Source organism: Aquila chrysaetos, chromosome 2 (assembly GCF_900496995.4).
Source record: "Aquila chrysaetos chrysaetos chromosome 2, bAquChr1.4, whole genome shotgun sequence".
NCBI classification, from domain to species: domain Eukaryota; kingdom Metazoa; phylum Chordata; class Aves; order Accipitriformes; family Accipitridae; genus Aquila; species Aquila chrysaetos.
In genome coordinates, this window is record NC_044005.1 from 72,001,914 (window position 1) to 72,073,769 (window position 71,856).

Sequence of the window (71,856 nt, forward strand, 5' to 3'; positions counted from 1 at the left end):
AGTAAAGACATTAGATCAACTGATCTCCTTGTATGGGAAGTTACTCAGGGACAGGAAAGCTCTGCTCAATTTCCTTCATCTTGTTCCTTTTTTTTTTTTCCCCCTCAGGAACGCTAGATACAACCACTCGGGCTCTGCATCTCCAGCATGAATATTGTGTGTCGTCCCCCCCCCCCATCCTTCTCATTCCTATGGATTCACACTGCCATGGGCTTCCCTCTAGTGGGGGCTAGCCCTAAAGATCAACCTTAATGTAAAGGGTGGAGTAGCTCTTGGCTGTTGTGCCATGGAGAAGTCAGTTTAGGAAATGCAGAAATTTTCTCAGGGATATGGGATTGCTGGTTTGGGTTTTCCTCTTAGAGATTTCCATCCTCAGTTAACTGAGTCTCCGTCCCCTAACACCAAAGGGTTCCCAACCCTTCTGGGTCATGGTGCACCAGCTGAAGGATTGTTGATGTTGCTGTTCTTCTCCTTTTCATTGGAGCGAGTAAGCACACAAGTATGGGTCACTGATGCAAAGCAGCCAATTTGTCTGCAGAAAATCAAGTCTGGACTCTTTCTTCCGTGGCTGAGGTTTGTTTTATGCTCTCAAGCCTCATAAAGCCACTGTGTAGCTCCAGGTGTATGTATGGTTTTGTGTGGTTTTAATGCAGCTTCTTAGATCCTTTAGATTAAAATCCATAATATTTTTCTAATATAATAGAAGTTTTGGAAGGGTCAGCTCTAATGAGTTCTATTATAGTTGGTAGCAGCTCTCGGCGTATGTGGATCTTTAATGGAATCTCAACTTCCGTGGAGCTGAAGCAGATAGGAATTTCTCAAAAGAACAGAAAGGAGTGAGAATGCTAGTCTTTTCCATATTTCTAAGCAGCCAGTTATTTTGGAATCTATTGCAGATGTATCCCATTAACTGTCAAGTTACTTAGTAAACCCACCAAATTACTGCACACTCACTCAATAAAAGTGCTAGATATATAAAAGAGCAAGGAAGTTCTCAAGGTTTTTCTTAAACCTCACTAGGAAAAAAAGAATTGTTTGTTCTTTCTTTCTTTCTTTTTTTTTTTTTTTTTTTTTTTTTAAACAAGGAGTACAGCCAGGGAAAATGAATGTTAAAAAACAAGCAGCACAAAATGAGGGCTTACATTTCCAAACCTCGACATACCACATGTGCCTATAAAATACAGGAAATGGGTACAAATGTGAAGCTGCACACAGGATTAGAGGCACATGAACACATTTAAAGCAGGTGGAAATAATGTCAGCTGGAGCTGTAATGTTAGGTTTGTACCAGGGGGCAAAGCGTAGATGGGGCTATGCTGCTATTAAAGTACTCTCGATATAATTTTCTGAAAAGAAATCATAAACACAAACAATTTCTGGCATCCTTAAACAAACATACAGATGTTAGTTGCATCTCTTCCCATTGCTTTTAAAACAGGAAAGCCTCCAGGCCTTCAGCTCAACTGCAAAGCCTTCCAAATCCAGAGAGCTACTTTGTCAACAAAAGGAGCCTTGGGGAACATCACTGAAGTGACTTCTTTGTCAACTGGCGTTACAATATCATGGGAGGCCAACACATGACATCAAGCTATTGGGAAATCTGTCGCCTGGTGCTAAGTTATCCTCGAAGAAGCGTGTCGTGCATTAAAACCCCGATGGGATGCAGACAGGACAAGAAATAAGATGGCCTCTACTGCCCCCGCAGACTCATCCCTGCAAGATCAGGACGGGCGGGCGTAATCCTGCGCAAAAATGTCTCCATTTTCCCCTACCAATTCCCAGTTAGGACGCTTTGGGGTATGCTACGTCAGAAAGAGCCTGGCAGGATCAGTGCAAGGTCTACAGAGGAAACATTTGCATCTCTTTTCGGATAACCCTACCAGCAGTGAGGGTAAAAGTAACTTGTCGTTAGCTATGCCCAAGGCTACAATCTCCTCTCTGAAGATCCCGGGCGTAGCTGGAGAGAGCCCGGCAGCGGGGGCAGAGGGCTCGGAGCTGGCACAGAGGCACAGCACAGGACGGTCCCGACCCTGTCTGCATCCTCTGGGATCTGAGTCGCTCTGTGTGCACAGTTGGTAAATTTACTGCATCCTGTGCCTCTCCTGCCAAACTCCTGCTCACAGTGAGGATCCAAATCAAAGACTCTCCTGCCTCTACAGCCCTGCCTCCTCGTAGCAGCTTAGATTACACATTTTCCACGAACTAGAGGAGCACCCATATCCTACGGCTTAAAAGCAAAAACTCAAGAATTGCCTGGGTCCAAAGAAATTTGTGTTTCCAAAAAAGACAAAATGTGAATGATTTCAGAGTCTGGAATCCCTTCAATCGATGCCTTCCAAAAGCAACCCTAGCCCTGCATCCAAAATCTACTGAGGGAGAGAAAACAAGCAAACCTTTCCCACTTCTGAGGATACGGCATACTTGCTTCAGTGCCCATTAAATGAGATAGTAAGTTTTCCTCCTCTCTGCCAGGTTAAACTAGAGATACTCCTTCCCATTCTCTTGTACTGTCTTCCAGAGCACAAATAAAGCACCATCTGGCCCTTCATTAACTCTATTTGATTTCCTTTGATCTCATGTAAACGATGAGAAAAAGATCTAAGACTCGCTTCTCCTCTTTAGACATGTGCATAACTCACATCAGTGTCAATGGGAGTTAAACATGCCTATGGAGAGGAAGAAATAGAAACCACTCTGTGTTTCATTCACTGCAGCATCTTTGCATTTGCAAAATGGAAACAAAATGGTCCAAAACCTAATTCCCAGATCACATTCCTCCAAGTCTGAAAGTGGACCTTAGAGAGGATGTAGAAATACCAGGATACTGTGACAGGACACAATAGGGTAGCTGATGTTCTTATTCATAAAGCAAACCATCTCGGTTGTCATGAATTCAAGTGTCTGCAGCTCAAAGGAAAAGAAAAAGAATAAAATTTAAAATGCATTTTGAAGTTTTCCACAATTTACATTATCTTCTCTTTATACAGAAGACAAAAATTGCTGTAAATTAAAGCCTGAGGTCATAGAGCCTTCCAAAGCCCCTCTTTTATTTGCCCCCCTCCCCTTCCCAAACCGCACCATCATTCTCTGGCTGAAGGGAGCAAGTTCAGCATTATCTTCTCTAACTGCTGGTCAAGTTTGTAAGCAAAAGATGCTCTCTCTGTTTTGCCTTGGCCAAAGAAGCAAGAGGTCTGGAGAGCTGGCTGTTGCCAGTTAACACCCCACACTTCCTAAGGCGTGTGGGAAAGTTTGTGCCTATATAACATCACTGCTGGTGAAGGTCGGGGGGACGTGCGCCCCCAGGAGAACTGCAGCCACCCAGGCAGTCGTGGTCAGGCGGGGGGGCAGGGATGCTGCGTGCCCCCTCACATCCCCTGGAGTGGGGTGCTCGGCGCAGGTGCTAACTGAGGCCTTCACCCCAACCTGCACCAGGCCCTGGCACTGTGGTTCCTGCTTTGCCCTGCTGCCAGGGGGTTTCTCAGCCCCCATCCCACCCCTCAGCATCCCCTGCTGCCCCTTTAGTGAGGCTTTTCACGGATCAAGCGATGGATTTAAGGGTGAATGAACTTGACGAGAACTGACAAGTTTGCCCAAGAGCTCATCAGTCTAAATACATGGCCCCTTCCACCCAGGTGAAGTCCTATATATGTGTGTGCATACATTTGTGTATATACACTTACACACACACACATATATATATAAGGAAGATCTGTTTCTGCAGTCTGTCCCATCCAGGTGTTCCCAACTTGAGCACCGACTGTACAGCCCAGGCACTGTCGCAGGATGCGCCAGGCGCTTTGCTGCCGGACCAGGACCAAAGAAAAGCGTGGGAGAGGGGCTGGGGGGAGCGGAGACCCTCGCCCTGCGCACCGGCAGTGGCTGCGTGGGGCTCCGTGGGTGCGCAGGCGGGCACGGCCCACGCCTGCCGAGCTTTCAGCTCGTCCCGCCATCCGCCGGGAGCCGGGGGGGCAGCCGGGCCCTCCCGGACGGTCCATTTCGTTTCCCTGGCGTTTAATGCGGGCTCTGATCTAGTGCAATAATCAATAACCATCCTTCAGCCTTTGAACACCAGGGGGCTGAGAGGACTTTTCAAGACAAATTCCTCGGGCGATGATGTATACTTCACACTTACTGTGCACTTTCCACTGAGAAAAGAGAGAGAAAGAGAAAGAAAGAAAGAAAGAAGAAAAAAAGGGGGGAAAAAAGAGGGGGGGGGGAATCAAAGGAAAGAATTGCATTTATCTACGGATACCAACGGGTGACAGAATCCCAACCACAAGGCGTGCCTATATTTAACGGAAAGACTTTAGTTGATATACATGCGTGTGCGTCTATGTATGTTTATACATACGTATAGATTTATATTATTATGTATGTGTGTATGCATATACACACAGGCATTTGTTTATTTTTAAAAAGGCGCCAAGGGGCTTTACACAGGCAAACCTTAAAGGAGAGCGACTTTAAAGCCCCACTTCGCGACACGTAGCTGGAGTCTCCACAAGCGCCTCGCCCTTGCCCCGCTCCCCGGGTAATTACAAGCAGAGTGCTCACACAGTTTTTAATAACTGTCTCCCTTTCAGCACATCGAAAAAGCAATATATTTAAAAGATGTATTATGTATGCAACACTTGATAGGGAGCTCGGGGGAAATGATCTCCTGGATGTTACTCTGAAAGTATTTTGGTCTGGCTGATTGCAGAGGAATTTAATTTTGACGAGCCAAATCCCTTCTTTCAGGTGATAGGGGGGATCGGCCGGTGCTCGGGGGCTCGGCCGGCACCCTCGCTGCAGCGGGCGAGCGCCGGCGGCGGCGTGGGGAGAGGGCGGGCGTGGGCTGCGCGGCAGAGAAGCCCCTTGGATGGCTTCTTCAAAAATCGCTGCCCAGATGGAGCTCAGCTTTCTCCTCGATAAACAAATGCCTTTCTATCCCTAAAGCCTATCCGCCCGCCTCTTTCTCCGACGGCTCCCCGCAAACGCGCTCGCCCGCCGCCGCCGGGGTGTCCCGGCCGGGCTTCGGTGCGCGACGGCCCCGTTCCCACGCGGAATCCCCCCAAAAACGGGCAGGCGGAGCCGAGGGAGCGCGGCTGCGGGCGGTGTTGATGCCCCGGCGGGGCGGCGGGGAGCCCCGGCGACGTCCCGGGGTGCGCGGTGCCCCGTCACCGTCCCCCCGGCGTGGGCCGGGGTGTTTGCGGGGAGAAAAATACAATAAAATTTAAAAAAAAAAAAAAAAAAAGGCAAAAAGCGAGTGTTTGCGCCCCCGGGTGCGTGGGTTTGCGCTTCTCCGCGAGAGAGGGACGCACGGGGCTGACCCGAAAATCCGGGGGTGAGGGTCCGAGGCGAAGCCTTCGGGCTCCCACCAGCCCCGCGTTCAGCTGCTGGGGTAAAAACCAGCCGGCGAAGGTGCGTTTCAGTCAGCGAGACATTTCAATTCCCCTCGCATATAAACACAGGAACGGCCTTTCAAGAAATTCAGACAACTTTGTAAAACACCATCCACTCACACGTTCACACCGAAAAGAGCAGTAAAAGACTATGAGTGTAGGGTCTGGATTTTATATTTTCCTGTCCTCTGGGGTCTGGTTTTAGACGGAGGGAATTGTTTTTTATTTTAGGGATTTTTTTTTCCTTTTTCTGTATGGGGAAAGATTAACCTTTCGAGCCGAGAAATACAGGTGCTCCCAGGAATTTCTCCCCCCCCCAACGCACACTCATCTAGGCGAGAACCGCAGAGCCGCGTTCTGCGGGACAGCGAAAGGGAGATTACAACGTTGAAAGCTAAAACAAAGGGCTCTCGTATTTCCCACCGAGCAGTACCGGGCTAGTTATGGCAGGGAAAAAGCCAAGTCCTTAGCAAGTGAGAGAAGCAGGAAGAAAGCCAGTTCAAGGCGGAGGGGCAGGGGCTTTCGTTCAGAAATCGATCTGCGCTTGGAACAGGAAAAATTGACTCTTCCCTTCACATCTGTCCGGTTATTTCGGTTTATTTATAGCTGATGGGGAACTATCATCTTTTCCTTCCCCTCCCTGGAAACGGGAAAAAGCACTGGTAGCTCTCTCTCCTACGGGATCGGCTTTCCCGCCGCTGAGAACAAGCGCTGCCGGCGAGACCCGGCGGCGGCCGGTCGGGGCTGGGGGCGGCTCCGCGCACCTCCCGCCCCGGCCAGCCCCGCCGCCGGCCCGGCAGGACCCCCGCTCCCCTGACCGCCCCCCGCCGCCGCTATCTTTCCAACAAGGCCTTGTAACGCCTTGAGGATAGCAGGGTCGCGGTTCGGGGGAGCTCTGCGAGGCGTGGAAGAGGAGGCCCGATCCTGCAGTCAGGCTCGCCTAACGCTCAGAGGAAGCCTTAACTAAGCGGAGACTGTAAGGTCAGCTTCTAAGGCAGCCTACTGGGTTGTTTTGTGGCCATAAAGTCCTTAAGTAACCTTGCATGTAAAAAAAAAAAAAAAAAAAAGAAAGAAAAAAAATAGAAGCCTGCTTTGACATGGTTCAGTAATAAAACAATCGAAAAAGCTAAACCTCTCCCACTCGGGCGCTCCAAGAAGGGAGTTTGCAATTAGCTGCAAAATCCCCCTGCGAGTTAATGACCTAATTTGTGAGGTATAAATTCACTAACTGTCTCTGCTTTCTTCTTTTTTTTTTATTTTATTTTATTTTTTCCCCCGGACCTCCATGGAAATGTCTTTCTTCATTTGTTTGTAATATCCCAAAACTATGACTGCGACACTTTGCCGCGCAGTATTCCAAGAATGGAAAATACTCGCTTGGGTACCCTTGGCTTTGTAAATAACTGCTTTGCCAATAGATGGCATAGTGTCCTTTCCATTGTGAGGAAGCTCCGCTTCCCCGTTTATTTACCTTGCTTGTTTGTTTCGCTCGCAGCAGTTTTTTTTACGCGTAAACGTCTCTTTGCATTTCCTTCCCTGGAGTACAGAAAACATAGGTATCTTTAAAAAGGTATATTGCAAAAATTAAAATTACAGATGTAATACATACTGTGAAACCTATAAAAATGCGTTTACAATGGTTACTTAAAAAAGAAATTTATAACTTTCATATGTACCTTACTCGTGCAATATGCAACTGCCATATGTTTCCTAGTTCCATAATTCAGTTTTTCCTGGACAGCTGGAGCAGGTAGTACTTCTTAAAGTACATTTCATGTAATATGAGAACTAGCCTTGACTAAAGACCGAGGGTTACCATAAAAAGACACAAGCCTTGCTTAAAAAATGTTGTTTAACTACACATCATTTCTTACAATGGTATGATATAAATGTTCCCGTAGACCAACGTTATGATAAAACGGGGATACACCGTATCTTTTTACTGCTGAAATCCCAGCCTCGCAAACATAAATATTTCCAATTAGTGACTCTACCCTAAACTATAGTGATTTAAGGCTACCTAATTTAATTTAATTTAATTCCATACATGTTTTCATATTTTTTCCTGAGACAATAGTGAAAATACGAGTTAAATTTATAGGAAAGCAATAAAAAAGTAAAGCCAGAGGTTTCTTCAACCCTCATTTAGCGTTCGCAAACGTTTATTTTGTGACCGGAGTAATGAAAAGGCAATTTTTAAAAATCGTTTGTCTGAAACGAACAATAAATGTAAGTGGGAGCGTCGTATTAAAGACTGGAGATTTCCTTAAAAATTGCTCATACTCGTGGCTGCGTAATTCCAAATTAAGGTAGTAATTTAAGAGCTATAAAACGCAGTCACCAGAATATTTATAATTTTAACACGGGTGCCTTTAAACTGCGTTTTCAATTCTTTAATGCAATTCCTCAGCATTTTCGCCCGTCTGGAAAGCCGGTCGGATGGCTGCGCATGTATTTCCGTACGCTGATCTTATTTATACTCCGCAGCAGGGGAGCGAATATTTTTTTCCGCAGTTTTAAAACGAGACTTGAGGCTGTGGGGGCACCGGCCGGTAAAGACGGCCGGGCCGAGGGGCTCGGTGGAATGCGCGGGGAAAGGCCGGTCGCCACCGCGCAGGAGGGGACGCGCGCCTGCCGGCGGACGGGGCGCCCCGTCGGCGGGCACGGCGGGCCGGCCCCGACCCGTTGGCTTCCTCGGTGCGCGGTCGCCCCGGCGCAGCGCGCCGCGCTGCTGAAGCGGGGACAAAACGTGCCCGGCCGCACCGATAAGCCCTCCTCTAACTCCGCTCACGGCGGCCCTTTGAGGGCCGCCGTCGCGCCGCCGTGGCCGCGCTCCTGGCAGGTTGGGCTTGGCTTCGGGGCGACCGGCGACGGCCGCAGCGAGGCTCCCTGCGGTCCAGGTTAACTCTGGGTCACCGCAGGCGACAAACGGCTCCGTGAGCGGTGAGGGCGCGGGGGTTCCCCTCGCCTCCCCGGCCCGGTTCCCATTCCTCGGCTACTGAGCTAGGAGCACCGAGCGGGATGCTGCACGCACCCTGGTCCTGGCGGCTGGGGCCGTGTCGCCTTCGCCGTCCCCTTGTTTTGGGAGCCGCCAGTCGAGTTTGAGCCCGGGGAGTCTCAGGTGTCGGGGAAGCCGGTCCCGCTCCCTCCCGCCCCAGCCCGGCCGCGGTGTGTCCGGGACAGGGCCCCGGGACGGGTACCGGGGGCCGAGCCCAGGGTCGCCGGGACTCCGCGGGACTGGGCCCGGCGCGGGGTGAGCCGGTGCCGCCCTGGCTGTGAGCCGCGCTCGTTACGCGCCCGCGGAAGGCGAGGCACGCAAGCGGGGCCAGGCTGCGGACCGCTCTCATCGGAAACCGAAGGAGAGCCCCGCCGCCGCTCCGGAGGGCCGTTCCTGCCGGCTCCCTGATGCCACCACCTCCTCCGCCGGGCTGCAGCCCGCTTGGAAGCGGAGAGAGCAGCCTGGCCGGAGGGACCGCGGCAGAGCGGGACGGGCAGGCTGTAATACCCCGCCGCGGCCAGGGGGGCTGAGGGGGGCTTTCCTGCCTCTTTTAAATTTAAAGCTACGCTCAAACCTTCTCCCAAGCCTGGTTTGGAGGTGACCTGTATCTCGGGGAGAGTGGCTTGCCGTGGCACCCCGCTACAAGAAAGCTGGAATTGCTAATTCGCCCCCAACACCCCCCAGTCCTCCCGCACAGCCGCAACCGCGGAGAGCAAGGAAGAGAGACGGGGTCGAAGGTGCGCTTGGGGTACACGGAAACAGGGTTTACACGCGATTTCCTCACCGGCGTCTTTAATTTTTCTCCAGTTGGTAACGTTTGACTGACTAGCCCCCGGCAGCTACCTGCTGTCAGTTTTACACGCCACGTCTCCTTAGGGTGAAGCGATTAGGCTCACTGGGGGGAAAAAGCGGATAATGATCTAAATATGTTTTCCTTAGTGACGGCTCCTATGGTCCCCTGCTGGGAAGTCACAGAAAATCGTGTCTTTGAAGAGAAAAGGACGCCGTGGATATTTTACTCTCTGATAGCACCCGGCTTTAATGTTTGCAAAGATTTGAAGAAATCACACTGTGAATGGGAAAACACGGCCATAACCATCCCCTAAATGTCACTGGAGATTTTCGAAGGGACCGCAGGAAAATATCTTTCTGGTGGAAAACAGTTTAAACATTTCACCCCCCAGGAAGTTTAAATATGCGATTCTCCTACATCAAATAAGTAGCGCCTCACCCAACTGCCTAAAAACCCGGACTGCATTTGAAAGTCCGGAAATAAAAGTAACCCCAGAAAGGTGTTTTGAATATATATATTATTCCATTAGCAGATCACTATATATAGAGATTCTTCTCTCTTTCATCATCCCATAAAAAAATTAATCGGACAGACATATGGATCACAGGTTGTTCGATAAATTTAAATCCACCCAGTTATTTTAAAAAGTCAAGAAATGAAAACAACATGCCACATATCTACCTACAGAAATCTGGGGGGGGGGGGGGGGGAATCAACAACAAGCGCCCACCCTCCCGGAAAAAAAAAAAAATCATCCGGCGATTTGTCCATCCGCCATAGGACGGGCAGGCTGCGCGCACCCCGCGGTGGGGCGCGGAGCGGTGCGGAGCGAGGGGTCAGGGTCTCCTCCGCGGGAAAGCGCGGCCGTTGGCTCTAGGGGGAGGGAAAGGAAGAAAAACCGGGCAGGACCGACCCCCCCCCCCCACCTCCGTCCGTGCCCAGAGGCTTCCCCGGCACCCCCGTGGCACCCCCGCCGCTCCGGCTCCCTCCCCGCCTGTGCGCCGAAGCCGCGCTCCGCCGGCGCTGCCCCGCGGAGAGCCCGGCGGAGGCGGGGGGGGCAGCTCGCCCCCCCCCCCCCCCCGGCAGGTCCCGGCGGCCTCTCGGGGCCGACCCCGCTCTCCCCGCCCGCGCAGCCTCGGCCTAAAGCCCCCGGACCCCCCCCTCCGCTCCCCCCCCCCCCCGCCCCGTGCCGCTCGCACGCCGGGCCCCGCCGCCGCGGAGCGCACCCTCCTCCTCCGCGCACCCCCCCACTCCCCCCGGTCCGCTGCGGCGGGGGTCGGTACCTGCTCCCGCGGGCCCCGCCGGGGCCGTCGCACCGGTGGCGGGGGCGCGGGTGGCCCGGCGGCGGCGGCGGCGGGAGAGCGGAGCGGGGCCGCGGAAGGTGCCGTCGGAGGTGGGCGGGCGGGCGGGGAGGCTGCCGGGTCGCCCTCGGACAGATAACATCCATTTCCTTCCTTCCTCTCCCTATCGATCTCATCCCCACCGCGACGGCGTTTACACTCTCGCAAGATCCTCTAGCTTAGCACGTTTCGATCACTCCCGCACATCTGATTTCCTTCAGATTCAATCACGGCGGGAATAGGCAGAGCAGACAGACTTTAGACCACGGAACAGTTAATATGTCCCAGATTTAATGTAAAGATAAACTAACTCCACAGCACTCTTCGCCGGTGACAGGCAGTGGGCATTTTCCGCTCTCCTATCGATTCAGAGCGACAGCCACTGCGGGGGAATTTTTTTCGTAGTGACGAATTTTTCTCAGACAAATTGCCATCTCTTCCAATGTGAGAGAGAGTTAGTGCTCCTGCGGCCGTTTCGGTTTTGGTTTTTTTTCTTTTTCTTTTTTTTTTTCTTTAATCAATTATCTCTCTGTCACATACCTATATTTTCACGTCCGGAAAGCACTTCTACAATTTTAACGCTGATAACCTTATTTGAAGGGATAATTTATCTCCAGGGTATATTTATTAATCAGCCCCTTCCTCAGACTCTCCGACGAAGCAGCTATTGAAATTAGGGATAAATTTGCATTTTAGGGATAGGTAAAATGCGATAGTGGAAACGGCTACGTTCCCTAAATGGCAGCTATTTCCTTTTTAGATTACGATCAGAAATCTCAGCTGTGCCACTCGACGGCCCGAACAGGACCTCCGAGGCTGTAACACAGACAAACCACATCGCGAATTTCTCTCTCTCTCTGTTGCCCAAAACAGCGCAGTGATCCTGTTCCCCGAAGCGGTGAAATTTGCCCCATGATTTTTTTACAGAAGGAGGATTTCTATTCTGTTTCCCTCAACGGAGCATGTCACCCCATTTAGTTCTGCGGAAAAAAGAAATGAAAAAGGAAAAAAAAATTATGTCCCAACAAAAGAAAAAAAAAAAAGAAAACGCAACAAAAAATCTGAATAGCTTTTTCGTTTCCCTGGGCATGCAAAGAAAAGGATATCCGGCTCCAAATCTTTAACAGTTTTACTCGCTGGACAGATACGGAAGGATTTTCCCCGTAACTATTCTATGCACCTGAATATGGTTATTATTAAAGTTGCTGCGGCTGGATGCCTCGATGTTCGTACAAGGTTCGGTTTAATTCTCTTTTTATTGCAGCTTCAGCGCCTAATGGGTTGGGTTTAACGGGGGCTACGGGTCCTGCGCCGAAACCCCTCTGCAGCCAGCGTTCGGATAACAGCGCGATGAACCTCCGAGCGCAACAGCTGAATAATACTAATAATTACTAATCCCTAACAGCAAGAAAGGGCACAACGTCATTTTTTTTTTTTTTTTTTAAAGCTCGAACGGTTTTCCCGAGCGAAACGCGGCGCTCCGGGAGGGCCCCCCCTTCCCTCCGCGTTTCGGAGGGAGCCGGGGCTCCCGGCCAGCCCGCTCCCCCCCCGCGGGGGGAGATGCGAAGTCCACGGGTGGGTGTGCGGGGGGGTCTCATTAACGTTTATTGCGGGGCGCATCTGCCGCGGGGCTCTTTCGGCCGGGGGGCGGGACGGCGGGACGGACCCCCCCCCTCCCTCCGACACCAACTCGCCCGGCCGCCGCTGCGGGGGCCCCCTGGTAAGGCGGCGGGCCGGGGCCGGGGCCGGGGCCGGGGCCGGGGCGGCGGGGCCGGGGCGGCGCTGATTGGGCTGCGGGCGGCCGGGCCGTGGCAGCCCCCGCCCCGCGGCTCCGCCCTGCCCCCGCCGCCGCAGTGACACTAATGAGCGAGTTCTTCCCACCGGTCTCCTGCCTGGAAGTGCTGACAGATCAAGGCAACAAATTTCAATTACAAGCCCTAATTTGTGTCCGCAGAGCGTTTGTTACCCATGTCAGTCCTGCCTGGCCCATCAGACGGGGCAGAACGTGGAGGAGGAGGAGGAGGAGAAGGAGGAGGAGGAGGAGGAGGGGGAGAGAAGGAGCCCATCTGCAGAAAGGAATAGATTTTTTTTTATCTTAAAAAAAAAAAAAACAACCCCCCCGCAAAAAAAAAAAAAAAAAAAAACTTGGCTGATAACTCGGATTTAAAAAGAAAGGCGAGGAAAAGCCCCAGCCCCTTGCCTGCGCGGTCGGGAGGACGGGAGGGCGGCCGGCGCGGCGGGCCGGGCGCGGGTGCCGGTGCCGGCGGCCGCGGCGCGCCTGGATGCGCGGGCTGTAGGGGGGCGGGCATGGCCGACAAGCGGCGGTCCTCGCCCGGCACCACCATGAGCCTGAAGGCTCACGCCTTCTCCGTGGAGGCGCTCATCGGGGCCGAGAAGCAGCAGCAGCAGCAGCAGCAGCAGCAGCAGCAGCCGCAGCCGCCGCCGCGGCAGCCCAAGCGGCGGAAGCTGGGCGGCGAGGACGAGGCGGCGGAGGACGAAGGGGGCAGCGGCTGCTGCGCCAAGAGCTCCCCCGCCACCGCCGCCGCCGCCGCCGCCGCCGCCGGCAGGACCTGCGGCGACATGGAGCTGGGCTGCGCCGCCCGCGCCCCCGCCGGTGAGTGCCGCCCCGCGACCTGCCGCCGCCCGCCCCCGCCTCTTGCCGGGACTGCCGGGCGGGCGGCCCGCTCGCTCCCCCGGCCGGGCTCCGGCTGCCCCCCTTCCCCAGCCGCAACCCCGTTTCCCCGTTATCCCTTCTGCCTTTCCACGCTGCATGCGCACCCACGTCCCGTCCCGTCCCTCCGGCGCTGCCGCTTAAAACCCGCGGGGCTGCCCGGCGCCCCGGCCGGCCGCGGGCGGGGTGGTCGGAGCAAGAGCGGGGGGTTTGTTTGCGAGGAGGGGGGAAAAGCGCTCGTACAACACGTACTGCTAGAAGTGCATATGCGACCATGCGGGGGTGTGCGTGTGTATGTATATCTCTCTCTAACTCTTCGGCACGTACCCGCACGTGCGTGTCTGCCGTCGTGGACGGACGCGAGTGCGTTTTCACGCGGCGGGGGCAGCAGGCCGCGGCCGGCGGCGCTCACGCGAAACGCGCCCAAACGAAACGCGCCGCCGGCCTCGCACCACGGACCCGCTGCCGCCCGCTTCGGCCCGGCCCGGCCCGGCCCGGCGCTGGGGGGCGGCTCGCCCCGGCCCTCCGCGGCCGGGAGCCCCTCTGACCGCCCCCCGCCCCCGCACGTCCTGGCGCGCAAGGCCGCGGCCCAGGCCCGGGCCCGGCGCTGCCCGTCACCCCGCCGGGCTGAGGGGAGCCGTCCCCGTCCGCTCCCCGCCCCGGTCGGGGGGTCCGCGCTGCCCCCCCCCCCCCCCTCCCTCGGCCCCTCTCGCTTCCTCCGCTCTCTCCGCAGGCGGCTGCGAGGAGGGCTTCCCGGCGGCCTCCCCGCCCGCCTCCCCCGGCGGCTCCCCCAAGGGTTCGAGGCCCGGTTCGCCGCCGCCCGCGCCGCAGGCGCCGCGGGTGGACCTGCAGGGCGCCGAGCTCTGGAAGCGCTTCCACGAGATCGGCACGGAGATGATCATCACCAAGGCGGGAAGGTAACGGGCACCCCGCGGGGCCGCCGCCCGGGCTCTCCCGGGGCGAGGCGGGCACAGGACGGAGGGCAAAACACGGGGGACACCCCCCCCCACCCCACACCCCCAAATTTAGGCGGCAGGTAGATGGCGATTATTTTAGAGGGGCGCGGGAGGATGTGGCGTTTGGGGCTTCCTGCTCATTAGGGCGAGGTCTGGGAGCGCCGTGGGTCCTTCTGAGTGAGGGGAGACTTTTCCCCCTTTCCCGTGGAGACACGTGGTGAAAACCTGGGTAGTATAAAAGTATCTGAACTTATTAGAAATTACAAAAACATATTTTATTGAATCCATATGCTACCTTCTACGTTTTCAGAGAGGCTTTACTAATGATTGAAACGCAGTCTTAAACAGCACAAAGCAACATTTGTCTTGAGAGAGTCCAGTCGGGGAATTTCTGTTTTATCTTACAGGTGCACTGAAATAACAGCGAAAACTAGTTAACCGCAGTCAGGTTTACCCTCCTGCTTATTCAGAAATAACGGAGATAGGATTTTTCTTTCCAGTAACGACTTTTAATTGATTTTTTTATATGTGTATATATATATATATTTTTTTTAAGAACAGCAGCAAACGCTGAATAAACTGGAATGGCTTTCAGGTTTATAAAATGCAGAAAAGTACCTTTCATTAGCTTGCAGTCAGCTCGTCACTAGGACGTTTCTTTTTTTTTTTTTTTGGCTTCAGGAATGAACTTTCTTGATGAAAGGCATGCCAAACGTGAGCTAAGAATGCGTTTTTTATGTTAAAACCACCGCGTTGGTTAATTACTCTGTTTTCTCCGTGGAAGGATCCAAGTCGTGAACTTTTGGTTTTTGTTGGGAGTTTTTTTGACTGGCTTTTTTTTTTTTTTTTTTTTTTTGAGAAATTGCCTCGTAGATTCGTTTCTGCTTTCAATAAAGAAGTTTTACTATACCTTTCAAAGACAGAGTAGCTCTTGCACTTCACCTTTAGTAAGTTGCAGACAGGAAGTCCCGTCTCAATAAAGACCATATTGTTGGGTTACAGCATGGCACGTTGGCTTTTATAACTGCATCCTTGCGGTGTTATAATTGTATCACCGTGGATTTAGCTTTCGAATTTGCTGCTACAGGACTGATACACCGTTTAGCTGCTGTCAGTTGAAACTTCAGTGGCATTTTGCATTTCTGTAAGTATTGCTGTGCCTGTGTGGAGGTGGTGTTTGCGCATCTCCAGAAATAGTTTTCTAGCTAATATCTCAAATGGGCTTTAAATGCATGTACTGCTGAAGTAAAGTCTCAAAACCAAATGATTTACTGTCTAACAATAAAGTTGAAATGATGTGGTAATAGCTGTACTCCCAAAGCGTATCCCAAAACATACGAAGCATTGTTCGAGTAAATGCACTTTAGAAATCTGTTTTGACATATCGAATGGGCCATTTCATGGCTATGTAACTATAATCGTCCAAAAGGACTCTGTAGGCTAAAAGGAAGAACGAGAAAAATCCCACGAACCGGTTACTTTTCCTAAACAACCGTTCCCGAGTCTGTTTCATATTAAACATGACCTCTCTCTTTCCATGTTCAGGCGGATGTTTCCCGCAATGAGAGTGAAGATCTCAGGTTTAGACCCACATCAGCAGTATTATATTGCTATGGATATTGTGCCAGTGGATAACAAAAGATACAGGTATGGTGACTTTAAGGCAAAAAACATATGATGCAAGCCATAGGGAGCTTGGCTATTGGAAGAAAACATTAACACTATATAAATTAGCAGAAGGTCGTGTTTAACTCTCCCTTGGATTCCTATTTTCATCCCCATGCATTTAAAAAAAAAAATTGTGCCAAGTATGCAAAAACAACTAAAATTGCTGTTGAAGCTCTTTATATGTCTGCCTTACGTTGTGTATGTTCAGGTTTTGGCTTTCAGAGAGTGCAGTTCTAGTGCGGTCAGGAAGTGTTATCATGTTTTATTCCTCATCAGGTCAGTGGGAATTATCTCCTATTAACAAATACATATGAAAATGCACATTTTTCTAGCGCTAAATGGCATTAACATTAATTACTAACATTAATAGCATTGATGTCTGTTTTAATGGCATATAAGCTTTCTTGGTCATAGTTCAAATTGATTCTATAATTTAACTTAAAAGCTGTTTATCATTCAGATACTTGGTTGCTTAGATTCACAAAGGGTAATGTTTCTAATTACTGTTTTTTAAACAGTGGCATTATTGTCTGAGGAATAACGTGAGGAACAAAAGTAGTTGTTCTTCGAACATTTGAGAGTAGGAATTATGTGCTGAAACTCTCACTGTTTCGAGGGCGGTTGTGTTTCGAGGCAGCTAGTTGGACTCTGCTGAAACCACTGGTCCTGTAGAAATGTTTGCAGGATTGGGCCCGCAGCAGTTATTATTGTGAATTGTAGATGTTTTGTAGGTCTTGCTTTACAGATGCGAGCTCGTGCTCCATAGTAGCCAGGAGGAGCCTGGCCAAGTAGTTCAGGGGAGGCAGGATCAGGTCCTTACCAATTGCTGGTTTGATTGTTTCAACCCTATACTTAGTATAATGTAGGGAAAACCGCTGCAGATTTAATTGTAGAACTAGGAATATTTCAGACTAAGACTAAAAGCTTGGTTCTGCAGGAATGCTGCCTTGTTTCCTAAGCAAACACTGCCCTATGTTTTTTTGCATGTCCTTACCTCATTGACTGCAATTTTGTCCTTTTCTCCTGTGGTGTAGAAGACATTTCTTAGGACCATTTTAGATTTCGTGTTTTTCAGCAAGGTGTGGATACCAGTGCTGAGGAAGTCCAGTACATACAGTTAGGGGAGGCTTTTCTGACTGTACCATAGAGGAAAAAAATGTTTCTTTCTTTGGACCAGGGCAGTGCAGCTCAAATGAAAGCCCTTTTCTTGCTTTTGTGTTTTTGTGTTGCACGTGTGCATTTACTTAGCAATCTAAGCATATTATTCCTAGAAAGTCTGAGCAATTCCTTAATTCATAGAAAAAGGGAGGTAATTATTCCAAATGGAATAAAAATGTTAATATTTAAAATTGAAAAGAGTAACATGGAATATGAGTTGTTTAACCCTCATTTCATTTAAAAAAAATAGTCATAGTGAGCTGCATTGTCTGCCCAGTGTGATATGTGGTGCCCAGATAACTGAAGTAACTGAACAAAAGTTGTATGAAGGGCAGTATTTTCTTAGTTAAATTTCTGTAATCACGTACTAGTACCACGCCTTTAACCTTCCCACTAAATACTAATGTTTCCCATGTTTTACTTGATTCCACTTTTCATTCTTTGCTGTGCAACCTATGATTTTATTTTTTTTAATTGCTGACTGTTATTTTAACTTTGGCTGTTCGTGTACAAACTGTCATGCAGATGTTTAGATATGAAAGATACAACAGCAGTCACATAGGGAGCCTAGTCTTTAGCTGTCATAGCAGAGAGCAAAACTAAATGGAAATGAAGAAAATTACAGCTAGGTCTAGATTTCTAGCAAAATTGGACCTTGTTGTAAATACTTGGAAGCTGAAGCTGTTGCTCAAAGTATTTTATGTGTATTTATGACTTTATTTACTTTTGTAGGAAAAGCATGTATTTAGTATAAACCAATAAATATCAAATAAATAAAGAATGTTACAAACAGTTGACTGTGTGATCTGGGGTTGAGAATTTCTCTCCAGGAGAGAATTTCACCACCATTCTAGATCTTAGTCTTAGACCTTGATAGGAATTGGTCGGAGCAATGCACGTATTGGTTCATTTTGTTTCCATTTCCAATTATGTTGTTTGTCTTTTTCTAATAAGGAACTGAATTGTATAAACAAATTATTTGATAAAGTCTTTCTTGTTTTTATTAAAAAATACAGCTGAATTACTGGAATTTTACTGTACTTGAAAAAAATACCTTGAAGTTTTTAATCAGTGCTTTTTAAATTGCCCTGTGAAGTGTCTGCCTTCAAAATAAGTTTTCTACCAAAGCAGGCATTATTTTTATTAGAAAATTACTTTGTCAGCATTGGCCTATCAATTGAAATATGGGCTGTGTTTTTTCATTTTTAAGCCTTTCTGCAATACTCTTCAAGAAAATTAATACGGTCTTGCAGAAATAGCAAGAGCATAGTTTGACATAGTTTCTTTATTTTTCCCAATCATAATGTTCTTTCCCTTCAATAGCTTTATTTATAGACTCTTACATTAGACTCAACATGTTAAATCTTCCAAATACGGAATTACTACTCAATTTGATAAATGAAGGACTAGATTCTTCGCTGTTTGCTGATGCCTATTCAGAGCAGAGCCATAGCAATCAATGAACTGGCACCAGCAGTGTGGAGCCTAGTGTTAAGGCTGTTACTGATTTTAAGAAGACTAAGGTCAGATCAGAGTGTTGTTTTTAACCTTGCTGTTGCAGATACCAGAACCACGTTTTGAAACTAAAAAAATGACTTTTATGTATTGTCTTTTTGCATTTTGTTAGTTGATGGGTTCTTGCTGTATGTAATGGGCCCTAATTTATTAATACTGAATGGGTCTGATAAATTATTTGGGGTTTTGCGGTTATAGATATTTGTTTTCTTTTTATAGGTATGTTTATCATAGCTCCAAGTGGATGGTGGCTGGTAATGCTGACTCCCCGGTACCGCCGCGTGTTTATATTCACCCTGATTCACCCGCCTCCGGGGAGACGTGGATGAGACAAGTGATCAGCTTCGACAAACTGAAGCTTACCAATAACGAGCTGGACGATCAAGGGCATGTGAGTACTTGGTCTTCTGCAGTATTATATGTAGGCACATTGCTCAGCCCTGGAAGACTCTGACGTTCAGCTTCAGGGTGCCAGAAATAGGCTTGACTTTTCAAAGCTGTTTTGGAACTTTACCGTCCAGATCTAAAATCTGCTTACTTTCTGCTCCGATAATTAACTGCTTATTAGAGCCTGCTGTTTTACTCCCCCCTCAAAAACAGAACTCCTTCTGCAAAGTAAGACTTTACAAGGCTAAATTGCCTAATACGAAGGGGCAGAATTGCTCTCATGTTTTCCCACCGAGTGTGTTACTTGCAACTTCTGCTACGATCAAAAAGGACGCTTAAATTCACAAGTGGCTTGAAGAAACATTAATAGTGTGTAATAACTTCATGTGAATAAAAATACACTTAACTATTTTCTTAACCTAAACATTTGTGTGAAATCCCATGAGGTGTTAATAATTGCAGTCAAAAACGAACAACATGGGAGCTGGGTTTGCTCCGATAATGATTTATTACATACCTTATGAAGCAAGACCCTTTCACAGCTGAGGCTCATTACTTCTGAAAAAACTGGCGAAGACGTATGCAGTATGAGTGTTCTGTTTGCAAGTTCTAAATTGTTTAGTTATGACATTATCTAATGTGACAAAATGTGTTATGTTAATATTTCCTTTTCTCTTCAAAACTGTTGAAACATGACAGATGTAAGCCAGTATCTTTCCAGCAATCCCTAAAATAGTTTTACTTGACACCTTAGGAAATAATTAAAAAATGAGAATTGTTTTTAGTCAGGGTGAAGTCTTTAATTTTGCAAAATCCCATAACTAAATGGCAAATGTTGGCTTCCTTTCAGAAGGATCATCGAGTTCCAAGTGGTAGAGTTTTAAGATGTTGGAGGCTAGTTTTGAGACAGGATGTGGATTCCATTGTCCTTAGCGTAGTCCAATTTATTCACCAGGACACTTTCTCCTTCATGGAAGGGAGTGAAAGAAAATGTACCTGGCACAGAGTACAAAGATACTACATGCATCTTTCAGGATAGTTGTAACTCTGTGACATTAAGCCAGGTATTTTATCAACACATAGTCCAAGTTTAAGTACGAGATTTTTTTTCCCCTGTTTGTGTTTGCAAAGAGGATTAACGTGAGATGCCGGTCAAATTGCGCAGGAGCTACAACTTCTATGTTACAGAGGCAGGAATACAGGAAACTGGCTGGACTGAGCTAGCAAACGTGGTAACAAGGATAAAAAGCCTTCCTTTCCTATAATGCTGTTCATAATTTTATTGCACTCTGCCTTAAAAAGAACGTGGGGGTATTCACATCTCTTAAGTTAGCGGGACTTTTCTTTAGGCTCGTAAGAAAGACATTTTCTATTGCTCCTTTCCAGAACTACAGTTACGGGGTCTCATTTGGCAGAGTCCGCCTGAGTTAAGGTTAGCCCACGTAGTTCCCTTCGTTTCCCCAGCCTTTGTGTATTTGTGACTCTTCCTGAATGGGGGAGTTGCTTCCTCTGAGTCCTGAGTCTATCGTAAGGGCTTTAAAAAGTGAAGTGGATACGAATGGGTAAAATGTCGCTTTTCCAACGGAGAGCAGACCGGCTGGTTTTTGTACTCACTCATTTCAGAGGGGCGATACGTGGGTACTGCGGTGCACCCCTGCACTTGCAGTCGCAAACTGCCCTGTGATAAAATCTCAGCTGTGTAGAGAATTGTATTGCTGTATTTTTCCATCCCAGATCTTAGCTTTGTTTTTATTCTGAACTGAAACCTGTGTAATGTACACAGCACGCCATTATTCATAATGTGGGGGGATATAAATTTTCTGGTCTTTAGTTAAGTGTTTCGATTTGGAAACTAGTGAAGCAAAGCCCTAGTACAGTGATTTGAGACACATTGAACTGATTCAGAGCTATGGCAGCGCCCCTCCTCCCCAAAATGGAAATTTTAGCATTAAAATAAAAGGACAAAAGAAGGATGACTGTAAAATAATTTCGTATTTCTCAAATCTGGGAAATTGCAAACATGTCATTCATAATTACCAGAAAAGGCAAAAGCAGAAAGCAGAAAAGTGTCTCTTCCAATGGGTACATTTTTTCTTTTAAAGCTATGGTAGTGTGGAATGCTGTATTGAAAAAGCTATGTAGCCTCTGAATGCCTCCAGCAATAATGGAAAACGAATAATCATATTTTGTGATGAATATAAAAACCAATTGTTTCTCATAAGCAGGAAGGAACCATTTTTCTCAAGAGGGTACCAGGGGAGGGATGGGGGATTACAAGAGCTAGGGGTCAAGGCTGTACTGTCCCTCAAATACTTGTTTTTACATCAAGTGTTCTGACTCTCCCACTGCTGTATGGGAGATGGAGTATATTTTAGATGATTAGAAGGTTAGAGGGTTTTTTCCCTCCTTCTTGGGCAGAATGGCTCAGAGAAACTTCGGTGGGATCTCCACACTCTGCCATCGTTCCTCCGGTAGTTCAAGCAGTGTCGGGCTTTAGCTGTTGTTCTTTGGGCATGCTTTCTGCGCTGACTGCTTCTGGGGCTTTAATCCTTCTCGAAATTGTTCCTTTTTTCTTCCCGTGCTCCTCAGAGGCGCAAGCTTTTGCAGAGTTTTTCTGTTAAAATCCTGGGGCTAGGTTTTGATCTTGCAGGTGTGGAGGTAGGGAGCTCGCATGAGATCAACCCAAAGCCCTTTACCTATTCCAGGGTATTAATTCTCAGAATCAGTGAGAGAAGTGACCCACGTCCATGGGAGTGGGAACAGTGTTTGCAAACAGACGCTAAGGTCGTATTCCTGTGCAGTATTTATACTGTGGTAGTAGTTCACGGCAGCCAGCTCCCCTTGCATCGCGTTGGCCTGGGATTAGCTTCTTGTGAACGGAGATCAGCCACCTCTAAGACGACTTGCTTCGCTGCTCGAACGCTTTCCGGGCTTCTTGCTGCCTGCTGCTATTTTCATCAGTACTTTGAGTGGGAGTTTGTGACGACGTAATTTTATAGCGCTGTTCTGCAAAGAGATTTTGAAGTACATTTGCACGTAGGACACTCTCTGATACATGGGTTCCACTTGCAGGCTGAGGAGATCAAGCAAAATTTGTAAGGATATGTTTTCCTTGTGTGTTTTTGATCTCAAAAGGGAGTCCCAGGGTGAATTCCCTACTTCGGAAAGATTGTGTGCTTATAGAGGCATTAAGGCCCGATGGCGTCATTAAGACACATACTGTGGAATTTGTGTCTTTCTGAGTTGTGATGGTAAGGAAAAGTAAACCTGCATTTTGCAGTTGACACTGAGAAGTGCGTGGTCTGGGCACTCTTTGTTAATGCCTCTCATCCATCTCTCATCTGTGGAGTAAGTGCTGCATTGTAAACGCAGTCTCTCCCTCTGGCTGGTTAGAGCTGGCTGATTTTTCTATTTTGATGCAGTTTTTAATCTGAATTTCAGTAGAGGGGAAAAGTCAATATTTTTGATGCTATTTTCCATGCTTTTCAACTGAGTATTTTTTGATGCAGAGGAACATCTTTTAACTTTTAGTGAAAATGGGGCTGTTAGCGTGTTAATTGTTCCTTGGTGGTTGGTTCTTTTTTTTTTCCCCATTTGAAAGTGGGGTGAGGCTGAAAGCAGAGGCAGACTGTTACTCTGCCCAGACTTGGCTCCAAGTAGCGAGCTCTGCTTACAGTCAATGGGTAGTTATATGTTCTTGTCACAATGAAAAGCTGGGAAACATCAGCATTTGCACTTGCAATTTTTGTCTTTGTGAAGAGGCATGGTCCTCAGCCCCACACACTTTCCCGACTGCAGAAAGCCTGAATGCATGGGCTTTGCAGGGAGGATAAAGGAGGATTTTTGGCAAAAACAGCGGCAAGGTAAGGACCGTGCCGGTGGTGGGGAGGTGGCTGTGTAGTCCGTGCACCGCCAAGCTGCCGGAGGATTGGCATCTCCCTTGCAAAAGAGTATCGGGCCCTCGCTTGTTCTGGCTGTGATGGTTGTGCCACGGTGGTGCCCGAGCTCGTGGTCAGCTCTGAGGCCTCATCATGGCAACATCTCTCAAAAGCCGTATTGCGAAGGGAATCCCAGCTTTGTGTGTCTGCAGGTGCGTTGGCCGCCTTTGCTGTGCCAGGCGGTTGCCTTGCCCTGCCGCTTACCTGCGGGCTCCCTGCTGCGGCATCTGCTGTCTGATAACGATGTCTTGACAGCTGCTGTGGTCAAAGTGTAATTTTACCTTTGGCGGGAGAGGTTTATTCCCCCACGAAGTGTTTTGGTCTTGCCCTTTGAGGGATTTATGGAGAGAGGCAGGCTCTTCAGTTGTGAGTTGAAAGTTATGCCAGTTCGTGTTTGGCGTTTGGTAGGACTTGTTCGGGTTGGGGTTTTTTATTGTTGGCTTTGAAGGGTACGAAGGGAAAGTTGCTGCTTCTGCAGGTAAACTGTTAGATCCCGTTTGTGCTGTTAAATGTGCAAGCGCTTAGCTTTCTCTTCACAGTAGCTTTAGGTGATGCTTAGATTAATGGAGCTAAACAGTTTTTGGAGTGGGTGTTGCATCTCCCTCTCCTTTTATGTCCTATCTTCGCTCTTTAATTCACCAGGGCTCTGCAGTTATGTATTAATTTTTAGAATTCAGAGTCCTGATCATTAACAAAGATCCCGTTGTACAAGGCATGGTACAAAATCCAGAAAAAAAAAACATTCTTGCTATGGATTCGCTAATCGTCTAACAGTGTGTCAGCACAAGAAATTTCAGTATAGCACAGAGCCAAGCCAGGTTGCTCTTAAGAGCTGACAAGGATCAGTTTATCTGTAATAGCCGCCCAGATAAGGAGCGGGAGGTGTTCATCTCCATGCTCCTGTGACTTCACTTGTTCTGATACATGAGCAGAACTGTTTGTAGCTGCCTAGGTTATCATTGCGTACAGTCAAGTCTGCCGTGTAGGCAAGCGGTAGTTTGCACCGCAGAGCTGATGGGGTGAAGTAACCGGGGTGGGAGCAGAATGTGGCATGCTCTGTGGCACCCAGGCAAATGGCAAGGCACAGAATAGCTTTCAACAGTGGAACGGAGTTTTTCTTGATAATTTTTTTCTGTTGCACTGGTACCTCCCCTGGTATCGCTGGGTGTTCACAAGAAAATAGGGTGTTGTCCTCTCTACATTTTCATTTTTTAGATCTTTGCCAGTGGAGAACTGAAAGGAGTGTTGTGAAAGAGAATACACATTTGCATGATAAAAATCTTGCTCTGAGCAAGATATCAGAAACTGGGAAAAGGCTTCGTATGAGAACATCCATAGGGCACTCCCTGAGCAAATTAATTGGAGCCTGTGATGTCATTGTCAAAACCTTACTTACAGGCTAATAAACCCCCTGATTATCCACTAACTTGGCTTATCCAAAACGGGGTCATGTCATCTGGCCAGGACCAAGTGTATTAAACTAGCCAAACTCTAGTTTATCCAAATGAATGTAATGTCCTCTATGTCATTTGGATGAATGAACTTCCACGGTGTCTGGCATAGGGGCTCTGTCGGGTGCCTGAGCACATGCACATTCTGAGGCTACTCAAGGAGCAGGAAATTAAAAAGCTTCCCCTGAATGTTGATTAGTGGTTCCACAGGCCAATAGCCATAGGACTATTTATTTATTGAGTTACTCATTTCTTAGGCCTTCCAACAATAATAGTTGAGCTTCCAATTATTTTTTTGTTGAAATCTTCTATTTTAGTAGTGGTTATCTGAAGTGGGGTAAAATAGAGGAAAAATTCTGTATTTTAAATCTCCTCTAAAATTTGGGAGCAATAGCAAGAGTTATTTTTGTGTTTAATTTATGCACTGTGAGTTCATATACCTCTCATTTATAATTTATTCTTAATTGAGTTTTTGTATGCTGAGAGGTGTTTGTGTATTGATATTCATTGTGTTATGAATCTAGGGTTATTAACACTTTAGAGTTTTGGATTTTGGTATTACTTTACTCTAAGTCTCTGCTTCTTCAGAGTGTGAGAGTCTCAGCTTGTGTTCAAAACAAGGTATGTTTCCAGCCTTTGAGATATCAGGAAAAAAATTGCTCCAAGCATATCCCGAAGGTTCCAAAAACAAAAGGCAAATGCTGCTGCCCTTAATCCTGTTAGATCAAATCCAGGCTCCAGTAGAAAAAAGTGACAAAACTTTCCTAATTCCAGTGGGACCAGGACTTCACTCCTGGTTTTTTTTTTTGTTTGTTTTTTGGGTTTTTTTGGGGGTTTTTGTTTTTTTTTTTTGAGCCAGTCTCAATTGAGCCAGTCTCTGAATTTGGAGCTCCTGAGTGGTAATTTTTAAATGCTTAGGGTTGGCAATAACATAAACGCACAGGGATTAGACTACTGTAATAAGAACCTTCAGAGGTTAAAGAAAACATTTGATTTCCAGTAAGTGGCATGGTAAACACATACCGTAATCTGTTCCAAAAAGCTATTAGTCCTGAAACAGCAGGGTGTCCTTTCTAATAAATGTTATCTTTTTCCTTTCATGACTGCATAGATTATCCTTCACTCTATGCATAAATATCAGCCTCGTGTCCACGTCATCCGAAAAGACTGTGGAGATGATCTGTCCCCTGTCAAGCCTATCCCGTCAGGAGAAGGGGTGAAAGCCTTCTCCTTTCCAGAGACAGTTTTCACTACTGTCACAGCATACCAAAATCAACAGGTAACTTGGGCTTTCTGCTTAGCACTTTACGGGCTTTTCAGAGTAGACCAGGGAAATAAGAGATAGGAGAAAAGTGGATACTTTTTATTATACCACTTATTAAAAAGCATTGTCTAAACCCTTTTTGTGTCACGAGTAGCTTTTACTAGTAGTATTGCAGCAGCGCCTGGAGGCTATAGCTGAGACTTCAGGGCTTGTGGGCTAGATGCCGCATGTAAAAAGTCGTTCTTATTGTGGTGATCATACAGTCTAATTAGCATAGTTAATGTTGTCTTAATTATAAATACAGCATTGAAACACAAGGCAAAGAACAGTCTAATTTTTAAAGGTGTTTTTGTACCTTTAGGTGTAGATACATGTCTAGGTAGAATTTTTAAAGCACTTTTGTTCCTGACTCCAGTGATTTCAAAAATCCCAGGACCTTAACAGAGAAGCTGAGGTCTGAAGAAAGTTGCAGTCGTTTTCATTAACTGCATTCAGCGTATATTATTAACGGCAATTTATCTGGGTCCACACAGATTCGAAGTCAAAAGTAAACTGCAGGTTGCATGACCCCAGTGTTTGGCTCTTATTACCACTTGCTTAAGTATTAACATACATAGTGACACCATAGTTAGTGTTGTGACATTTTGTTAATTCCACGTAAGTTATTGCAGCTATATTTTTGGAAATTACATATGCCTTGCTATCTTTACAAAGAGAACAGCAGGAGGGCCGTGTAAATACTGAAATATAATTATTTCATACCTATCCCATTTATTTAAATAAATTACAAGTATTTTAGGAGGGGTGTGCAGTTGTTTTTGTGGAGGACAATAGTCTAGAGATAATCTCTCTTTTCACATTTCCTTCTTGACCCATACAGAAATAAAATTTAATTTAAATTTTATTGCAGTTAGGCTGTATACTCTCTTAGGTGAAGAATGACATTTGCCAGAAGATTTTTCTCAAGAATTCCAACCTGCCATTTGGTAGCATTACATACCTATTAGCTTCTCTGGGGATTTGCAAAAATAATGATCAGAAGGCTGGCCCTTGTTTTGCTGTGTTTCAGGACAATCATCTTAAACCATACAAACATGAAGATGTTTCTACTCCACTGTCAGCTTAATTCTGTCAGGATAGTAATTTGATGTGTTTCTTAGCCGAATTTGCAGATAATAATTTCTTCAATCATCTTCACAGATAACTCGTCTGAAGATTGATAGGAATCCATTCGCCAAAGGGTTTAGAGATTCGGGACGTAACAGGTAGGTGTTGGGGAAGGAGGTGGGCTTGTTACTGCTGACAGAATCAGTTTGTGAAGGCTGGTAGAGGGGAATACCTGTATTTACAGACAGATTAGTCTGGGGACTCAGACTCTCTGCTGGAGCACGTAGGTTTCCCAGTAATGTTCTCTGTGGTGGGCTCCCGTTCCTACTCCTCTAACTATCTAGGTCAAGAATGGGTTGGCACACAGCTTGACTCATGTACTCGGGTTTCCTTTCGGTGGAAGCGGCAGCATACCATGAAGGCTGCAAATGGAAATAATGCATACTCAGGTCTGTGATTTCAGGCTGCTCCTGAAATCTCCTCTTTCTCCTGGCTGGAGACACAAATTGCAGATACCAGTGTCAAACTATAAGCCCAGGCTTTCTTGCACGTAAGTGGCATTTAGTATGCATGAATGGCTCGTTGTTTTCTCTTAAAGGAGGAGAAACTAAGTTGCCTCTTACAGTAACCTTACCTTTAGTACACTTGCCTAGGAGGTGGGAGACCTGTGTTCAAGTGTCTCTTTAGCCTAAGGAGTTTTAAATCCACTTCCTAGGTGAGTGCCTTTCCTACGAGGCTATAGATGACCTTGAAACGAGCCTGGTTTCCACCTTTTCTGTTGAGGTTGGACTGATTAATTGCTTGTTCTCTCTTGATCCATGAATCTTTCAAAATAGCAATGGGGAATCTGAGTAGTGCGAAGTGGAGACTTGGGTCTAGTCCCTGCTGCCAGTACTGATGACGTATTTTATCCAAAGACTGTTTAATGCAAAATACTTAAGCCTGTTATGAATTGTATGTTAAACCATTTCAGCTAAAAAAAGCAGCATTTAATTGTGGTGCATATTATACATCAGTTCCAGTGACCACATTGCGTTTGGTGTCTACAGCTGCTATATTTATGACCTAGCCTTGCAGAGAAGGGAGCAGGCTGTGTGCTGGTAGGAATGCTCAGAGAGTATCTTTTGGTAGCTGCTTTATTGAGCTTCTCTTTTAGCAGAGGCTACAGCATTAAAGCCTGTTTTGTGCTTCCGCCTGAGTGACATAAATGCTGAGACTGGACAGCAAATGAGAGTAGTTTTTAGAAGATGAACAGTTATAGAAGGGGAGGGGTAGTTGTAAAGATTTACAGGAATTCATTGTAAGTATCTTTTCAGCTTGCACTCTGCATTTGCTGCTGTCTAAGATTTTTGTCTTCTAGCAAGAAACAAATTAAGTGAACAGTAACTTCCAGATAAATGCGGTGGCTGAAGAAACGAAACATGCTGTGTGTACTTGGGGAAGAAAAGAGTAGCCATACATGCCTTATTTGACAGCTCTCCGTAGGCAGTGTCTCTGCTATGCATGCTTTTTGCAGAGCTATAAAATAAGTACTAAGAAGTCTCCTAAGAAGTGTGAAACTCTGACTCCTCTGTAATTTCTGAGTTTAAGTGGAGTTAGAATTTTTTCGATAATGTTATATGAAACAAGAGAAGATGACCTTGAAAATAGGAGGAAAGAATCGTTGAGACACCAGTTTTGAACTGGATTTAACGTGACAGGACAATCCTGGACGTCCCCTACCTGAGGACGATGTAGGTGCAGTAAGAGTACTGTATCTGCAACTGTGCAAATCCAGTTGTAAGACTGGGCATATCCAGAGAGGTTTTTTGGTTTGGCTGCTAGGAATAAGTTTGGTTCGGGCATTAGAAAAAAAGCAGGATATTTTAATTGAAAGACAGTTACAGTTTACGGAAATGGATTAGGAGGCCAGTCCTGTAGGAAGGGCCAGCCTCTGTAAAATGTTTCAGAACTGGCTTTAGGTGAGGTCTGGATGCTTTTAGTGTAACAAACACACTTGTTACAGAAGTGACTCTGCAAACTCTTGTCCATTGCAAATTGACCTTGGTGTACTGAAGTCAGTGTTGCTGTCTTCTTTGATAGGCTCTGTGGTACTGAATAAGTGTGTTTGGGAATGCAGCTCAGGTTTTTAATTGTTGAGGAAAATTTCTTTTTTTATTTAAATTACTTGTTTACTCAGTTGATTATTAATCTACTCTGTTGCTAAATATTGAAATTAAATGTTAAGATTCTGTTATCTTCATTGTTCTGGCTGGTGTATTTATCACCAAGGCGTTTTAGTCTGCAACAAAAGTGTAAAAATATACTGTGGTACCATTGTATATCCAACTTTTCAATTTTGCTTTAATTATTGCAGCTATCTCTACTCTGCACTGCTGCATGCAATAGTTCTGTTTAATTAAAAATATTCCCTTTCAGGTCATTCCTGTTCAGTCCCACAGGCTATTTTACAGAAATCAGTAGCTTCACCTTTTAAAAGCATTCCCTGTGCATTTGCAAAGCGCAACAGAATTTATGTGCTGAGAATAGTTTCATTCTTCAGTTAGGCCTTAAGTTTGACCCTATAAAAACTTTTACTCAGGAAAGGACCAGAATTTCTCCCTTTAAATACTTCAGGAAAAACATAACTGTTTTGTTAAATAAACTTGGCCATTTGATAGCGTAAATTAGGGTGGTGATAAAATGTGGAAATTGTTCGAAGGCATCTTGTATAAATTATCGCCTTGGCTGCACTCCTCCAGGAGGCGGCTTTTATCTTCACTTTAACTAGAAATGAAAATTCACCATTACTGCAGAAAATGAAGGCTATCTTTTTAGTCCAGGTTCAGCTAATAAATACTTTATAAATGTTTCCTGACATACATTTGTGATCCTGCTGGAAATGCAATGGGGAAGAAGCAGTATCAGAAGAACATGTTGGTAGCTTCAAATTGGGCTATTTGCATAATTCGAGTTTACAGAGTGCTGCTGCTCAAAGGCAAGGCCACTTGTATTTGGTGTGTGCCTGATTCTGACACTTAACAGGCTTTTGGGGCCCAGCAGCCAAAAATAACAGCAAAATAATACCTCTGAGGTGCATTATTCTTAAAATTATGTCAGAAAACAAATGAGCCTTTACCTTCAGGAAATAGAGATTCTTCTGAATACTGTCTGCCGTGATTGTCTACCCAGTTATTTCTATTTTGTCATGACACTGTTGAAAGAAAATGACAGAAGATTTTTAGTTTCTAAAGGCATTTTGCTTAGCACGTAATAACCAAAGCACAAATTGTTTTATACATTTTAGTAGCAAAAGAGCTGTACACCCATGCCTTGCTCATGTTGTAAGTGTGATTTTCCAACTCCATCAGTAATGACTGGGAATCCTGTTTTGATGGAAGTTATCAGTGGATCACCTTTGTTCTAGGCAGAAATAAGAGATCATCCCTCTGGCAGTTGGAACAGTCGCTCTTAAGGAAATGTTATACTAGGAAAACATTTAACGTCATTTTAGCCAAGTATTCCCCATCAAATAACCCTCCCCAAAAGGCCAAAACCATTGAAATAGAGAGCCAGACTCGTGGAATTGGGAAACTCTTTGCGTGCTGCCAGCCCAGTGGCTGCAGATCACAGTGATCTCATGGATAAGGATGTAAGGCTCTTTTCTAAAAAGCAAAATGAACTTCAAAAGAATCCTGAAATGTTACTACTTTGTGTATGTTTCTGAGGTAAAGTATCCACAGACATGTGACAAAATACAGCTTTCTTTCATGACACCGTGATGTTTTTGTTCTAAATAGAATGGGACTGGAAGCTCTGGTAGAGTCTTACGCCTTCTGGAGACCTTCGCTGAGGACACTTACATTTGAAGATATACCTGGGATACCCAAACAAGGTAACGATCTTTGTGTTCTTTCAAAATAAAAGTGCATGAAGATAAAGATTCACCCATCGTGCTTTATCCAAGTCTAGGTAAATGTGTCACTTGCAGAGAAAAAGCAACCAACCAACACCAGTGCAGGCCATCACCTCTCATCAGAGTTATTCTAAGTTAGAAAACTAATGCTAACTTAACCACTGTAGCAATAAAAATGTTAAGTTGGAAAGATAAATCAGATCACATGTGGAGGAGAATGCTGGTTATTTAAGGGTGGAATAACCTATTCCTTGGCATTATGCTCTGGTTAGATACACAAGGTAGAGATAATTTATAGATGACTTCCGTTGTACACATCCAAACTCCAGTGTAGGAATTACTTGTGTGTTTAAGAGAAAAAAAAAAAGGAATGAGAGAAGAAATGACCTCTTAAGTAATGAATAAATAGTAGCAAGCTTAATTGGGTTTCTTCCTTGGAAAGCCTTCTTGATTCTTAAAGACCTAAAAATTGTTCAGTAAAAGTCCCAACAAACTTTATCTGCATCCTAGAGCTTGAAAGAATGGACCTCCTCTCCATTTTGTTTTTTCCTGCTCCCCGGTCCATAACCTCTTGCTTTCTGCTTTCCCATCATACAGGTAGTGCTGTGAGGGAGAGGGATATTTAAATGGCCTGTTTGGACAGAGAGGGGAGTCTCTGTACTCTTTTCTGAGTTCCTTTATTTCCAGAGTACCCCAATGCCTATAGAAAACCTCTCACCCTTTTCCCAACTAAATCAGGCATACTGCTCCTGATTCTTCACATTTCCTGCTACCAAATTTACAAACTTCCTACTTGCTTTCTTGATAATGTATTGCAAAGTCATTAAGCGTCTTCAGAGCAAAAATCCAGAAGGTACAGAAATGACTTTTGTCAATTTCTCCTTAGCCCACTCCTTTGAGAAATCTTGAGCATCAGTGCTTGATGTGGGCAATTAAAAAGGAGTTTTTGTGCCAAGTCATAGATATGTTGGATGAGGGTTGTCAGAGTTTTGGGTGGGGCATAGGGGTGAGGGACAGTCCTCATAAAAAAGGCCTGGAATGTGAAGTCAGCATCAGATGTGAAATACCTTGTCAGACTGTGTAAGACTGAAAGGCACCTCACTAGAAAGTTAATCCATCTAGGAGACAGACCAGCTGTATTGCCCTGTTTGTATGTAGCAGCACTGTTTGAGAGCAGGGGAACTGCTGCCGTGAACTGCCTGCTTCCTTTTCTTCTGTTGCCTGAGGTTAAGGAGCTTGTTGAAGTTACTGTTGATGTTCAGAGGATGGGAACTGGGATCCATGCAAAATCTTTAGTCGTCTATACCTTGCACAGTAGGGTGGTTTAGAGACTTGCTGAAAGAACCCATCAGAAATTTGTCCTGGTTATTAATGCTGGAAGTGCCCATCTTCAGGTAGTGGAGGTGTTGACGTACATTTGAAGAAAAATAAGTATGCCTTACACCAGGTTTTCTGGAATGTGGCAGTGTCTCATGGTGCTTTGAGCTTGTGGTGTCCTATCAACAGAGCAAGAAGCAGCAGGCAGAGTTCACTAATAATGTATTTTTCTTTTTACTAGCTTACCTATGAGGAAAACCTGTTAACTTATTGTCAGTGTGTATCTCTTTGCAGCATCAAGCTGCATTCACAAACAGAAGAGTCTTCCTTGTTAAGTGCCTTCCACCTGGGAGACAGTGAAAGGCGTAAATTAGTTTTTCTACGCTCATTTTTCAGGGAGATACAATGTCTAAGAAAAGGAAGCGTTTCTTGCAGCTGGGAAACTTTCAGTCCTGAGAAAAGGCTTCACCTGTAGCAAGCAGTGCATTTTCAGGAGCATTCAGCACTGGTATTTGTCATGTAAAAAGTTCTGATATCAGTAAATGAACAGTTTGCAGTTTGCTGCAAACCTAAACCTCCACCTACCTGTTCCAGAAATGAAGCAGCCATGCACAGTACTCAGCCTACACTTTTCCTGAAGTTGTTCTGAAATTTTTTTCTCAAGTTTTTTTGGTTTGAAGTTGGAAGGTTTTTTTCTGAACTTTTGTTCTGAAATTTTGTTCTGAAGTTGTGAACTTCCCTGAAGCTGTTGAACTGTGGGAGCCTCTATCATTTGAGTTAAGGAGCCTGTTCCTGACAGTCAGGCACAGATTGCTTGAAATGCGCTCGGATGTACCAAGGGCATTGAAAACACAAAATTTGTCATTTTGAAGGAGGCTTCCTGTGATGTGGTACGCACTTGGCTACATCTTAGCTGCCAGGCAATTTCCTTCCAGTGTCAAATAAAGAGTAGTTAACATTTTGGGCAGGAGCTCTAAGTATTGACTGATGGTTGCGAAAGCATAACTTACGTTCTCTTTCTCGGTCAGGTTGTTTCTTTAAAAATATGCATGTGCCATACACACTTACACACACACAGCCCCTGCACACGTATGTACAATATTTTTTGAATAAATTTGGGTCGTGTTTCATTACAAGGGTTGTTATAAAAGACGAAGGTCTCGATCTGTCACCTAGGAAGTGAACCTTTCCCAATGTGCTTCTTACATTGTAATATTCTCTTCCAGGAAACGCAGGTTCTTCTACTTTACTGCAGGGATCCGGCAGTGGAGTGCCATCTACCCACCCTCACCTTTTACCGGGTTCCCCTTGCTCATCTCCAGCCTTCCACCTCAGTCCCAACACGAGCCAGCTCTGTAGCCTTGCTCCAGCTGACTACACAGCTTGTGCCCGCTCAGGCTTGACCCTGAACAGATACAGCACTTCTTTGGCTGAAACCTACAACAGGCTCACAAACCAAACCAGTGAGACGTTTGCACCCCCGAGGACTCCCTCCTATGTCGGTGTGTCAAGTAGCACAACTGTGAATATGTCTATGAGTGGCAACGATGGGGATGCATTCAGCTGCCCGCAGACTGGCTTATCTATGCAGATTTCAGGGATGTCTCCACAGCTCCAGTACATCATGCCATCCCCATCCAGCAATGCCTTTACCACTAATCAAACCCACCAAGGCTCCTACAACACGTTCAGACTGCACAGCCCCTGTGCGCTCTATGGATATAACTTTTCCACATCCCCTAAACTGGCTGCCAGTCCTGAGAAAATCGTTTCTTCCCAAGGAAGTTTCTTGGGGTCCTCGCCAAGTGGAACCATGACGGATCGGCAGATGTTGCCCCCCGTGGAAGGAGTGCACTTACTTAGCAGTGGGGGGCAGCAGAATTTCTTTGACTCTAGGACCCTAGGAAGCTTAACACTCTCGTCTTCTCAAGTGTCTGCACATATGGTTTGATGAAGCCTTTAAGTAAAAGTACAGTATGTTTGGTGTCTACAATGTATTTCTTTTGGAATATGAAAGGACACTCGATGTAGCTTGTAAAGTGTGTGTATATATAATATGAGAGGAAGTTTCACTGAATTTTTGACTTGTTTGTGGCCAGATTATTCTCCTATTTTGAGTTACACAGAGTTTGCTGCGGCGCAGACTGCTTTAGTTTTCTGGTATAATACACTTAGTTGTATAACACGTTGGGACATATGCAACAAATTAAGTAAGACTTCCTCCCCTTTCCCCCTCCTCTGTTCTAACCCCTTTAAAGAATGAAATGACACTTGGAGTATTAAACAACACAAACAAGCCCACTTACATTTCCTATAGTACTAGTGAGTTTCTTTAAAACATTCATACAATGATAAGCTGATGCACCAAAGGCATTTTACAAGTTTCTTCTCTGTTATAAGGGATATGAAGGGTATTTGGACTTTTAAGCGTTAAGCATCAAGCATCCAGCCTAAAATAGAAGTTTAGCTAATGGATTATTTACAAAGTAAACGGAAAGATTAGTTTGCCTTCTCATGATATGCTGTTTTTAGCTTATCAACGGCACGGCATTCTCACTAGGATTTTTTTTTTTTTTTTTCAGCATTAGTCTAGTTTTATGATTAGGTATTTGAAGACAAATAATGCATATTCAAACTGTGGTGATAGGAGTAATTTAAACGAACAGCAGAAGCAGTGGCATTCCTTGGTACAGAATGAACTTCAGGGTGCTTCATTTTTGTCAAAGGAAGGGCTTGATGCATTTTTTTCTCCATAAATATTGCCTTTAAGACATTTACTGGACAGTAGGATATTCTAATGTATCTTTGTTTTTGTATTTTTACTTTTTTAAAGGAAAATGCAGGTTTGATTTAGGAAAAAAGCGAGCAGAATGAGAAATTCCATTATTGGTTTTACCCGTTTGTGTGTGTGTGTTGTGGTTTGGGTTTGGGTTTGTTGTTGTTTTTTTTTAATAAGGGCAAAAAGTCCTCCATCCTCAGTATTTCATAAATACATCGCCTGTATCAGTTAGGCAGATGACCCAGTTTGCCCGAAAGTGTTTCTGGAAGGAGAACTTTGTCGTAGCTGCTTCCCTTCTGCTCTGTTTCTCAATCAGTTTTTACCCTGGAATTGGAGATGTTCTCTTCCTTCCCAGTTCTGGTTTTAAATGGCGCTTGTAAGAACGCAGATCACAACGTGCTCCTGACCAGGCTTCTCCAGAGTGACAAGGATACGGGGAGACACTTGTCACGGCGAAATATCTGCCTTCGTCTGCACCTGCACAGCCCCGGTGTGCATCACTCCTGCTGCGAAAGCTGCCTCTCAGCTGCCCGCTTGTCGGAGCTGAACCGTGGAGGTTGTGGAACAGATTTTAATGCTTGAGAGAACAGGTTGTCTTCAACAGTACGCTAAGCCTCCTTTATATTGTGCAGGTGATGTAAAGGCATTATAAAGTGGGTGCAGTGTAGTTGAAAATGCTTTCCCGGTCAGCGTTGAAGGAGAATAAGGCCTTTCAGATTTTACATTATTCTCTGTTAGATTTTTTTGGTGAAGGTGGATTGTCGTGTTTCTCAGGAGTTTCTATGTCTCTTCTGGCAAACAGTGGGCTTAACCACCCCCACTTCAAGAAAGACTCATTGCAGCTAATATTTCTTTGGTGGGATGGAGATAGTCCATGCAGAAACAGCCCTCTCGCTATCTCCTCTTACCATTTGGGAATAGAAGAGAAACCACAGCAGTCTTTAAGCCTGTGCTTGGAGAAGGCTTTATTTCTATTAGTTACATATTTGTTTATGTTAAAGACGACACATATAAAGTTCTCATTCAAAGCTGGAAAGACAAGAGGATGCAATTGAGGAGATGTGGGTTTGCTTCTTTGCTGTCTCAAACTTCCCAAGTGACCTTGGGCAATTCACTCAGCCTCTCTGTATCCAATCTCTTCTGTAAAATGTGATAATAGCACTTCTCTGCCTCACAGGAAAGGGTGACAGTACATTGAAGATGAAGATCTAATGTACTGTGGACAGTACATTACAGATGAATGGCTAGGTAGTGTTCATATATGAGGATAACAAAGAGCATTCGTGTACTTCAGGTCTGTCGCTAGTTCTGGCATTGCAGTGTCCTTTGAGGCAGACCTCCTAGCAAAGACCTGCAATGCTAAAAACACTATTCAAAAACCTCACACTAATGATTTGTGAAATGGTTCTGAGATGTGTAGAAGATGGGCAAATTTTCAGTTATGTAAATTGTCATAGCTCTATTGGTTTAAATTAACAAGAAACGTGTGTATAGTTATTCCTGCTCTAGCCAAAACTTTGAAATGTTGCAGTTGGACAAATCTTTAAATGGGAAGAATGGTACAATTAATCTGTACTTGAAAAAGGATAATGATCCATGTCATCTTAAGGGCTGTGACTAGGTAGAAATGTGGAAGAGCTAAATCGTGCGTGTTCCTGTAAGGGGAGAAAAAAGGGTTGTGCATGGATGTTCATGGAAGTGCTCCTGGCAAGAGTATGTACTTTATCGTCTGGGAATTTTTTAGAACTGGTCTCTTATTTTTCCTCAAATTATTCTTATCATATAACCACACAATATTGTTTGAAACGTGTTCCTTAAAATTTGAATCATATTGTAAATACTTACTGGTGTGTCATTGTGAAAAGACTAGCTTTTTATCAATATAGTAAATGCTATATATGCATTATATCTATAATTATATATCTGTATTTTACAAAAATGCCACAGAAAATATATTAAAGTGTGTATTCAAACACTTTTTACTACATTTGGAAAATTGAGGGGCTTGGGCCTTTTTTTTTTTCCTCTACAACTTAGCAAGACCAAAGGAAGTGACTCTCAGGTAAGCTCTGAAATTCAAAGACTTAGTACAACAAGCTGCAACGGTCTTACTAGTCCCCAATTCTTACATGGTTCAGTTTATCCATCTGCTGTTGAACTTCTCTGTTATTTGTATGCAAAGGTCACAACAGATGTTGGGTACAAGGAGATGCAGAGGCTGGTAGCAGAGCTGTAAGATTTTTATGTGGGAAGAAGGGACCGAGCAGCTTGCTGGGCCCATTAGCCAGTGATGGAGCTTTGCTGGTTCTTCATAGCCCAGCTCATCCCAGCTGCCCCGTATCTGGGAGATCTGGGCCAGATCTGGGAAGTTAGCACTTCCATGTGACCAGGTGCTCGAGCGGGAGCTCGGTACCCTGCATATTTTCTCCCTGTGCTCTTGCTTTGGTTGCTCTCTCTCTCTGTTCTGCTTATTCTAAATGCAAAAATCCGTTGATTCCTAAGGCACAATTGACAGCCTCTGATCAGCTGGGTATAGTGTTACTCAGCAATGAGCAACATTTCTCCCCCCAGAAATACTGTTATGCATAGTGGCCTTATTTCCTATTGTACTGCAATAAATGGTTCCATGTGATGTAGGGCACAGGGCCTGAAAATCTGATTACTTTAGAGACTAGGGTTTCATAGTCACTTAACACCAACATTGTTGCAAATGACCAGAATTAGTGCAAGAGAAGTAGGCACGAAATGCTTGATCATAAATATCAGGCCTTGAGAGAGAATGAAAGCTTCTGTTTTTAATAAGAGAAGAGCCTTTTTTGGAGTAGCACAATCAGTCTCAGACAGCTCATTTCTGCTTCAACAGAGGACAAAAGGAGAAACTTTAAAATTGTGGGTGGTGTTGGCATTAATGCTAGCAAGTCTATACTGTGAGCAGTTCAACAGGAGGAACTTAAATCATCATCAGAACTAGCTCACAGGTTCTGTGGATATATTCTTCCTGTAAAGGTGATGTATCCAATGAGTCTGTATAGAAATGTGTTTAAAAAGGCCGAAGAGTAGCTACTTCTAGAGGTTTATGTACCAACTTCACATGTGAAATTACTATTTTGTTGCACTCTTCGGAATATGCTGTCAAACTCTCATGACATCGATGTTTAAGTTTACTTCGAAGTCCAAGTCTTAATGTCAATAACTGCAATTTATCATAATGAGGTAACGGTTAGTCTTTTGGGGCTGACTTTGCACTTCAGCTGACAAAATATATTGACTTGTTGGTTGAGCTCTTCATTAATGTGATCCTCAGATTCAATATTTCACCTTGTATTTAACACAAAGTTGTTGATAAGTCAATTTAATATATGCAAAACTACAGGAAATGTTGTTCCACCGTATTCCTCAGTAATCCAGTTAATTCAAAACACTGACGTGCCAAGATGACACACACTTTAGGAGGTGATGACCTGCTTCATTAGTAAATAACATTTCTAGAGAATTCAGCTTGCTTTGAATGCTTTTTGTCAGTTCTGTTATGTTCATGCTCTGAAAAGGTGTTTGTTACCCAAAAAAGCAGAAGTCCTATGGAGTCACTGCTTACTGTTGCAAACCAGTGTTGGCCATAGAACTATCTCAGATAGATTGGTGCCCAGAGCCCAGACAAGAATGGTTCCAGCAAATGAGAATCTGAATCTTCTGGACATACTTGGAGAAAGATACGGGCCTGAATTAGTGATAGCTTTATCTGTTGTTTATATTAAATCTGAATCTGCTTCATCTGAAAAGGCTAAAACTAAAGCTTTGTACTGTAATTTTCTAGGTCTTTCCTTGCCAAACATAACCTGCTGCAGGCTGGCTGAAAGCCTGTCCCTTCTTGAAATACCATCAGTGTTCCAGTTGCTCCCCACCTTTAGGCTCTTGGCTTGCAGAAGTACCAGACAGGTTTGCAGGGGAAGAGGTCAGTACTTGCTCCACTGTTCGTTATTGCCCTAAAGTACACTTCTATAGCAAAGACTCATTACCCACGGTGAAGTAAGTAATCCGACTAAGTGTCAGCCATGATGTTTGTCTCAATTTTAGAATTTGAAGTCCATAAAGTAAACATTTTTAAGAAGCATCAGTGAATCAGAACATCAGTATTGCTATTAGGAAAATCCAAGTACTGTGGGCAAATAGAAACGCTCTCCTGAAATTTATTTGCCTGTCACCTTCTGTTCAGAGGTTTATGACCCTTAAATAGTTAGTATCTCGCATCTTCCACTCCACCAGAATGAACATTAAACCTCCAGGAGCTGGATAGATTTCCAAATTTTTCCTTTGTGGCCTTTCTAAACATTGGCGGTAACATCCAGATTTCAAAACAAGCACTCAGCCTCCAATTCTGCAGCAGGGAACGGCAGGAGAAGTGGAGATAGTACAAATGGACCCTGCAGTCCCACCATGCACTTTTGAAGTGTCACAGGTGCTGTGACAGCACCCACCATGTATAGTTCTATCTAAATATATCTCAGTGCACCTCTCACAGGAGTCTGTACCCTAAAATGAGAACTGACATCAAAGGCTAGTCAAGAAGGATAAAGCATGATGTGAAAATGCTTGTGCTACCTGAAAGCTGGACTATTGCAGTGAATATTAAGTGTAGCCCCCGCACAGACTTAACCTATACCAGCACTGCAGCCACTTCGACTATGCTATGCCCTTACGTTCATTTGCACACCACTGGGTTTTACTTGGATGCTATAATGTAGAGCCAAGAGTGAATTTAGAGCATATTGGAGGAAACCTGGACTCCACTGTGGCCAGTGGTAATGTTGCCACTGACTTGAGCTTTACGGATACCACATTTTCAGACCCTAAGCCATCGCCCTTTCTGTTGCTGAGTGCTTTACCCATACAGCAGCTGTAGTCATACTGTTTTCAGGAATGGTCTTCTGGCCCTTTGGGGTGTTTTTCAGGTGGATAAGCGGCTTTTTGCGTTCCACATGCTCATATATTGTTTTTAAATTTGTGCTTCTGCAGTTTTTGAGCCACAGTCTGTCTCACGCTGAAAGATAAGACAAGGCTGGAACTCGGTGCTCCCTCCCCCAGAAGCCTTGCCGATGGATGGTGTATTCCCTTCCACTGCAGATAATTGACTATATATTTCCCACAATGTTTTTATTGTATTTCACAGAGAAAAGTAATAAAAATAGAGGCTGTATCACAATCAAAGCAGTGTTTCCATTCCTCAGGCAATATTTTTCACTAACCCAAAGGAAAACACCTCCCCACCCTTTCCTGGTTACTATACTCGGTATATGGTTCTCAGTAAGAAGAAAACCAGATGCCATATTTAAATGTAAGATGGCAGAAACCAGAAAACCAGAAAAATGGGTCCCAATTCAGGGAAATGTTCCTGCATAGTCTTTGTATTCTTTGAAGTACAATATGGATGCTAATGTTTCCAGAGATATCCGCAAAGACCCTTTGATATATCACCAAGTAGATCGCTGTTTATGTATGATAAATGCCTTGTTGACACAGTGTGCGCTACAGATTACCTGCCCCGTACTCGGGCGGGGCCTTGTCAGTGCCCCACAAAGATGTGCAAGCAAATGCCATTTATGTGGTTCTAGTAATCCTACACAGAAGTGTAGCTTTGCAAGTGTTAAACAGACCCCACAGCTATGTTAAGAGACCAGTTCTCAGGGAGAACCAGTTATGTGCCAAGCCTATGCAATCTAGTCATCCTCATGGTGGTAATTAAATAGTATCTTACAATGAATATAAAAGCAATTAATCTAAGCAGGCATTTATCTCACTTTGCTATAACTGAAAAGGATATATTAATTTCCTGAACATTCTGGGAGAGGAAGGGGACCAAATGTCTGGGGGCTGTAGTATTGAATGTTTCAGCCCCAATGGGATTTTTTTTTTTTTTGTGGAAAGAGGGAAGCCTTGGAAAACAAAATTTAAATGAAGAGAAGGCAAATGAAGTGTGGTCTATGAGCAAGGAACCTTTAGACATCAAAATACACCATTGCAAATGTCTAAAAATGGTCTGTCTGGTGTCACGTCCTTGCATTCAGCAAAGGACAGAACTGTTACATTAAGGAGTGAAGTGATCCATGATACCTTTAACTTATGAAATGTTGGGTAGAATGAAGGCCTTTGTTTGGTAAGTTAAAGGCTGAACTACTTAAAATAATCTAAGGTTGAATGTCTGCCATTCTAAGTCTTTAACATTCTGGGTGTTTTTTTTTTTTTTTTGAAACATACTATTAGCAAAGATGAGATGATGCTTAAAAATTTCCAGCCAGATGTGTCTCCAAACTTTCCCAGAGATGAAGGATATTCAAATGTAGTTTGGATTCAACCCATTATATAGATAAGTTTGTTTTATAGCTGGCCGCAGCTGTGAAGTTTGGATTCAGATCTGTAAGTCCCCTAAACTTTGAAGACTGTAGTCAAATCTGTGGTTTTGGATTTGAATCTCCAGTTGCTTGTTGCGTCAGACTGTCATTCACATCTGTTACACCGACAGCTCAGTGCAAAACTCTGATACCAGTTTCAGACTCTGCAAAGTTGAACCTCAGAAAGGCCACTTCTCAAGCACACTGTTACATATGAGCAGCGACAGCCCCTTATTGCAGGTCTGTAGGTTAACAACTCTCTACATGCCATCTAATGGCCATCGGTGACCCACCACAGAGCACTGGCTGGTGGGTCACAGGTTGTTGGCTCCTGCCCTGCGAAATATGCTTTACATACTTCCTTCATATTATGTTTCTGTGTAAGCGACTGCTGTAGCTTCCCACAGGGATATTACATGATCCTGTGTGGAAGGAGAGAGGGTTGGCGTAATTGCAAATAGGATGAAAGCTGGTCCTTGAGGCACTCTCCGAGGGCTTATCTATACAGAGTGGTTGCTGAGAAATAAACTAGGAGGTGAATTTACAACACCTCAGCTCCACAGGTGGGCACTCTTAACATGCAGTAAGCAAGTGGAAGGTACTCCGTGTGGAAAATACAAGGGAAAATACTCCACACAAGCAATGTTCCCGTGAGGACAGGGTGCTGTGAGGCTGAGGTCCCACAGTTTCCCTCTCTTGTTCGCTCTACAGGCAGACCTTAAGACTTCAGCCACACTGTAAAAAATAACAACCCACAAATGTCTATCTGGGAGGGTGTCACTGGTTGTCACCATGGCACAGACAGCCTCACCAACTGCAGTGACGGAGCCACCCATGGTAAATGCTGGACAACTCTTCTGACCTGTTAATAGTTGGCAGACTATTTGATGACAGTTGCAAGAATCTGATGCACAGCAGTATCCTTTACAGCAGTTTAATCTTTGTCATCAAATCCCCCAGCAGCCATGATTAATAGCAGCACTTGAGCTTGTTTTGAAAGTTGTATATTTGGCAGCTATGAACTTTGATCTATGGTTTCGCTTTAAAGAATCATTATGACACAAACTTTTCCTGTAATCCTTCCATCTAATTAAACCACACACAAATACTATGTGGGGAAATATGATGCTATTGATATAAGCTGTGTGTTTATTACAATATTTTAGGCACTTTATTAAAGTGGATAGTTGTTCCCAGCAAGATAGTAGATAAGCTCCCCCAAAACAATAACATCACCCAGAAAGAATATATAAGAGAATTTCCCAAGGCCAAATTCGATTAGAAACTTTCTTTGTTGATTAGCACTGTGCCCTTGAACTCGTTAAGGGCTCAGATGTTTTAACCTGAGCTAAAATTACTAGCACTTAATGAATCCAGCCTACTAATGTGTACTTTTCCACAAAAAGTTTGCCTTTGTTCCAGATAGTCAAGGGACTTCAATGTCTAACATGATAGTATCTGTCCTCCTGTAGTAGGTTGTTCAGTATTTGGGTACAATTTAATGGGGAAGTTTTCAAGGATCCAAGAAAATTTATTTTCATATAAATATTTTAAACCATGAAACATCCATCTTTTTGTAGCTGAATCAACAGTAAACCAGACATTTCTTGCTGGTCTTTATCCTGCTATACACCCTGTAGTGAAATTCCCATCAGGTACATAAAGGTCATTTTTTCAAGCCTAGAATATGAACTGTGGATCAGAGTCCCAGCAGTGTTTTTTCTAGGGCTAAGGTGCAGGGCTGCATAGTCTAGACTTTGTTGACTTGCTTGTGTATTGCATCCTCATGACCCCGGCATTCGTGCAGAAGAGGGTTCCTTCCTCTAGAGCAAACTACCCTGGTTGTGAGCAGCAGTTTTATGGAGCTACCTGGAACCTCTGGAGTTTCTCCTAATTGGCCCAAAGTGTGATCTGGGTGCCACAAAACAGAGATAACAGAGGTGTAAGTCACCATCTTGAGGTTCCGGCCGCTGCCAGGACCACCAGTGTTCATATTTGCCGATCACCATCTTTTCCGTATTTTCTGGGTAGACTTTCAGCCAGCTGGCTTTTGCCTAAAATGTGACTCCTGTCAGTCCTGGTTAAGCCCAGTGACCATGGTTTCTGAGTCAGTTGGAAAGCAGACAACGTACCAAGTATAATAATTTTCCCAAATTGTCTCACAAATTTCCAGAGACTTCATATAAATGTAGAACAGCTGAGGCAATATGAGTGATCCCTTAGGGAATTCACAGCTGAGCGCCCTCAAGCAGAGGGAATAGCTGCCCATCACCACACTCTGGACTTGATCAGAAAGGAGTGAAACAGAACTGCTCTAATGCAATTCCATCTCCTCGTGCCAGGTTCTCCAGTCTTGGTATTAATCCCCTGTGACGAGCTGTGTCCAAGGCTACCACAAGACTAAGCAGAATTAGCAGGGACATTTGTCATGTGTCTGTTGTCATGAGGGAGGCTGGATCAGTGGCCAGAAATGGCCTTGACCTAACCTGCTCCTGAATAGCTGGATGCAAGTTACTTGAGCTGTTGTCCTTTCTTTAGTGGCTCTTCTTTGAAAAGCAAAACTTGCTCAGGTGTCCTGGAATCCCTCGTACATCTGCACAACCAGGGCTTTGAGCGACAGTCGCTGGCTGGGCAGAGTGGAGGTGTCACACTATTCTCAACCAGCCACAAAGTCTTGAGGGTAGATATAGGGTCAAAATGTATTTCATATGCAACTGGAATAAAGTTTTGTATTAAGAGGTTATAAAACCTCATAAGGACTTTTTACTAGATCAAGGGCCGCCTCTTGTTCTTATTGAACTCAATGGGAATTTTGCTACTGACTTCAAAGGAAGTTGAAAGGAGCCATGAGGGGTTGATTTCCACTACTACATGTGTGCTTCTGCACACCAAATTTGCATCTGGAAAGACTGTGTTTTAGTTGTTTTTTGTTGCTGTAGTTGTTGTGTTTTTTGCTACTTGAGAGTTTGTATAAGCACAAGATCTGCTACATGCAGATTGTCTACACACAAGCAAATAGCTTATTTCTGTTGTGCAAAACTATATGTATACTACACATTGCATACATGCAACGTACACAATTGAAAAAGGATGCACTCAACTACCTCATCTGAGTGGCATCATTCTCCAGGGAGATCAAAATCTCTCCTAAGCACATAATGACTGCTGAAGCAGGTTTTGCATTTATCACTGTCAGCTGTAGAAAACCAAATCAAATATAAATGAATCCTTTGCAGTTCTTTTCCCAGGCTGCAAAATGGAAACCTTCAGCTTCGATTCCATGAGCAGGCATAGAGCAGCCTTAAGACCAGATTCAAGAATCCAAACAGTTGTCAAAATGGTTTGGAACTTACTTTAACTTAAACCACTTCTGAGTGCATACTTTTCCATTCTTTCTCTGCAGCAATTTGCAGAGGATGAGATTTATCAGCTACAGCCAAACACACTACTTTAGGCAAGAGGGCTTCTTACACAGGAGTATAACTTGAAACTTCAGTGGTTCAGAAACAGGCATGAAGTTGTTAGAATGGGGGCACAATTTAAAAAGTAGTGATTCAGTATGAACAGGGGAGTGACCTTGGAAATACCTGGCAGTTCCGTACGAACCTTGTGTGCACTAGAGGCTCCCTGGGGCCTAAACAAAATCAGACTGAACTCATTTCTGTGTCAGTAATAACATATTCTGTCTGCTTTACAGCTGATTGAGACCTTGCTGCTGATAATTTTCTTTTAGGGATGATTTCATAAGCTGTAGATCTTCATGTTAGGATACACTTCTGCATTGAGTGCTTCAGTAATTACCATCCCATTCTTGATATTTACACACTCTTTATGAATCTAGATAATGCTACTATTTCATAGATTTTTATATACTTCAGATATTAGAAAGCATTATGATAGCCTTCATCAGTGATCCTGTAGCCAAGCCATATGTATTTAATTCCTTCAACCTTCTCTTGTGAGAAGATGCCAGGGAAACCAGAAGGCAAGTTGAGACAGCATCTGCATCTCTGAGTAAGGATGTAACAGAAAGCAGAGTGGTTGGGTCCTCTCAGCCTCTCAAAAGAAAAATGCTCTGCTTGCTCCTCCCCTCCTGCATGACTCTTTTTCTGGATTACTCAAACCATGGGCATGGAGTAGAAGATTGCTGAAGCTTCATAGAAGATGACTACTGCTAAACTGGAGAGAGTTCAGGGACCAATATGACGCGGTAGGGGGAGGCTGACTGTGTGGATATGGAGTAGCAAGTAGGGAGGCTTGGTGAAAGCCTACACAACCTCGTGGTAAAGAGTTTGGGTAGTCCCATAAAGCATTAGCACCTGGTTGCTGATGAGAACAAATCCAGTTTTCTGAGCTGACTGATGTTTCTTTCCTCTTCATGAAAAATATGTACTTAAGATCTCACACTCTGAAGCTAACCCAGTCAACTTTTCAGAATAGGTTTAATACATTTTGTTGTATTTGAGGTCAAAGGGCTTTGCTGCAGCTGCAGCTCAGCCAAATAATCTGGACCTGTTGCAGGACTTGCTAGTCAGAGCTCTGATTTGTGTCAGGTGTAGGTTCAAACCAGATGTGACAGGGATACTTTCTGGTGTTGAAAGCTAGGGAAGGTGTCCCACACTTCCTGGGAGCTTAGCCTTGGGCAATATATACTGAAGAAAATAGATTTAAAAGGCAGACAATAAAAAAGTGACATTGGAAACTGAGTTATAATTCATCTAATAAACAGAAACATCCTATACCACGGTTGTGGTTGTGGCTAGTGTTGATTTTTTTATGCTTTCTGTAAGGCTTGCTTTATGTCCAGGATTAGCTTTTCAACATCCAGGAGTGATAAGGGCTTTTGAAGGGATGTAGGTAGCTAGCCGTAAGATAAAGGCACAGAGCAGCTACTAGATTTCTTTTCATTAAAGCAAACATAGCTACCAAAGCTGAGAAAGACAGTGTCCTGGAGACAGGCACGGACACAGAAGCCCGGTTTGGAGATCCACATGTTTTAAAAGGTGGAGTTTGGACTAAGAAGCCTTTATGATTGAAGAGAATGAGTAGACTGAAGGGATATCTGTGCGTATAAATCATCGATACACAAAAATTGGAGCTCATGGTATCACAACTGGGCTAGGCTTGCCTGTCAGCTCTGGCAACCCGCAGTGCGGGGTGAACAGGTAAGGACATAGCACGGATCCTCATCACCCATTTTGACCTGATAGGAAGATGTTTCAACCAGAGCGCTTCATGCCATTTTGTCATAGGGATTTATGCCCATAGGTCCTGGTGGGACCTCATAGATCCTCACTTTGCATTGACAACAGTGTTTCAGTGTAAAATAATCAGTGACTGAGAATACTCTGATGGACAGTTTCATTGCAACAATTAACAGGAATTTTCTCACATCGCTGTGTTAGACTTTTTTTTAAAGCAGTTCAGGCCACTTGCTCTTCACTGAGAGTCCAGTACTGCACCCTGTTTCCCTAAATGTCAACAAAAAGGAGGAACTGTGTGAAATACCTATATGTAACTGCCTGCTCCTTAGAAACCCAGAATACACTCTGCTTATGTAAAAGCACAGCACAGCTCTCTTCAATAAGCAAAACGACAACACATGTATTTAAATATCAGAGCCTGAATGGAGTCTGCTTCTTTTCCCACACCTCTGTAAAATCAAAGTTTGAAACCCTGTAGGAGCTCTTTTAAAATATCCTGGCTTCCTTGCTGCAGACCATATGTTGTTTCAAAAACCAGGACTGCAAACTCGAATAATTGCATGACTTGCATTCTATCACTGTAGACTGTGCTCCGCTGGCTTCAACTGGCACGGTTTGGTAGCTGTTACAGATGCCACAATTCATTGCTTTGAAGTCTGCACATTAAAAAAAAAGGGGGGGCGGGGGGAGGGAAAAAAAAAAGCTTTCAAAAGATTTGCCTGACTTTCTGTTATGAATAAGTCGACATTTCGCAACATCTGTCATAGTCCCTGCCACTTCAGCTTCCTTCTTCTGCTCAGGCTTATGTGTTTTATGTTAATACTGGAGCAGCTGTGGATTCACGCTCTGAGTGAGGTGCAGCAGAGCGGTAAGGGCAGGTAACTGCTTTCTCTGAGGCTCAGGCCACAAGGTGTTGCCTTGCTCCTGCTGACACGAGGTAGGGAGCAGAGAGAGCATGGATATTGCAGTAATATCTGTCTGGGAGTAAATTGTCATTATAATGGTCTGCAACAGCCTGTCCTTGTGGAAGAGGCTCAGATCATCCCTGAGGAACCTGCAGGTACCCCAAACCACTTCCCAGCACTGCTCAGGCATTTGCCCCTTCTTCTCTAGTGCTCTGAACAAGGTGTGATGAACAGTTGTGGCTGGGGTCACTGGGGTGCAGCTGAGCTTCTCCTTTTCTTGCTGTTTGGAGGCTCAGGGCAGTGAATCCACGCTCTGCTCAGCCCCTCATTGTGACTGGTTCAAGTGTTACCATCAGAGGAAATAAGCCTTCCCCGTGCTGTTTCTTTGGTTATTGATTTTCATATTCCTAGATGCAATCTGTATCACCTCATTCAGCTGTTAAATTATAAGACTCAGAGAGAAAAGCGTGTCCCAGGTGGACTTGCTACCAGCCTGTTTTAATAAGTTTTTGAAAATAAATATTGCCAATAGGAGAAAGCAGTGCTATCAGTGATAAGATTAAGCTTTAACTATTAAAGTACTCGAACGCTAAGAAAAAGCACCTTCACTTTAGCAACTTCAGCTGGTTCCCTGGAGAATTTGCAATATGATATCAATTTGCACGCAGTACAATTTCCCCATTAAAAAAAGTGACGCCAACCCCTCCTTGGCATGTTACTAGCAGGGTTCCTCGCATAGTGCTCATGCCCGGGGAGGTGCCCTGGCTCTCTGCAGGGCCCTGGCTACGCCGAACGTTGGCTCTTTCATTCAGGCTCCGTGTGGAATAATTCCACCCGGGTTGTTTTCAGGTTTGAATTTGGGGGCTGGAATTCATCACCTCAGAGGCTGCTTCCCCCGATTCAGTGGTGTGTTCGATCACAAGCATCTGTAATCCCTGTAATCCATTTTACCCTGCTCGCCTTTTGCATGGAGGATGGGAAGAGAAACGGTCTGACTCCATAAAAGCACGTAACACTGCCTGTGACCCTGCTTAAAAGCCAGAGGAAGGTGTCCTTGAAGCTATTAAGAGGAACTATGTGACAGCTCTTTACACTATTATTTTAAGTATCAGCTTCAGCTTCCTTATTCATTTCCAGTATATTTTTGTTTTGTTTTGTTTTTATTTGGTAATAATATCCTGAGCACGGCACTCATCTGGTTTAGCTGAGGTGGTGCTACTGAGGTGGGGTTCCCCCCCCTCTATACTGTTGGTCTGTTTTATAGAACATGGGAAAAGGGTCAGGGCAAACATAATTAAAATGCCAGCACATGAGCAGATTTTGTCCACATGTTCTTAAGATCTTGTTGTTCTCGGGTTTGCTGTTTCTATGCACCAGGTGTTAAGACCAAGTTATGTTAAAGGGGTTTCATATTAAAAAAGTATATTTGATGTGGTATATTATTAGCTGGCAGCAGTGCTGTCTTATCCTAGCGAGGTAAAATCGAAAATTTTTGCATAGCGCTGCACTTTGCAATCTTTTGCAATGAGAAGCATCTAGGTCTTGGAAAAGTGAATTCATTTCAGCTGATACTGCTTTGTCTCTCCCCTGTCAGCCATGATTTGGGAGGGTTTCTAAATCTTTGCCACTTGAAATCCCATTGAGCTGAAACTTGCCCAAAAAACTGTCAGCCTTGTTGCTTTTTTTTCTTTAACATGCTGTTCATTACTTCCATATACCTTCTCCCACAAATAAAAAGTGGCAAAAAAAGGAAACAAAGGACTTTTTAAAAAAACTACTAAAAGACAGATTTCTAACTGGTGGTGATTTACAATCTTTGCAAACAATTAGGCTTCAGTGAACACAGAGATTTTTTTATTTTGATGATTAACATTGTTAAAGAAAAATATTTTGAAGCCTTGAGATATTGACGTTTGAAAAAATTAATTAGAACCATGCTGTGTTTTTCGTAAGGATGTGATTGTCTATCATGATGCTTGCAAAAGTTCAGATTTAAAATTGAAAAACATTTATCCAGGATCCCTTGTTTAACTAAGAATCAATGTAAGAGGCAAGCATGAACGGAAGAGTAGTCAGAGGTAGAAGGGAACATTTTTCTCATGTAAAATCCTTGAGCAGAAACCACCTTTGCTCCTGCTCCTGCCCTTTTTAGTTAACAAGATGCCTAAACTGGAGGTCAAAGTGACACACAAAAGTGATTCTCTGAACAACCAAGGTTAAGGCTCAGCTGCACCACTGTCGTTATCTTCCCTGCACCTTCTAGGACACCTCCAGGGGCAGAATTTGGGGGGTGGGAGGAAGGCAGGAATGAGGATGGAACAATGTAGAAAGAGTGAAACGTGACTATATCATACATGCATGAATATACCATGCCTGGGCCGTGTCTTTTTGTACAAAGGTGGCCTGGGAAACATGAACTGAGCAGCTACTGTTTATCAAAGACTGGAGTCTGCACATACACAGGCTTTATGCATATTCTTCGTAGATATCTACGATGCATGAACTGGTTGTCTAGTTACTACGTTAGAGCCCATGGCAGAAAATTGGAACTTCTAGGTTTCCATTCCTCTTTTTTCCTCAAAGAAGGCATGTAATTTAGGTCAGATAAATTACTTTCTACAAGCACCGCTAACTCTCCCAGAATTACAAAGGGGACCTAGGGAGCCCAGCGCAGATGTAGCAAGATGTCTGTAATTAGGTGGGACGAATCTTATCTAAAATCACTGTGCTAATGACTCTGACTTCCCCTGAATCTCCTTGCATATGTACAGACATCATGTTGGACACATGGCAGCCCTTGTGCACACACGTAACTGCTTCTCATTTGTCCAAGATTTGCTCCTTCCAGCCTTGTGGTTTCTTTGGAAAAGGAAGCGCTTTTCTATTAATGCTTTGCAAGGCGCTATCTGTTAGGCAGAGTGACATTTATACCTGTGCCGGGAGCAGCACCCTCTAAACTTGGCTGGACTGGACATGAGCCCTTTCTGTTTCTCTTCATGAAGTGACACTCGGGAACATTCTGCTCTCAGTGCTGGAGGTGCACAACTGTCTGTTCAGAAATCTAAAACCTTAGTGTTTTGAACATCAGCTGAGGGCTAATTCTTCCGGCACTGCAAAATAATACTGGCAACACAACTTAGCTGTCTCTGTTCTTAAAGCAGGCCTTGACTCTTGCTGGTACTCCATGCTTCTTTACAGACCTGAGAGCAGAGAAGATCCATAATTTCAGCAGTTAAAATGCCTTTCCTTTGTCAAAGACCTCAAAGAGCCGTAGTATAACTAAAAATCGGGCGTGGGCCAGTATGTCCTCTCTTTCTTGCCTTTTCCTTAAACAAAAAATTGAGCTATACTCCCCTCCATACTGACACAAAGTTGTGTTGTTATCAATATCAGAGTAGCTAACATAAAGTGGATAGTTGTTATTTCGCTTGGTGTAACTCATTAGCAGTAAAACAGGCCTGTATATTTACTTATCTACGCTGAAATAAACACATTGTAGCAGTCGTGACTGTTATAGTTAAGACTGAAGTGAAACTTCTCATTACAGCTTCCACTTTTATATCTAATTATAATGTTCTTAATCTCATACCAACTTTTCTTGGCTGAAACATTGTATTTGCACTCATTTGAGAAAAGCATTCATGGTTTTATCAGTCATGAGTAATGTAGTCATTTCTATTTCATACCAATATCCACACAATCTTGCCTTCATATTATATATATTATGTTTACTTATATAACTTGTTGTTATTTTATGTAAGTACATATACATATTTACACATATGTACACAAACACATAAACTGATAAGGAAAAATATTTCAGCATTAGGCTTTCAAAGAATTATGAAGTTAGAACAGAGTGAAACGTTCACAATGAAACTTAAAACTTTACGGGCTATAAGATTTCATTACTAACACAAAACTCAGTCCAATACTTTGCTCAGGCCAGGGTCAACTTATTTTTAGCAGGAGGGATGGTCATGTAGTTAAAATACAAGTGAGAGTAAGGTTTGATTTTCAACACAAAAACTTCACACTGCTGTGTAGCTTCTAAAAAAAGAAAAAAAAGGAACAAGGTCTGTTTATTGGCAAGAATGAAACCTTGATAAATTCAGTGCAAAAACTTTGGATTTGCCTTGATCTGTGGTGTATATGGGAAGGATCTATATGTTTGCTTCTTGTTGTTTCTTCCACTGCACAATATCACTACTTTATTCTTCTACTGACATTGCAGGGGAGAGGTAGGTGTGAAATAGCTCATCCATGCACTAGCCAGGAGTATTTCTTTAGATACAGATGTTGGCGTGGTTAAATTCTGCATCCTCCCTCCTTTCCCATGTGAGTGTGTTCCTGCCAGTGAGAAGGTTTTCAGAGAAGAAGGGGTGTCAATGCACACACTGTTGCACCAAGTTCCTGAATAATCATCTTGGAAACAGCTCTGCAGTTTCAGGAGTCATCTCCTCAGGCAGGAGGCAGGAATGCTTCCTATTTTAGTCAGCCGCAGAGCCGGAGGTGTGAATGAAGAGAAAAGTTCTTGCAATAGTAGTCACAGCACACAGCATGAGCAAATCTCACAACCAACATACATTTACACGATCATTTGCTGCAGGGAGCAACTCCGAATAACAAATTAATTTCTAAAGTTTATTTGTAAGTGGGATGTACTTTCTAGATATCTAGAAACAAAAAGTGGGTATAAATGAAGTAGGTCTTAGAAAGATTAAAAACAGAAAGAGGAAAAGCAAGTGGGTTTTCCCCTGTTAATTGCTTCACGCTCTTCACTAAATAATTTATTGTTATAAAAAAAGATATCTCAAGCTAATAAAACTACATAAAAGTTGATGACTTTGCTGATAGATCTTATATGTGAGAGAAGTTGAGAAGGGAGAATGAGTCAGTATCTCTGTCATGCAATAAGGTTTCAAAACATTCATCATCAGGAATTAGGTTCTTGCATCTCTGAAGCTGTTACACAAGTCTCTGACATTTTCCTCAAAAGGATTTTTGAAAAATATATACAAACATTGAAATTTTACACCTGCCATCGGTTCCCTCCCCTGTGTGCTGGGGAAAACAATACATCGTGAGCAGAGACATTTTAAAGTCCTTTTATGGAAAGACCATCGTGCCCAGTATTGTGCTAATATTTTCTTAATCTAAGCAGATGTTTGAACAAAGTTGTAAGACTGCAGCATCCGCGGCTGCTGGGAATTGCCCTGTTCCAAGGCAGAATCATGGAAAGTTGCCATAAGGAATTATTCCTCCGTGAAAATGAAGCATAGGTTTGGAGGTGACAGACTACCCCTGAGGAGAAACAAGGAACCCCTGGAGAAGTTCTTTTCTTTGGCAGTTGGCTTTATATGGGTTAGAAGCCCCCCTGGGTCTTCTGCAATTGTTCCAATGGGTGGGAAACACAGTTAACATTTAGGAAAAGCAATTTTTGACTGCCAAAACTGCAGTGTCTGACAGTTTTGCATCCAAGCAGAACTGATGAAAATCCAAATATTTGTGGATTTTGCTTCAGATGCAAATATTTTGTATAGCTTCAATCCCAAATTGAAGTCCCAATGGAATTTTGATTAAAACTCCTGATATTCATACTTCAGTGTTTCCCTCATTTCAAATAATGTCAAGCTGAATATTTCTTAATAACTTTCTGAGTGGATATACATGTCAAAAATATTTTAGCCTAGTACATGTTTATAACGTGGTATGTGTTATTTTCAAAGCTGGCTTCAGTGAGATTTTTATGCAGGGTGTGTTTTATGGCCAAAATAACAAGCAGAAAATATGATTATTTGCCAGGAGGTATCATTCAAACAACCAAACCGCACACTTCTTGGCCTTGGGTCAATCGTGCTATCAATTGCCTTATACAAAATCAAACTCTGGAGCAAAAAAAAAGTCACAGTTTAAAACAACAGTCAAGCTTGTGATGCCGTTTGGATTAGCAGAAAGGATATTGCCAAGGCTGAGTAAGTATCACTGTCTTCTGTCAGCTAAGTAGACACAGCGGGCACGGCAGAGCTGATCACTGGAAGGAGAATTATGCGTGAAGTGATCTCAATTTTTAAAAACTATGTCTGTATTTTCCTTAGTATATTCAGTGATTACAGATACGAGCCTTCATATTAGTTCTTTGAAGAACACAGATCAGGAAGGTTCAGATGTTTTGTCCTTCTTGAAAATCCAGAAAACTTTCAGCAAGGTTCCGTCACCAATGCCTGCTAGAGAAACTAAGCTGCCATGGGATGAGAACCAAAACTCTGACATGACTAAATAACTGATTAAAAGGTAGGAAAGAAAAGGTTAGGAGCAAAAGGCGGGGGGAAGTCATGAGTAAAATCCTGCAGGATCTGTGTTCTGGTCTGCGCTGCTCAACGTGTTCATAAGTGATATGGAAAAAGGAGTGAATAATGAGGTGACAAGGTACACTGATGATAGTAAGTTATTTAGGGTGGTAAGGACAAGGGCCTCTTCATGGTCAAAGAAGGACCTGACAAGATTAAGTAACTGAGTATGTGAATGATATTTGACGTAGGTAAATGTAAAATAATGCATAAAAGAAAGAACAGTTCTAGTTTTACCTATTCAATGGTGGGCCCCAAGGTCTGCTGCTGCATCTTTCATGAATGAAATCTTTGCGTGACAATACACACTTCCACAGAGACACCATCTCAATGTGCAGAAGCAGTGAAGAAAATAAATCAGATGTTAGGCACTGGTAGGAAACAGAGGACAGAAAGTACATATGATTATGCCACCACACAGCCTGTGGTGGTGGTGTCTGGAACGGTGCAGGCAGTTTTGGCCTCTCTGCCCCCACAAGGCTGTAACAGAGCTGGAAAAAGGTCTGGCAAAGAAGAGCTGTCAAAGTAGGACACAGCTTCTGTGAGGAGTGACTGAGGAGAGCAGGAGACACCTGACAAGAGATACAGTACTGCTTTCTAAAATCATGCTTCTCGTACAGAAGGCAACCCACTGTCTCTTCCAACACAAAACCAGTCAAAACAGAGCAATGAGACCTTGTATGAAACTAATGGGTGGCAAGTGTGAAAGAAATGAAGGAAACACTTCCTCCATAAATCAACAGTAAACTGTGGAACACCTTGTGACTGGATAATTTGGATGCTAACAGTTACTTGGGTTGAAAAACCTAGTGGAAAAAGAAGTTAAATAAAACCCTACTGAAGGCATGTAAACACAAAAAAAGCAGTTCCAGACTAGAATACTCCCTAAACTACAAATAACTGGGGACTGAGGTTGTATTTTGGGGAAATATTGCTGCAGGCTTGCCCTGCTCTTGCTGCCTTCCCTAGATACCTGCTACTGACACTCTTGGAGACAGGCCACTCAGCTAGATGGACCTCCGGTATGGCCCAGTTGAACTACATTTGTATTCTTGTATTTGCAACTCATGATCTATGTTAGCTTGGTTACACCTCAGTGGACAAGTGAACCTTTAACTAGGAAAAGTAAAAATGCTCCCCTCCTCCCCAAACTGACAAAAACCCAACAAGTGTTTCTGGTGTAATTTTTGTATAAGTTTAGCTGAATAATGATTTACAATCAGAAAATGGTTTGATGGTCACAAATGTTTCCTTGAGCATTTGAATTTCACATGGAAAAACAAAGACAACTAGTGTGAATCCTTCCCTCCATGCTCAATAAACTCACCTTTGTATTTCTCTTCTGCACCGAATCACTCCAGTGTTTTTAATCCTGCTCTTAGAAAAGCAGCAGGAATACTTCCATGGGTCACTGTAAAAACTTTTGTTTCTTTCCATTTTCTGTTTTCTACTAAAATAAAATCATCTTATATGTCAAACTGGTTTGAGACACACTGTTTAGTCACATCATAGAAAGCTACATTAAGGCATTAGTTGGGCAATATTCCTTATCCAATCTTTCTACAAGCCTCTCCCCTGTATGAAAAGAACTTGACCTGGCAATCACAGAGCACACAGGAATGACTCAGTCCTGGAGAGTGTACAACAAACAGGAATAGCAGCACTGCCATCAATCCTGACAAAAATAAGAAATTCACAGTCGTTGAAATGACAGACATGAACACTGTTCTTGCAGAAGAGATAACAACACTACCAACCAGAAAGAAGAGCAGCAAGAGCAACTGTTGCTAAATACAAGGGGATTTTTGACAGGCTGTGATGATAAGGGGTTCTCAACTGGCAGGCAGACAGAATGCATCCCTGCAGAACGTCTTTAAGTCAGGGGATGCCTGTTAGCCAAAATGCATGCAAAGCAATAGTGTGATGCAAAACAGGAGTGAAAGATAGAACTCATGTGGCAGAAACCATCACCAGGGATGGAAATTTTAAAAAGTAACACAGCCTTGCACCACTGTGAAGTCTGTACTTGAACTTTTCCTAGCCAAAGTTGTCTGCTGCAACAGAATCTATTCCCGACACTTCTGATGTTCTGTGTTTATGCTCACTGTGCCGTCAGTCACAGAAAAACTCAAAAATTATTAGGAAATCCTGGGTTATGAAGCTCCACTCCACCAGTTCTAATTTGACTGTCATCAATGGGAGACATTTGCACTTACTATTTTTTCAGCTGCAAATGCCTTTTATTGAAACTAAACATAATCTAATATCATTTTCTTTGGGTTGTTGCTTGGAGAAAAAATAGGATATTTTGCTTTTTACTTCTGTCTTAAAATGAGAAAGTAAGTTGAAGATCTTAATATCTTTCAATATAAGAAAGAGAGAGAGAGAAGGAAAAGAAAGACTCTACTACCAGTAACTACTTCCTTCTCAGTTCTAACAATGATTATTTAAGATCTAGAAAATGTGTTAACTGTGAGATTCCCCTAAAGCTCTGTCTCTCTAGCTTATCAGAAAGAAATTACAAGGTCACTTAATTACAATTTAGGGGGAACATAGCTCTGTTAAGAGAAAATACAAATGTACAGCATCCTTCAATGACTGGAAGCCCAAGAAAAACAGTCTGAAAGACGGGAACCTAATTGACCATTGAAATAACCAATGTGATAAAGGTTTTCTTCCAGGAAATTTTAAGCCAAGGCTGGGTATTTAGCTAGAACACACATTTGATTCAGTGCAAGCTCTTGAGCTTCAAGCAAAAATTCAGTCAGGAAAATCCTGTATCATTGAGGGCCTGAAAAGCAATGTATTCCTTTTATAGGTAGAGAAAGGTAGGATCCCTAAGGTGAGTCACACTTATGATTGAGAATTGGCACCCAGCCTGGCAGAATCAGCTGTTAAATGGGCTTTTTGGGAGTGCTCAGGGGTCTCAGGCAGTGCAAACAGCAATCTGAAGCCCACACTTTCAAAAGCCCTTGGCGGTAGCTTGAGTACTCCTCAGGCCAGAGGTCTGGTTCCAAATAAGGAGCTCCAGCTTTGTGCCAATCCTTTTCCGTTTCAGAGATCATCTCACCCTGACAATATCCGATCTCCTCTTTTTTAGACACCACAAGGGCAACCTTCTGTGCACACCCAGCCATCAGCTTGATCAAACTGAAATGAAGAACTTCTGAACTTTTAGTCAGTTCCTCACCTAGGAGAGAAATGACAATGTCCTGTCTGAAAGGATGGATTTGGCCAGATACCAGTGTCTTCTTCCATTTTTTTTTTTTTTTCCCCTGAGAGCCTCTGGTTTACCATTTCCAAGAACCTACTTTGGCTTCTGGAAGAGCTCTGTTTTGCCACTTAGCAACAACAGGAAATAATATGTAATAGGTTTACAATTATAATAATTCCCAATTTTGCATTGCAAGACCAAATGGGGGGCAATAGTGACTTATATATGGTCCTAAATTGTGTCTCTTTGGTCTGGTGATCTATGCAAGGTGAATTTACTGAGGCATGGTCTGTCCTGTATTGGAAGAATACCTAATTAGAATAAACTGCTACAGCTGTTTTTAGATATCTCTTCTCCTTGCCTCTCTGTAAAGAAGTCTTGAGGACAGGGAAATTGAGAATATATTGCAAAATTCTTGCCTTGAAAAACAAAACATTTAAAGCAAATTTATCTGAAGAGAGCACTGGGAGATGCCACAGAGCTCTTCTGATGTGAGTTCCTTGGGTTCCCAGACATTAACTCTTTTTACTTCAGCATTTATCAGTAGCTGAATCTTCCATAACTCTTAGGAGTTCACTCTTCCACTTCCCATCCAAAAAATAATAGAAAAAAAGAAACTGTTCAGAAAAAGATTATGACACAGGCTTCCTACCATCACAGCTATGTGCTAGCTTCAGCAGGGCTGCTGGTTGTTGCACTTAAAGCACGCTGACATTTGCTGATGCCTCTGTGAACAACTGGCATGATTTGTGATCTGCTCTTTGGGCAGGTGAATGGCAGGCGAATGCAGGCAGTGCACTTCGCTGGTGGGTGCCTGTCCTCGCAATCCGAATCCCTGGCTGATATCAGAGAGCCAGTGTATCGCCATTTCTGCTCTTTTGGCTGCTGATACCACCACCTTCTTAGTTATTTATTTTTAGCTGAGACTGAGAGGAAAGCGGCAAAGCAAGTTACCCAGCAGATTCACATACAGTTTTCTACCAGACTGTTGGAGTTTGTCATGCTCGATATCACCTGTGGATTGCTACCTTGCAACGTAAGAAAGGAAGGGAGGAATGAAGGAAAGACAGAGGATATTGGAAGCAACACCACCACATATGACCTTTCAGATTCAGGTTCTGATCCTCTGCACTGTTACACTAATGTATAAGCAAAGTGCATTTACATTTCATTCACATTCATTACACATGACTGGAGAATGCAGTCATTCATTTTCAACAAGGTTATTTTGCATGCAATTGCCATCCTTGGCCAGAACTTTTCATGTGTGGGAATAAAAACACCAAAACCAAAGAAAGGCAGGAGAAACAGAAAAAGACACGAACATGTGCCCTGCCCAGCTTCATTGCTTGTGTTTTCTTTAGCACTTGTCAAGATGAAGAGGAGACTTTGAGTCATGTTCCTGCAAATCTGCAAAATGCTGTTGAATTCACTGAATCTGGGTCAAATTGTGGGATTCTACGTGTCATGAGATGACTGAAGCTCACAAACATTGGCTCAGTTTCAGAGTCTCAGAGCATGAAATATAGAAGTATGCCTAGTCATATTAGGAACAAGCTTCTAAGGACAAACTGAAAGTACACAACAAGCCGAACTCTTGCTGGGAAGGGAGTCACTATTTCCTCCTTACTGTTCTGGTGCGAGCCCTGAAATGGCTGAAGTCTCTGGGAGTAGGAAGCTTGCTATTGACATCTATTGATGAAGAGGGAGAAAAGCAGCTCAGGCTGGCCTGAGAGCACCATGTATCCGGATGGATAGGGCCGGGGGCCCTTTGTGAGCATCTGCTGGTAAACAAAGGGAAGCGACTGAAACAGCCCAAACTTATTTTCATCTTTTTTGTGGCCTCATTTGCTAAAAGTGCTTCTGGGTAGGGATCTATTCTGAAAATCCGTTTTACTTCATAAGAATTAAACTCAAAGATCAGACCATAAAAACCTACTATTTACAGCTAGCTATGTGGATATAATGTTTTGTCCTGTATGCCATTCAGTTTTTATCCTCTTTAGGTCGTCAGCTCTTATCCTAAAATGTTATACAATACAGTAGCACTACTTTGCCTTTTTCTACCAGAAATTCAAATCATTTAATAACCAGCATTGTGATTCCACAGCACTTACAGTGTTGTCATATAATGGCTATGTACATACATAAATCCCAGCTTTCATTGTGTGTACACACTGCATGACCGGGGGATCATTTTCACATGTAGTTATTTGCTATAGTTCCCTCATTACTGTCTAAGCATGGTTTTAGTTCATTTGCCAATTTTTCAGCTTTTCAAGAAGAAATGTAGGCAGGAGTTACCATCAGGTTCCCATTTCTAGTGATTCAGTTTGCCCTATGTCATAAAACCTTTTGATACACATAAATATGCTTTCACATGCATGCAAAGAATTGTTTTCAAAGTACAGCATGGTCCCACAGACAAGTAAAACTGCCTGAACATGCTTCCAAACACGGACCGAACACAGTCCTGCTGGGTTTGACTGCAGCTCTTCACAAGTTAATAAAGTTGTATCCACTTACACCAGGTCTGAATTTAGCCCTAGCTTTCTTGAAAAGAACAAACAAATCCCAACAACAGCAGCGAAACCAAGCTTGAATGTATTAAACAGCTATTTAAACTGTTAAACAATATGGGCTTTCTTGTGCATCAGCAGGGAGCTAAGCTTGCCCCAACAACACTCTGTGATGGATGGCGGTGCATTCGTGTCAGCTCAGCTGGCAGGTCCAGCACCTTTAAGGAGGGTCATGCATCTTTCCCAGTAGGTACCGGTTCGTACTAGGCTTGGAAAAGTTCAGAGAGAGAAAGCAAGCTTCTCAGATCATATGAAGGAAGACTTCCATTTTTGCCCTTTAATTGGGCAGATCCTGAGGTAGCAGGGCAGTGCACTTCACCTAAACTCAAGAAGAGCACCAATAAAAGACAAAGTAAGAGCTGCAGGGGGATATCTGCAATTAGCAAGTCCACAGAGCTGCCAGAAGCCCAGCTTTTTCTCTGACTCCTACTCCTAGTCTTTTTTCTTTCCTGCATCTAATGAAGTTTCACCAGTTTTCCAATGCTAAATAATAAGGAATAAGTACCAACAGCACAACAGAAGCCCTCTCTTGAAACTCTTACAGCAGATTTTGGGAAGACTCTTAAATCTACACAAATCCTAACATGAAGACAATGGTAAGCCCCACTCATCATATTCATCCTAGGTTTTTTTCCACGTCAGTCTTCCACCTCACACAGGGCCATGTGGTTGCTTTAGTCAGCAAAGCAAACTGCATGGGTAACTTAGGATGCTAAAAGCACAAAATAATTAAACCACCTCACCTCTTCTGTGAATCACAATCGGCAAAGTAAGGACATTCAAATACAAAATTGTTTTGTTTTGTATGAATCAAAATACAAATTTGAAAAACACAAGCATCAAGTTATATTTTGTCTTACTGTGAAACCTTCAGATCTCCTTGAAGTCATGAGGAACTATCCTCTCTAAAAAGTAGACATATACCTTTAGAGGTACTCTGAAGAGGTGCTGCATTGTAATGTAGGCAGAAGTTGACAAACTCCTTATGTCCTCCCAATCCCCTCTGTGAACACCAGCTGCTTTATGTATAGACAGAAATATATGTTTCTGTCTATGTATGTTATAACTAGACGGTGAAATTGGACAAAAGTACTTGGGCCACCTATGCTTTTGGATGCAGCACTGAAATTCAAATGTCCTATGTTTAATCCATTAGCAGAAGAAGATAACTGCCTTTTTATTAAAACTTGGCGATCTGTTTCATATTAATATAAACACTGAGAAGAAGAGTATAAATTCTTAGTGAGCAGTGCTCCAAATGTACATTTGATTAAAATGATGCATCTTCAGAGAAGTAGACTGTATTTATATATTTTGGATGGAACGCTTGTATTTTTTGGCAGGCCCACACATAGAATTTGCATGTTAATATGCTAGTATGGATACGCTCTTTTTAAGTAGCACACATCAGAACTCATATTGTTTTCTTTTGAGTCCCTACCACAACACCACTGACTGTAGGAGGTAGATGAGGCTTTTAAGAGAACCTGTTGAGTTTCACAACTTCTAAAACTCATTAACCACCAGCCCGTGTAAAATTTCATAACATCTGAAACATTTAACACCCATGCCCATGAGAATGGAAACCTAGGAAGGGGTAAGAAAAAATGACTCAGGCATGTCTATCAACTAAATCTATAGATCATAAATTCACAATACTTTTCATTGTCATTCATGCTACTGGCCAAGCAAAAGAAAAACGTACTCAGAGGAGACTGACAGAATTCATCTAATGGCATGTTTATGAGGCATGACTTTTTAGTTTTATTAATCTTTCTCCTTAAAACTCTGAAGTTTTATACCTGGAGTTCATTTGTTGTTTCTGAAGACAAAAGGATTCCAGAAATTTAAAAACCCAGAGTACAGATGTATATTATAGCTTTCTCCAGAATCCACTGCAAGATACTAAGCACAGCCCTGTTTTAATTTTCTTTCTTATTTGCTCAGATTTTCAGTAATAATAATGGTAACAACAAAAATACTCCTAGCTACCCACAGATCATTTCCATGTAGTCTTGGCCAAAAGAGATTTTTTGATTGTGCTCCTTAAAAAAATAATACTTAAAAACCTCAAAATGTTCCCCCTTGTGCTTCAGACTGAAATGCTGGAAATGGCTAGCCTTAAAAATAGTAGAGCAAGATTTACTTTGTAGAGTAAGATTTCCCCATCAAGACAGATCTGAAGAAAAGTTAGATAGATATATGCAGAATTAAGGTATGAAATTGGCTACTTCCTGCAGGTGCCTCAGAACTTTTCTGCTTTTGAACAACGTCACCCATGCCAGTGAAGTTCATGATCATATGGCCAATACTTCGGCACACGTGCTTCATTTTGCAGTTCCAGGTACCCAACCTGAGTGAGTGTTACACAGCAAGAGTCAGCACTGGGCACTTCTTACAGGCACAGTAGTATCTTCCACTCCAAGACATTGTTAGGAAAAACATCTGAGTCTAGAAGGTATAGTTGGTTAAAGGCAAACAGTAAAATTTCTGAAAGGAGGACAGGAGAAGGAAAGGAAGTCCTCAATATGGCCTTTATGGCCGCAAGTTGTGGCAAGGGAGATTTAGGTTAGATATTAGGAAAAATTTCTTTACTGAGAGGGTTGTTAGACACTGGAATAGGCTGCCCAGGGAAGTGGTTGAGTCACCATCCCTGCAGGTATTCAAAAAGCATGTAGATGGGGTACTCCATAACATGGTTTAGTGGGCATGGATGATGGTTGGACTCGATGATCTTGAAGGTCTCTTCCAACCTAAATGATACTATGATTCTATGATTCTATATATTCAAGGGATAAATGGAATGAAAATTTTTCTTACAACATGTGCATGCAATTTCCAATTACTTCAGCCACACCTGAAAGGCTTCTATTTAAGAGCTAGATATAATAAAATATCTAGGTGCTTGTAAATTAAGTGCCAGACTTTAAAGAAGAATCCAGCCCCATAGTCAGGTACAGAAATTTGTCCAGTGGGAGAGAGGTGCACAATGCTCAGTGGTTACAATTCCCTCTCTTCAGAAAGTAGGTGCCTGGCTGGGGGCTGCAAGGAGTCACCTATGGCCACCTGCATACCTGGCATCCTCTCACACAGACAGTTCCCCAAACGCAGTACCTGAAAAAACAGGCAGCATCTGCCAGCCCTGCCTGTCTTTTGGTACTATTCAAGTATTACAGCCCTTGTTCCTGAAGTAGAAAATTGAATGGAAGGTTCAGTGCCCTGCTCAGTCTTCATGAGCTCAAATTTCCATCTCCCAGGAAAGCATCCTAATCACAAATAGAGAGGTGCCGTATAAATGTGAACAGCTTCTGAGTGAGAGGAATGGAGATTTTGGACCTTAATCTGCTTGACTCTGGCCGTGATTCATATGTCATTGAAGGAGAGGGGGAGAAATTAACCCAAAGTCCCCCATCCAGCAAGGGCCTATGCACATTGCTGGCCATATGTGGGTGCTGCTTGAGTATCTGGGGTCAGACTGGAGCAGGAAGGAAAGACGATGCGGCTTTTCAGGGTCCTCCCACAAAATTACTTCTGTCCCTGTGAGATGTCAGAATGAATTGCCGCTCGCGGTAGATTGTGCAGCTGTTCAAACTATGATTGTGCTGCCCTCTGGGTGCTTGGAGCTTGGCTCTCTCTCACTCTGAACATGCCTCTGAGCAAGAAATTCCCAGATAATAGTGGTTAGATAACACGCCAAAGTAGCTGATACTATTTTTTTTAAAAGGTTTTATCCCTCTTCCCCTCCCTTAATCTAGTGGTTGACATCTTAGATATTGAGACGCTTGGGGCAGGGCCCACGTGGTCCTATTTTTAGAATGTACCCAGCACATTAGAGGCCTGATGCAAGCCAAATATGTTATTATAAGTCAGTATTGGAAAAAGGTTGTTGTTAAGAGCAATGCACTTCTGAGGTTGCCAAGCAGGCTGTGGGCACTGCTGGACGGTAAACAGCAGATTTACCTCCTCCTGCCCAAATGCCTTCTTCCATGTTTCTGAAGCTAGGAAAGTGGCCACTCCACTGAAGATACTTGCTGCATGACTTCATGCCTGTGAAACTTCATCAGAGTGTTTACCTATTTCCATCTCCTCAAGGTTGGAACAAAAGGGATCACTGGCTTCTTCTTAGTTTTTCTTCCTTCTTCTCAACATCCTGGCAACTACAAATTAATTTTCTGTGTCCCCTTTACGCAGCCCCAGCCTCTGGTTAATGACACTTGGTGAGGGAAGTTGCTTCAAAGATTGCTTTATGAATTTAGTTCCTTCTGAATTTCCACAACAATGACCCCAAAGCTTTCCCTTCTTTAACAAACTCATTTTAGACTAATGCAAACCCTCTCTCAACTAGGTAAATCTATTTATTTTTTTAAACAAGCCCTTTTCACTAAGATTCTATGAATTCTATCAGTCAATATATGTATTGATAGATATATTGATTTTCTATGTATCCAAAGCTTCTGAGACACAGCTCTGAGTGTTCATGATACAGAAGACTATTAATGATCTTTTCCAGGCCACCCTTGCAACCTTATGATGCAAACAATGTTTTCTATTCTGTGCTTAGATAAATTGCAGAAAGCATACCTGTGACACTTTGGAAAAGAAGCAAGAACTTTTAACAAGAACACTTTTAATTTCTGATCTACATGTTTGTGCCAGAAGAGATTTACAGAGCTGGAGGCTTTCCAGTTAGCAGGGACTATCTACGTAGAAGAGGAGAGTAAAACAGAATTGCCGTTTACACCTCTCAAGGACATTACTCTGAAGTCTGTAAGATACAATAATGTGCTTCCAATTTTTCCTCCTATTCCAGGTCCCATTTAGAAATCAAAGGAAAAAAAAAATCCAACAAATAATATTAATTTATAACTATAAACCTCTGACATAGAAACATAGACATAGACACACTCTTCGTTTGTGGTATCTGCCCCTATGTGTCTATTTGCTGTTTCTCTTCACACTTCATAAGAAGATATGCAAAGCTTTATTTGGATAACTAGTGTTGCTGATTTAAATGCACTGGTCTCAGGACTATGTTCATTTTTATTTCTATCTCATTTAATACCCCTTACACTAGTATTCTAAAATATGTAAGCCTGTATGTATATATTGCATGTTTTATCCAGCAATTGCAGGTCTCTGATCTACTTTTACGATGCAGATCTCCGATACATTACATCTGAAATATTATTGTGTGAAGAGGAAAGCCAGTGAAAGACACTCAAATTAGTTCTCATTTCGCTGTAGTTTATTGTTGTTTGTGTAGTTCATCAAGAAATAGCCACTTCTCAAGTGAGGGACTAGGAACTGATTATAAAGCTGCATAGGGATATTTCTATAAAGTGTTGAAACAGTATCTTAAAGTCACTCTACAAAAAAAAGGAAAAATAAGATTTTTAAAACATTTACTTCCAAGAAATACAGACTAGTCCATAGAATTTTCTATTTATTTATTAATACTGCTCCACACTTCTGTTGGATATGATGGCCACAGCCAGTGGAATATGTAAGAGCTTCTCAAGGAACGGTGTGTAAGCCTAGTGTATTTCTGTGGTAGGAGCTTTTTAGCTTTCTTTCTTTGAAATCTTTTATATTTAAAAAAATGTAGATGATATCCCAAGGCAAAGTCAGTGCTGCACTGTGTATACTGGAATAGATCACAGTGTAAATACAGGAAAAATGAAAATAAAATTCCAGCTGAAATACTTGTCCAGGAATAGTCTACCCAGATTTAAAGGTTACAAAAAGCTAAACCCAAAGAAGTCTTTTCAACACTAATCTTATTTTCAAATTATTAATGTCTTTCCAATAATAACATTGGTTTAAAAATAATAATAATATTTACCATCCCCTAAGTGCCAGGAATCAAACTCTTTGGGATATTCATTTTTAGTTCCTAAGTGACACATGGCAAGATAATATTACCTTCCAAGATTTTCTGTGCCTGGGCTGGGGGCTCAAATGGGTCTGCGTTCTCCAGACCTTTGAGAGCTGTCTCTGGGACGTGCCAAAAGCTTGTTACTCACTGTTGTTTCTGTTAGATACTGCTACTTATTGCCACTGTTTAAATAGGTCATTAGCAAATAATAGCAGTAAAGTAGGAAGAAAAGGCAGGCTAGATGTGGGTTCAGGAGTAAATACGCACCTTGGAGAACATCCACCATGTCTTTTTTTCCTTGTAAATATAAGATATATAGTTTCCTTATAAAACGTGTCTGGGCTTTGCTGCCCAGATTCACTGTGAAACAATGGGAGACTCTCAGAGTTGGTATTTCTGGGAACAGGGATGGCGCTGGCAGGAACCAGTGGGGATGTGGGTTGTTACAAAGCCGCACGTGATGTCCATGTGTATGGGCATGACCTTACAAGAAATCCCTGAAAGCTGCCTTGCTTGTGCATACTTTTCTGGGCAGCAAAAGCAGGGAATAAATGCATTACCCTTGTCAAAGATGAGAAATCTTAACAAGGAAGTCCTCTTGGAGTGAAGACTTGGAAAAATCCTTTCTGTGGATTTTGCAGCAAAACTTTTAGTTACTCAATGACTGATTCCAAAGCTACCAAAGCAGCTTTTCTTGGCTGCAATCAAAGCAAGCCAAATTTCACCAGGAATTAATTGGGCTTATGGTATTTTCGAGAATTGCAGTTACGTGGAGAGGAAATTCACATACATCCTTGTGAAACAATACCCCGGGTGGAAATCATAAAGAAGTAAAAGTAGAGAAAATCTACTGAAAATGCTGATTCCTTCTACAGTAAGCACTATTACTTGTGGGGTTTTTGTTTTTAAATATCATGGTCATACTTGTGATTTCAGAGTGAATGGTGACTCCTATTGTGAAGATCAGAAAATAAATGAGTAATCAGACATCTTCAGAGAAAGTATGATTAATTTTAGCAGCAAGAGCCTGATTTTTGAAGGACTGTTGATTTTCTGTTCTTTAGCTCTGTGTGTTCAACTATAAAGCTTTGAAGTGCTGCTGAACAGAACCCCAGTTTGGTGTATTTTGTTGCATTTTATCTTTACATAAAAATCTTAAATGACCTTGTTTTCTCTGCGTGCTGGTACTTCTAGAATGTATAGAAATAAGCTCCTCTTTGCCACCCAGGCAGCCAGTTGCTGTGCTGACCTGCCAGTCAAACTGAACGGGCTGCCCTGAAAGCTGAGGAAATTCATTACAGTTTGGACACTTGTGCAGTGTCAAGTGATCTCAGTTCCTGAGGCTGGAGATGATGTGAGGAGTGATTAGCACGGCACTTGTCCAAGACACAGCAAGGGTTATGGCCGTCCTTATGGTCAGCAACTGCACAAATATGAAATGGGCTGAGTTTGTGGAAGTAGGTTTCCACAAATTATTTGAAGTGTGGGGCTACCTCCTATCTCTATTTATTATTCCAGTTCTTGGTGTAGCACTGATGAAAAACTCTGTTTACTTTAAGCTGTTCCCATTATCGGGACAGCGTTATAGGCATTTTTCCCCAGCGCTGCTTCCGCAGTAAAGCGCTGGCTAACGTGACGTTATGACAACCTTGTTTAAAAATATCCAGCTTAAGATGAGGAGCTGTATTTGTTCTCTAAACGTCTCGGCGTTTTAAAAAACAAACTTGCACGTCTGTCACCTTCTGGGCCTAAACGCTCCCGCCATAGGATCTAAGGCAAATAAATATTTGTCCGTTTCGTGTGAGGGGCTGGGCGAGGCGGGGAGCAGAGGGGACCGGCGGAGGGTAGGGCCGGCAGACCCAGCCTGCCGCGGCCTCTCTCGACGCGGCCGTGCGATTCAGGAGAGCAGTTCCCCGGAGCCCCGGATGAGAGCTCCTCTCTGGGATCCCCTTCGTGAGAGGCCACGGACCGGCCCGGCGTGCTCTGGCCCCTGCTTTCGTTACGAGCAATACCATCGGCAGATGAAGACATACAAAGAAACCCATTTAGACAGGCTTTATTACCCCGGTCGTCTGGCGTACCCTCCTCCCCCCGATCGCGATAGGCTTGGCAGCCAGAAAAAAAGGAGGTTCAGAGAGGTTTTACTGGTTTGTTGTCACTGTCAATAAGTAACAGCTCTGTTTTTAATAGCCAGCCTCTGGGTAGCGCAACCTCCGCCCGCCGGCCGGCAGACATCTGAGTAAGCGCTTTTCACGGAGGCGGCAGATGGATGACTATATATTACATAACCTGCCGCTGCCAAGTCCTGCGCAGTTCCATGTGTGACGCTTTAAGCGAAGTTTCAAATAAGCCCGTGAAATGTGCATGCTTGCAGATTTGGGTCTGGCTGTAAATTTTGCCAGATGGTTGCCGTGCCCTACCCCGAGCAGTGCCGCTGTGCACGGCGCCGAACTGCGCCCGGCGTGGCTGCAGAGGCACCCTGGGCCTCGCCGGGGAGACAGCCATGTCCGGGCCTCCCTGGGGAGACGGCCACACGTGGGCCTCGCCGGGGAGACGGCCATGTCCGGGCCTCCCTGGGGAGACGGCCACACGTGGGCCTTGCCGGGGAGACGGCCATGTCCGGGCCTCCCTGGGGAGACGGCCACACATGGGCCTCGCCGGGGAGACGGCCATGTCCGGGCCTCCCTGGGGAGACGGCCACACGTGGGCCTCGCCGGGGAGACGGCCATGTCCGGGCCTCCCTGGGGAGACGGCTGCACTCCAGCCTCTCTGAGGAGATGGCCGTATGGGGGTGTCGCTGAGGAGATGGCCATGTTTAGGCTTCGCCCTGGGACTGGCTGTTCCAGCTGGTGGAGAAGCTGAGGAGAAGCCGTGCGTGGCTGAGAGACCACTTGGCAAGGGAATGGTCCCCCAGGGCCACCGGAGGGAAGAGAGAGGTGGCAGGGCAGGGACGGGGATTTTCTCGAGGGGCACTCCTTGTCTGCTCAGAAAGGGACATGCAGCTCTCCGGGGGAGGAAGGAAAATGAATATTGCTTCAGGGGTTGCCTGAACCCTTGGTCACCTGGAAAGCCTGTCGCAGCAGCCTGCGTAACAAGGGCTATCTATCTGCTGGGGACTACCAGCTCCCTGACTAGCAAGAGCGGTGTGAGGGCTTCAGCAAAGATGGGAGCCTAGGTGTAAGCGCTGCAGATGTGGCAGGGTTGAATATCTCTTGATTAAAATAATTAATAAATCACATCTCAGAAAGAAAAATTTTAGTTTAGAGTATTGTGTAGTTGTATGTTAGTGCTGCAGACATACCTGATGATAATACCTAGGTCTTACAGAGTCTTTAGATATCAAAATAGTTTATGAAGGAAGGCAGAGGGAAGCTGGCAGGAGGGGACTTTTCAGAGAAGCCCTGGCAGCCCTGTTACTGCAGTAGGACGACTGCTCCTCAACGATGAGCCGTAACAACTGTGGGCTCAGAAGTGACTACACTCTCGGTTTGATGGCAGCCCTACCTACTGAATGGGAAAGCGGTCTTGTGCTGTTCTCCAAGTTCCAGGCAGGTGCTATAACTTGTCTTGGAGGTACATAGAGTACTCGGATACCATGCTGAGGCTGGTGATAGAGGAACATGAACAAACAAACAAAGTTCAGCTAAAGTACAGGACAGAGGCTTGGCTACCAAGTCATGCTGGATCATGACTGCAGCATCATACAGCAGAGAGTTCTGCATGTGGGTGTTTTAATGGGGATACAAATGAGTGACTCACCCAGTGCTCTGTGTTGTAAGTCTCTAGATCATGAACATGGCATAGCTCAGTTTCCAGCTAAGAAACACTTCATTCAGCAGTTAAGTGAGTTGTTATCTGGCAGTCATTATATCTGTGATTTACAAGGAACATGCAGATCTGCATTACCAGTGTCAGAGACCACCAATATAAAATACAGCAAATGGGATTTTTATCTTTCAGCACACAGCAAGAGTGGGTGCATGAGCCACACTTTTCAGGCTGCATGTAATCAATCTAACATAAGACATTATCTCCAAAACAGAAGACTAAACTTAGGACTGCTTTACATGACTGCTTACCTTTAAATATATTTGACAATCTGCTCCCCCAGTATCTTACAAGTTCTCTGTGGCCACTACAAGATGTTCATCACCAGCATGAAATGGTTACTGATTCAAAGTGAAGCTATTATGTCAGAGGAGTCTGCTGACAGGCTAAGGAGCAAACACTTAACAAAAATCAAAGTCCATTTCTATTTTGTGTTTTAAATCAGCTTCAACAATCTCTCAAGATGAGAAAAATGTGCACAGACTAGAAAAGCAGGCAAGGAGTGAATGAATATCTCACACACAACAGAGACAAGGAAACTGCAAAAAATGGAAAGTTAAAAAAAAACAACTGAGAATTTAGCAGTGACAGTGTATCTTTCATATTTTGCAGAGTTATTTTGTAACAAGAAAGAATCTGAGAGTGGGAAAAGAAAACAGAATGTCTTAAACTTTGCATCTGGAGCAGATATGGGTATCCTTAAAGCAAATAATTTCTAAGGCTGGTTTTCAGAAAGTACAAAGCTTCTTAATTGTATTCAGGAAACCGTCATTAGTGTAAAATTTGGACCAACACTGCTCTCCCTCAGTCTCAGAGCGTATGAACAATCAGGAGACTCTCAGACCTGCTGGGCACCCTCAGTGGGAAGTGAGAACTCAAGACCTAATGACACTTGGATCATTTCATTCACTTAGGTGGGCTCCAATCTGGCAAGCACTTAGGATGTAATGATTAGGGCTGTGTAAACAAATGGAAAATTATAACTTTGCTATTATTTAATAATTTTTCCTCAAAGGAAGCTGAAAAAACCCACCCTGAATAAAACATTTAGTTTAAACCAAACAAAATCTCAGGTACATGCAAGTAAGCTATAGGAAACAAGTAAACTATAGGAAACAAATTGGGTAAAAGTCAGAATAATTATTATCTCTTTCTTTTCTACAAAAATCAAGCCAGGAAAAATATTTTCACAGACAAAGCTATTCAACATTCCCCACCCAAACTTGCAAATAGACTTGGGATGACCAAAACCACATGTTCTGGGGTTCCCTGAAGGTTTTTTTTCCCCAGTTCTTGTGCCTAACTTTGCATATACAGACAGTTTTCTTGAATGCAGTGGGGCTATTCCTACCTAAAAAAAATGCCAAGTATTTGCAGTATGCAGCCTTTACATGTGTGTTACAACCTATGCTGAGAATTTAGAGTCCATTTTGTTGTGAGTAATCGTATGGATATTAAGAGGAGAATTTTACATGAACATTGCCTTCTGGTTTTACTGTGTTAATTGATAATAAATGTTCTGTGTTTGCCAACATGGTAGGACAAACTCAGAAGAAAATGGATGTAAACTGGGGATGAATTTTGGTGTATATGTTTATGTCTCACCCAGATTTCTAAAAATGTGTAGTGTCAGAGCAGGAAATTAATGTGTCCTATGATCTCAGTGTTGTGTATTTATAACTCGGGTGAAAGGTGACATCATAAACCTTCAGAAAGTCCTTGTATACAGAAAAAACAATGAGGGGGAGAAGACTGCTGACCTCTCATTCACATCAAGAACACTCAACCATAAAATCAAAGGTTGGTATCAGTAATTTCTGTAAGTCAGAAGTTTCCGTATGTGGTGAATCTATGATGAGAAATGTGTTGCTCCTGTCTTGGTGATAAGGGGTTTGACTGCTAAAATCCCTTTCAAATGTGGGGATTTGGGATTTGATGCTATTAAAAATAGTCCTTTCTGCAAAAACTAGGGAAGGAGAAATGGAAGAAGAAAATAGAGTTTCTTCCCAATTTGTCCCACATAGGTAAGACAAAGGGCAATTTCTTTTCTGCCTTTCAAGGGGACGGGTGGTGGGACATGCTGTAGCCTAGGAATAGTGAAAAGTCAAGGTCCTTCACTTCTTACACATTAACTCCATGGTTTCAGTAGCAGTAGCAAAAAAGTATGTTATCTTTCTCTGGGAAATTCAGCAAGGTTGTGTGTATGTGTGGGCCCCTTCTACTACTCCCCAGGAATGACCTGCCCCACTCCTTCCCCATACACTCTTCTCTTTCTCCCATTTTTCCCAAAGTTAACAAGTCTGGAAATAATTAAGAAATCCAGTCAGCTCTCCAGCACTATATAATTCAATTTACTGCTCAGTGTGTGAAAATTTGAGCTCAAGGCAGTGTTTATCTGTTATAAAAATGCTTTCTTGTAGGGGAAAAACATTCTTCCTGGTTGCTTGTGGCTCATGGCTAGTTACTTAAATCATTAAAACCACAGGTCTAATGATTACATGTAACATTTTTTGCTGTTGCTGTTTTATAGTACACGATGCTTTAGTTCTTGGAGAACAGAACACAAAAATGGAAAGTAAAAGAGCACTTTTGCAGTGTCGTTGCCATCCAGTCCTGATTTAAGAACAGCAACGTGATAATAGCCCCACTGTGTCGACATGAATCAGGATGGCAGATTCTTGACTGGATTTGAAGAATAATATGAATAAGGTGGGGGGTTAAGAAGCAATGCTACCTTACGGTCTTCTCAGTCCCATACAGCCAACCATACAAAGGCTTGAAATTGTATAAGAAGTAATGAAAGTCTTTTCTTTTAAAGAAATATGCTGTGTCATGATATTCCCATATTCAAAGAAATTTGCATACCTGCTGTTTGTCCGGGATTAGAACTGGAA

The 71,856-nt window shown here is 43.6% G+C and overlaps 1 protein-coding gene and 1 long non-coding RNA gene across 2 annotated transcripts; both read left to right on the top strand.

Annotated features, from left to right (window-relative positions):
- The first annotated feature begins 10,403 nt into the window (after positions 1-10,403).
- On the top strand, positions 10,404-11,747 carry LOC115338387. The gene is made up of 2 exons (XR_003922390.1): positions 10,404-10,568; positions 11,276-11,747. It is a non-coding gene; the product is annotated as an uncharacterized LOC115338387 (long non-coding RNA).
- Positions 11,748-12,607: 860 nt separating this feature from the next.
- On the top strand, positions 12,608-34,502 carry TBX18 (T-box transcription factor 18). Its single transcript, XM_030002984.1, has 8 exons — positions 12,608-13,129; positions 13,920-14,103; positions 15,688-15,789; positions 18,703-18,874; positions 25,371-25,538; positions 26,724-26,788; positions 30,410-30,504; positions 33,069-34,502. The coding sequence occupies exons 1-8, from the start codon at positions 12,823-12,825 to the stop codon at positions 33,791-33,793; spliced, it is 1,818 nt and encodes a 605-aa protein (XP_029858844.1). The 5' UTR covers positions 12,608-12,822; the 3' UTR covers positions 33,794-34,502.
- The last annotated feature ends 37,354 nt before the right edge of the window (positions 34,503-71,856 follow it).

Excerpts from the sequence above, each read along its gene's own strand:
- TBX18 (XM_030002984.1), top strand. The coding sequence starts at position 12,823 with ATGGCCGACAAGCGGCGGTCCTCGCCCGGCACCACCATGAGCCTGAAG. Across the intron at positions 15,790-18,702 it reads GTGGATAACAAAAGATACAG|GTATGTTTATCATAGCTCCA; the intron begins GTATGGTGACTT and ends TTCTTTTTATAG. Across the intron at positions 26,789-30,409 it reads AGAGATTCGGGACGTAACAG|AATGGGACTGGAAGCTCTGG; the intron begins GTAGGTGTTGGG and ends TGTTCTAAATAG.